This window comes from Neodiprion virginianus, chromosome 1 (assembly GCF_021901495.1).
Source record: "Neodiprion virginianus isolate iyNeoVirg1 chromosome 1, iyNeoVirg1.1, whole genome shotgun sequence".
NCBI lineage: Eukaryota > Metazoa > Arthropoda > Insecta > Hymenoptera > Diprionidae > Neodiprion > Neodiprion virginianus.
Window position 1 is genome coordinate 28,144,631 of NC_060877.1, and position 55,765 is coordinate 28,200,395.

At 35.8% G+C, this 55,765-nt stretch overlaps 5 protein-coding genes across 14 annotated transcripts; 2 read left to right on the forward strand and 3 right to left on the reverse strand.

The window, feature by feature from the left end:
- Positions 1-15,980: 15,980 nt before the first annotated feature.
- Positions 15,981-25,790, reverse strand: LOC124310204 (phosphoglucomutase). Its single transcript, XM_046774006.1, has 7 exons — positions 25,372-25,790; positions 23,870-24,308; positions 23,512-23,714; positions 22,893-23,094; positions 22,577-22,769; positions 22,080-22,263; positions 15,981-21,919 (listed from the first exon to the last, which is right to left on the reverse strand). The coding sequence occupies exons 1-7, from the start codon at positions 25,618-25,620 to the stop codon at positions 21,695-21,697; spliced, it is 1,695 nt and encodes a 564-aa protein (XP_046629962.1). The 5' UTR covers positions 25,621-25,790; the 3' UTR covers positions 15,981-21,694.
- LOC124310206 (ATP synthase subunit C lysine N-methyltransferase) lies at positions 24,172-36,751 on the reverse strand. 3 transcript variants are annotated; one of them, XM_046774011.1, is made up of 5 exons: positions 36,439-36,747; positions 36,137-36,309; positions 35,698-35,886; positions 35,061-35,212; positions 24,172-24,308 (listed from the first exon to the last, which is right to left on the reverse strand). In XM_046774011.1, the coding sequence occupies exons 1-5, from the start codon at positions 36,527-36,529 to the stop codon at positions 24,305-24,307; spliced, it is 609 nt and encodes a 202-aa protein (XP_046629967.1). In that variant the 5' UTR covers positions 36,530-36,747; the 3' UTR covers positions 24,172-24,304. The 3 variants fall into 3 exon arrangements, with proteins under 3 accessions (XP_046629967.1, XP_046629966.1, XP_046629964.1); XM_046774010.1 differs by lacking the exon at positions 24,172-24,308 and adding an exon at positions 29,613-29,751 and having other exon boundaries at positions 36,439-36,748; XM_046774008.1 differs by lacking the exon at positions 24,172-24,308 and adding an exon at positions 34,454-34,760 and having other exon boundaries at positions 36,439-36,751.
- LOC124310203 (sodium-coupled neutral amino acid transporter 9-like) lies at positions 28,281-34,680 on the forward strand. 2 transcript variants are annotated; one of them, XM_046774004.1, is made up of 12 exons: positions 28,281-28,808; positions 28,965-29,080; positions 29,230-29,410; positions 29,583-29,754; positions 29,908-30,062; positions 31,866-32,023; positions 32,111-32,275; positions 32,395-32,454; positions 32,559-32,732; positions 32,929-33,131; positions 33,324-33,428; positions 33,553-34,679. In XM_046774004.1, exons 2-12 carry the CDS (start codon positions 28,972-28,974, stop codon positions 33,964-33,966), a joined length of 1,896 nt encoding a protein of 631 aa, XP_046629960.1. In that variant the 5' UTR covers positions 28,281-28,808; positions 28,965-28,971; the 3' UTR covers positions 33,967-34,679. The 2 variants fall into 2 exon arrangements, with proteins under 2 accessions (XP_046629960.1, XP_046629961.1); XM_046774005.1 differs by lacking the exon at positions 28,281-28,808 and having other exon boundaries at positions 28,954-29,080; positions 33,553-34,680.
- A 220-nt stretch (positions 36,752-36,971) lies between the features above and the next one.
- LOC124310205 (protein cereblon) lies at positions 36,972-39,503 on the forward strand. Its single transcript, XM_046774007.1, has 7 exons — positions 36,972-37,137; positions 37,487-37,596; positions 37,754-38,083; positions 38,222-38,474; positions 38,614-38,759; positions 38,905-39,101; positions 39,264-39,503. The coding sequence occupies exons 1-7, from the start codon at positions 37,083-37,085 to the stop codon at positions 39,469-39,471; spliced, it is 1,299 nt and encodes a 432-aa protein (XP_046629963.1). The 5' UTR covers positions 36,972-37,082; the 3' UTR covers positions 39,472-39,503.
- Positions 39,504-43,296: 3,793 nt separating this feature from the next.
- On the reverse strand, positions 43,297-55,491 carry LOC124310202 (uncharacterized). Of its 7 annotated transcripts, none has more exons than XM_046773996.1 (16): positions 55,383-55,491; positions 53,611-53,693; positions 52,731-53,027; positions 52,061-52,202; positions 51,625-51,744; positions 51,078-51,343; positions 50,866-50,975; positions 49,426-50,040; positions 46,575-46,772; positions 45,704-46,041; positions 45,339-45,638; positions 44,962-45,232; positions 44,420-44,551; positions 44,058-44,311; positions 43,494-43,638; positions 43,297-43,368 (listed from the first exon to the last, which is right to left on the reverse strand). In XM_046773996.1, exons 3-16 carry the CDS (start codon positions 52,958-52,960, stop codon positions 43,361-43,363), a joined length of 3,129 nt encoding a protein of 1,042 aa, XP_046629952.1. In that variant the 5' UTR covers positions 52,961-53,027; positions 53,611-53,693; positions 55,383-55,491; the 3' UTR covers positions 43,297-43,360. The 7 variants fall into 7 exon arrangements, with proteins under 7 accessions (XP_046629952.1, XP_046629959.1, XP_046629958.1 ...); XM_046774003.1 differs by having other exon boundaries at positions 44,420-44,533; positions 45,037-45,232; positions 55,383-55,453; XM_046774002.1 differs by having other exon boundaries at positions 45,037-45,232; positions 55,383-55,453.
- Positions 55,492-55,765: the final 274 nt, after the last annotated feature.

Below are 55,765 nucleotides of genomic sequence, written 5' to 3' on the forward strand. Positions count from 1 at the left end.
GAGTTCCTGAGGGTCCAATTGGTCAGATAAGGGTCATTTGAATCGAATCTGAGACCAAAAGTTTTTTGCCCAAAAAATAAGTAAGGCTAACCCCTTTCCATTTTTGGCGAAAATTTTCGCGATTTTCAAAAGTGCTGGAATTGATTATTTGTGGCACTATTCTGACGTAATTTTGCGGGAGAAATCGATTGGGCGTAGTCACAATACGCTGCGATCAACGCATCACAAGTTACAGCCAAAAAACCAGAACCTGAATTTTCGACATTTTTCAGCAGGTGCTTTTTCGCTCGCCATTACTCTCCTGTTGGTCCTACGCTCTTTTCGCTGCGATTTCTGAGTTCCTGAGGGTCCAATTGGTCAGATAAGGGTCATTTGAATCGAATCTGAGACCAAAAGTTTTTTGCCCAAAAAAAAAGTAAGGCTAACCCCTTTCCATTTTTGGCGAAAATTTTCGCGATTTTCAAAAGTGCTGGAATTGATTATTTGTGGCACTATTCTGACGTAATTTTGCGGGAGAAATCGATTGGGCGTAGTCACAATACGCTGCGATCGACGCATCACAAGTTACAGCCAAAAAACCAGAACCTGAATTTTCGACATTTTTCAGCAGGTGCTTTTTCGCTCGCCATTACTCTCCTGTTGGTCCTACGCTCTTTTCGCTGCGATTTCTGAGTTCCTGAGGGTCCAATTGGTCAGATAAGGGTCATTTGAATCGAATCTGAGACCAAAAGTTTTTTGCCCAAAAAATAAGTAAGGCTTACCCCTTTCCATTTTTGGCGAAAATTTTCGCGATTTTCAAAAGTGCTAGAATTGATTATTTGTGGCACTATTGCGACGTAATTTTGCGAGAAAAATCGATTAGGTGCAGTTCCAATACGCTGGGATCAACGCATCAAAAGTTACAGCCAAAAAACCAAAACCACAATTTTCGACATTTTTCAGCAGGTGCTTTTTCGCTCGCCATTTCTCTCCCGTTGGTCCTACGCTCTTTTCGCTGCGATTTCTGAGTTCCTGAGGGTCCAATAGGTCAGATAAGGGTCACTTGAATCAAATCTGAGACCAAAAGTTTTTTGCCCAAAAAATAAGTAAGGCTAACCCCTTTCCATTTCTGGCGAAAATTTTCGCGATCTTCCAAAGTGCTGGATTTAATTATTTGTGGCACTATTTAGACGTAATTTTGCGAGAGAAATCGATTGGGCGCAGTTCCAATACGCTGCGATCAACGCATCACAAGTTACAGCCAAAAAACCAGAACCTGAATTTTCGACATTTTTCAGCAGGTGCTTTTTCGCTCGCCATTTCTCTCCTGTTGGTCCTACGCTCTTTTCGCTGCGATTTCTGAGTTCCTGAGGGTCCAATTGGTCAGATAAGGGTCAGTTGAATCGAATCTGAGACCAAAAAATTTTTGCCCAAAAAAAAAGTAAGGCTAACCCCTTTCCATTTTTGGCGAAAATTTTCGCGATTTTCAAAAGTGCTGGAATTAATTATTTGTGGCACTATTTCGACGTAATTTTGCGAGAGAAATCGATTGGGCGCAGTTCCAATACGCTGCGATCAACGCATCACAAGTTACAGCCAAAAAACCAAAACCACAATTTTCGACATTTTTCAGCAGGTGCTTTTTCGCTCGCCATTTCTCTCCTGTTGGTCCTACGCTCTTTTCGCTGCGATTTCTGAGTTCCTGAGGGTCCAATTGGTCAGATAAGGGTCAGTTAAATCAAATCTGAGACCAAAAGTTTTTTGCCCAAAAAATAAGTAAGGCTAACCCCTTTCCATTTCTGGCGAAAATTTTCGCGATCTTCAAAAGTGCTGGATTTAATTATTTGTGGCACTATTTAGACGTAATTTTGCGAGAGAAATCGATTGGGCGCAGTTCCAATACGCTGCGATCAACGCATCACAAGTTACAGCCAAAAAACCAGAACCTGAATTTTCGACATTTTTCAGCAGGTGCTTTTTCGCTCGCCATTTCTCTTCCGTTGGTCCTACGCTCTTTTCGCTGCGATTTCTGAGTTCCTGAGGGTCCAATTGGTCAGATAAGGGTCATTTGAATCGAATCTGAGACCAAAAGTTTTTTGCCCAAAAAATAAGTAAGGCTAACCCCTTTCCATTTCTGGCGAAAATTTTCGCGATCTTCAAAAGTGCTGGAATTAATTAGTTGTGGCACTATTTAGACGTAATTTTGCGAGAGAAATCGATTGGGCGCAGTTCCAATACGCTGCGATCAACGCATCACAAGTTACAGCCAAAAAACCAGAACCTGAATTTTCGACATTTTTCAGCAGGTGCTTTTTCGCTCGCCATTTCTCTTCCGTTGGTCCTACGCTCTTTTCGCTGCGATTTCTGAGTTCCTGAGGGTCCAATTGGTCAGATAAGGGTCATTTGAATCGAATCTGAGACCAAAAGTTTTTTGCCCAAAAAAAAAGTAAGGCTAACCCCTCTCCATTTTTGGCGAAAATTTTCGCTATTTTCAAAAGAGCTGGAAATGATTCATTGTGGCACTATTGCGACGTAATTTTGCGAGAAAAATCGATTAGGTGCAGTTCCAATACGCTGGGATCAACGCATCAAAAGTTACAGCCAAAAAACCAAAACCACAATTTTCGACATATTTCAGCAGGTGCTTTTTCGCTCGCCATTTCTCTCCTGTTGGTCCTACGCTCTTTTCGCTGCGATTTCTGAGTTCCTGAGGGTCCAATTGGTCACATCAGGGCCATTTAAATCAAATCTGGGACCAAAAGTTTTTTGCCCGAAAAAAAAGTAAGGCTAACCCCTTTCCATTTTTGGCGAAAATTTTCGCGATTTTCAAAAGTGCTTGAATTGATTATTTGTGGCACTATTCTGACGAAATTTTGCGGGAGAAATCGATTGGGCGTAGTCCCAATACGCTGCGATCAACGCATCACAAGTTACAGCCAAAAAACCAGAACCTGAATTTTCGACATTTTTCAGCAGGTGCTTTTTCGCTCGCCATTACTCTCCTGTTGGTCCTACGCTCTTTTCGCTGCGATTTCTGAGTTCCTGAGGGTCCAATTGGTCAGATAAGGGTCATTTGAATCGAATCTGAGACCAAAAGTTTTTTGCCCAAAAAATAAGTAAGGCTAACCCCTTTCCATTTCTGGCGAAAATTTTCGCGATCTTCAAAAGTGCTGGAATTAATTATTTGTGGCACTATTTAGACGTAATTTTGCGAGAGAAATCGATTGGGCGCAGTTCCAATACGCTGCGATCAACGCATCACAAGTTACAGCCAAAAAACCAGAACCTGAATTTTCGACATTTTTCAGCAGGTGCTTTTTCGCTCGCCATTTCTCTCCTGTTGGTCCTACGCTCTTTTCGCTGCGATTTCTGAGTTCCTGAGGGTCCAATTGGTCAGATAAGGGTCAGTTGAATCGAATCTGAGACCAAAAGTTTTTTGCCCAAAAAAAAAGTAAGGCTAACCCCTTTCCATTTTTGGCGAAAATTTTCGCGATTTTCAAAAGTGCTGGAATTAATTATTTGTGGCACTATTTCGACGTAATTTTGCGAGAGAAATCGATTGGGCGCAGTTCCAATACGCTGCGATCAACGCATCACAAGTTACAGCCAAAAAACCAAAACCACAATTTTCGACATTTTTCAGCAGGTGCTTTTTCGCTCGCCATTTCTCTCCTGTTGGTCCTACGCTCTTTTCGCTGCGATTTCTGAGTTCCTGAGGGTACAATTGGTCAGATAAGGGTCAGTTGAATCGAATCTGAGACCAAAAGTTTTTTGCCCAAAAAAAAAAGTAAGGCTGACCCCTTTCCATTTTTGGCGAAAATTTTCGCGATTTTCAAAAGTGCTGAAATTGATTATTTGTGGCACTATTCTGACGTAATTTTGCGGGAGAAATCGATTAGGCGTAGTCCCAATACGCTGCGATCAACGCATCACAAGTTACAGCCAAAAAACCAGAACCTGAATTTTCGACATTTTTCAGCAGGTGCTTTTTCGCTCGCCATTTCTCTCCCGTTGGTCCTACGCTCTTTTCGCTGCGATTTCTGAGTTCCTGAGGGTCCAATTGGTCAGATAAGGGTCACTTGAATGAATTCTGAGACCAAAAGTTTTTTGCCCAAAAAATAAGTAAGGCTAACCCCTTTCCATTTCTGGCGAAAATTTTCGCGATCTTCAAAAGTGCTGGATTTAATTATTTGTGGCACTATTTAGACGTAATTTTGCGAGAGAAATCGATCGGGCGCAGTTCCAATACGCTGCGATCAACGCATCACAAGTTACAGCCAAAAAACCAGAACCTGAATTTTCGACATTTTTCAGCAGGTGCTTTTTCGCTCGCCATTTCTCTTCCGTTGGTCCTACGCTCTTTTCGCTGCGATTTCTGAGTTCCTGAGGGTCCAATTGGTCAGATAAGGGTCATTTGAATCGAATCTGAGACCAAAAGTTTTTTGCCCAAAAAATAAGTAAGGCTAACCCCTTTCCATTTTTGGCGAAAATTTTCGCGATTTTCAAAAGTGCTGGAATTGATTATTTGTGGCACTATTCTGACGTAATTTTGCGGGAGAAATCGATTGGGCGTAGTCACAATACGCTGCGATCAACGCATCACAAGTTACAGCCAAAAAACCAGAACCTGAATTTTCGACATTTTTCAGCAGGTGCTTTTTCGCTCGCCATTACTCTCCTGTTGGTCCTACGCTCTTTTCGCTGCGATTTCTGAGTTCCTGAGGGTCCAATTGGTCAGATAAGGGTCATTTGAATCGAATCTGAGACCAAAAGTTTTTTGCCCAAAAAAAAAGTAAGGCTAACCCCTTTCCATTTTTGGCGAAAATTTTCGCGATTTTCAAAAGTGCTGGAATTGATTATTTGTGGCACTATTCTGACGTAATTTTGCGGGAGAAATCGATTGGGCGTAGTCACAATACGCTGCGATCGACGCATCACAAGTTACAGCCAAAAAACCAGAACCTGAATTTTCGACATTTTTCAGCAGGTGCTTTTTCGCTCGCCATTACTCTCCTGTTGGTCCTACGCTCTTTTCGCTGCGATTTCTGAGTTCCTGAGGGTCCAATTGGTCAGATAAGGGTCATTTGAATCGAATCTGAGACCAAAAGTTTTTTGCCCAAAAAATAAGTAAGGCTTACCCCTTTCCATTTTTGGCGAAAATTTTCGCGATTTTCAAAAGTGCTAGAATTGATTATTTGTGGCACTATTGCGACGTAATTTTGCGAGAAAAATCGATTAGGTGCAGTTCCAATACGCTGGGATCAACGCATCAAAAGTTACAGCCAAAAAACCAAAACCACAATTTTCGACATTTTTCAGCAGGTGCTTTTTCGCTCGCCATTTCTCTCCCGTTGGTCCTACGCTCTTTTCGCTGCGATTTCTGAGTTCCTGAGGGTCCAATAGGTCAGATAAGGGTCACTTGAATCAAATCTGAGACCAAAAGTTTTTTGCCCAAAAAATAAGTAAGGCTAACCCCTTTCCATTTCTGGCGAAAATTTTCGCGATCTTCCAAAGTGCTGGATTTAATTATTTGTGGCACTATTTAGACGTAATTTTGCGAGAGAAATCGATTGGGCGCAGTTCCAATACGCTGCGATCAACGCATCACAAGTTACAGCCAAAAAACCAGAACCTGAATTTTCGACATTTTTCAGCAGGTGCTTTTTCGCTCGCCATTTCTCTCCTGTTGGTCCTACGCTCTTTTCGCTGCGATTTCTGAGTTCCTGAGGGTCCAATTGGTCAGATAAGGGTCAGTTGAATCGAATCTGAGACCAAAAAATTTTTGCCCAAAAAAAAAGTAAGGCTAACCCCTTTCCATTTTTGGCGAAAATTTTCGCGATTTTCAAAAGTGCTGGAATTAATTATTTGTGGCACTATTTCGACGTAATTTTGCGAGAGAAATCGATTGGGCGCAGTTCCAATACGCTGCGATCAACGCATCACAAGTTACAGCCAAAAAACCAAAACCACAATTTTCGACATTTTTCAGCAGGTGCTTTTTCGCTCGCCATTTCTCTCCTGTTGGTCCTACGCTCTTTTCGCTGCGATTTCTGAGTTCCTGAGGGTCCAATTGGTCAGATAAGGGTCAGTTAAATCAAATCTGAGACCAAAAGTTTTTTGCCCAAAAAATAAGTAAGGCTAACCCCTTTCCATTTCTGGCGAAAATTTTCGCGATCTTCAAAAGTGCTGGATTTAATTATTTGTGGCACTATTTAGACGTAATTTTGCGAGAGAAATCGATTGGGCGCAGTTCCAATACGCTGCGATCAACGCATCACAAGTTACAGCCAAAAAACCAGAACCTGAATTTTCGACATTTTTCAGCAGGTGCTTTTTCGCTCGCCATTTCTCTTCCGTTGGTCCTACGCTCTTTTCGCTGCGATTTCTGAGTTCCTGAGGGTCCAATTGGTCAGATAAGGGTCATTTGAATCGAATCTGAGACCAAAAGTTTTTTGCCCAAAAAATAAGTAAGGCTAACCCCTTTCCATTTCTGGCGAAAATTTTCGCGATCTTCAAAAGTGCTGGAATTAATTAGTTGTGGCACTATTTAGACGTAATTTTGCGAGAGAAATCGATTGGGCGCAGTTTCAATACGCTGCGATCAACGCATCACAAGTTACAGCCAAAAAACCAAAACCACAATTTTCGACATTTTTCAGCAGGTGCTTTTTCGCTCGCCATTTCTCTCCTGTTGGTCCTACGCTCTTTTCGCTGCGATTTCTGAGTTCCTGAGGGTCCAATTGGTCAGATAAGGGTCATTTGAATCAAATCTGAGACCAAAAGTTTTTTGCCCAAAAAAAAAGTAAGGCTAACCCCTCTCCATTTTTGGCGAAAATTTTCGCTATTTTCAAAAGAGCTGGAAATGATTCATTGTGGCACTATTGCGACGTAATTTTGCGAGAAAAATCGATTAGGTGCAGTTCCAATACGCTGGGATCAACGCATCAAAAGTTACAGCCAAAAAACCAAAACCACAATTTTCGACATATTTCAGCAGGTGCTTTTTCGCTCGCCATTTCTCTCCTGTTGGTCCTACGCTCTTTTCGCTGCGATTTCTGAGTTCCTGAGGGTCCAATTGGTCACATAAGGGCCATTTAAATCAAATCTGAGACCAAAAGTTTTTTGCCCGAAAAAAAAGTAAGGCTAACCCCTTTCCATTTTTGGCGAAAATTTTCGCGATTTTCAAAAGTGCTTGAATTGATTATTTGTGGCACTATTCTGACGAAATTTTGCGGGAGAAATCGATTGGGCGTAGTCCCAATACGCTGCGATCAACGCATCACAAGTTACAGCCAAAAAACCAGAACCTGAATTTTCGACATTTTTCAGCAGGTGCTTTTTCGCTCGCCATTACTCTCCTGTTGGTCCTACGCTCTTTTCGCTGCGATTTCTGAGTTCCCGAGGGTCCAATTGGTCAGATAAGGGTCATTTGAATCGAATCTGAGACCAAAAGTTTTTTGCCCAAAAAATAAGTAAGGCTAACCCCTTTCCATTTCTGGCGAAAATTTTCGCGATCTTCAAAAGTGCTGGAATTAATTATTTGTGGCACTATTTAGACGTAATTTTGCGAGAGAAATCGATTGGGCGCAGTTCCAATACGCTGCGATCAACGCATCACAAGTTACAGCCAAAAAACCAGAACCTGAATTTTCGACATTTTTCAGCAGGTGCTTTTTCGCTCGCCATTTCTCTCCTGTTGGTCCTACGCTCTTTTCGCTGCGATTTCTGAGTTCCTGAGGGTCCAATTGGTCAGATAAGGGTCAGTTGAATCGAATCTGAGACCAAAAGTTTTTTGCCCAAAAAAAAAAGTAAGGCTAACCCCTTTCCATTTTTGGCGAAAATTTTCGCGATTTTCAAAAGTGCTGAAATTGATTATTTGTGGCACTATTCTGACGTAATTTTGCGGGAGAAATCGATTAGGCGTAGTCCCAATACGCTGCGATCAACGCATCACAAGTTACAGCCAAAAAACCAGAACCTGAATTTTCGACATTTTTCAGCAGGTGCTTTTTCGCTCGCCATTTCTCTCCCGTTGGTCCTACGCTCTTTTCGCTGCGATTTCTGAGTTCCTGAGGGTCCAATTGGTCAGATAAGGGTCACTTGAATGAATTCTGAGACCAAAAGTTTTTTGCCCAAAAAATAAGTAAGGCTAACCCCTTTCCATTTCTGGCGAAAATTTTCGCGATCTTCAAAAGTGCTGGAATTAATTATTTGTGGCACTATTTCGACGTGATTTTGCGAGAGAAATCGATTGGGCGCAGTTCCAATACGCTGCGATCAACGCATCACAAGTTACAGCCAAAAAACCAGAACCTGAATTTTCGACATTTTTCAGCAGGTGCTTTTTCGCTCGCCATTTCTCTCCTGTTGGTCCTACGCTCTTTTCGCTGCGATTTCTGAGTTCCTGAGGGTCCAATTGGTCAGATAAGGGTCAGATGAATCGAATCTGGGACCAAAAGTTTTTTGCCCAAAAAAAAAGTAAGGCTAACCCCTTTCCATTTTTGGCGAAAATTTTCGCGATTTTCAAAAGTGCTGGAATTGATTATTTGTGGCACTATTCTGACGTAATTTTGCGGGAGAAATCGATTGGGCGTAGTCACAATACGCTGCGATCAACGCATCACAAGTTACAGCCAAAAAACCAGAACCTGAATTTTCGACATTTTTCAGCAGGTGCTTTTTCGCTCGCCATTACTCTCCTGTTGGTCCTACGCTCTTTTCGCTGCGATTTCTGAGTTCCTGAGGGTCCAATTGGTCAGATAAGGGTCAGATGAATCGAATCTGGGACCAAAAGTTTTTTGCCCAAAAAAAAAGTAAGGCTAACCCCTTTCCATTTTTGGCGAAAATTTTCGCGATTTTCAAAAGTGCTGGAATTGATTATTTGTGGCACTATTCTGACGTAATTTTGCGGGAGAAATCGATTGGGCGTAGTCACAATACGCTGCGATCAACGCATCACAAGTTACAGCCAAAAAACCAGAACCTGAATTTTCGACATTTTTCAGCAGGTGCTTTTTCGCTCGCCATTACTCTCCTGTTGGTCCTACGCTCTTTTCGCTGCGATTTCTGAGTTCCTGAGGGTCCAATTGGTCAGATAAGGGTCAGATGAATCGAATCTGGGACCAAAAGTTTTTTGCCCAAAAAAAAAGTAAGGCTAACCCCTTTCCATTTTTGGCGAAAATTTTCGCGATTTTCAAAAGTGCTGGAATTGATTATTTGTGGCACTATTCTGACGTAATTTTGCGGGAGAAATCGATTGGGCGTAGTCACAATACGCTGCGATCAACGCATCACAAGTTACAGCCAAAAAACCAGAACCTGAATTTTCGACATTTTTCAGCAGGTGCTTTTTCGCTCGCCATTACTCTCCTGTTGGTCCTACGCTCTTTTCGCTGCGATTTCTGAGTTCCTGAGGGTCCAATTGGTCAGATAAGGGTCATTTGAATCGAATCTGAGACCAAAAGTTTTTTGCCCAAAAAATAAGTAAGGCTTACCCCTTTCCATTTTTGGCGAAAATTTTCGCGATTTTCAAAAGTGCTAGAATTGATTATTTGTGGCACTATTGCGACGTAATTTTGCGAGAAAAATCGATTAGGTGCAGTTCCAATACGCTGGGATCAACGCATCAAAAGTTACAGCCAAAAAACCAAAACCACAATTTTCGACATTTTTCAGCAGGTGCTTTTTCGCTCGCCATTTCTCTCCTGTAGGTCCTACGCTCTTTTCGCTGCGATTTCTGAGTTCCTGAGGGTCCAATTGGTCAGATAAGGGCCATTTAAATCAAATCTGAGACCAAAAGTTTTTTGCCCAAAAAAAAAGTAAGGCTAACCCCTTTCCATTTTTGGCGAAAATTTTCGCGAATTTCAAAAGTGCTGGAATCGATTATTTGTGGTACTATTCCGACGTAATTTTGCGAGAGAAATCGATCGGGTGCAGTTCCAATACGCTGGGATCAACGCATCAAAAGTTGCAGCCAAAAAACCAAAACCTCAATTTTCGACATTTTTCAGCAGGTGCTTTTTCGCTCGCCATTTCTCTTCTGTTGGTCCTACGCTCTTTTCGCTGCGATTTCTGAGTTCCTGAGGGTCCAATTGGTCAGATAAGGGTCACTTGAATCAAATCTGAGACCAAAAGTTTTTTGCCCAAAAAAAAAGTAAGGCTAACCCCTTACCATTTTTGACGAAAATTTTCGCGATTTTCAAAAGTGCTGTAATTGATTATTTGTGGCACTATTCTGACGTAATTTTGCGGGAGAAATCGATTGAGCGTGGTCCCAATACGCTGCGATCAACGCATCACAAGTTACAGCCAAAAAACCAGAACCTGGATTTTCGACATTTTTCAGCAGGTGCTTTTTCGCTCGCCATTTCTCTCCTGTTGGTCCTACGCTCTTTTTGCTGCGATTTCTGAGTTCCTGAGGGTCCAATTGGTCAGATAAGGGCCATTTAAATCAAATCTGAGACCAGAAGTTTTTTGCCCAAAAAAAAAGTAAGGCTAACCCCTTTCCATTTTTGGCGAAAATTTTCGCAATTTTAAAAAGTGCTGAAATTGATTATTCGTGGCACTATTCTGACGTAATTTTGCGGGAGAAATCGATTGGGCACAGTCCCAATACGCTGCGATCAACGCACCACAAGTTACAGCCGAAAAACGAGAACCTGTGTTTAAGACATTTTCCAGCAGGTGCCTTCTCGCTCGCCATTTCACTCCTGTTGGTCCTACGCTCTTTTCGCTGCGATTTCTGGGTTCCCGAAGGTCCAATTGGTCGGATAAGGATCATTTAAAACGAGAACCTGTGTTTTCGACATTTTTCAGCAGGTGCTTTTTCGCTCGCTATTTTTCTCCTGTTGGTCCAATGCTAATCTGGCTGCCTTTTCTGAGTTCCTGAAGGTCCAATTAGTCAGGTAAGGGTCATTCAAATCGAATCTGAGATCAAGAAAAGTGTGTGGCAGCTCCAACGCACGACTGGATTTTACTTCTCACGAACGATAATTATGATACATATCTTATAGAAAAAGAGAATAAATGAACGCATTTTTCAAAATGATAAGAGAAACAATCATATATCTGTAATTAACTGGATTATTTATATAACTTCAAAAATTTTCACATTTTGAGTGCATGTTCGTAGTAAGTCACTGCAAAAACCCCTGAGTACCAACTTTCGTTCCCGTCAAACGACTTTTCACATCTTCCGTCCGCCATATTGTATCCGATATCTTGAATTCCTAACTTTTGAGTGCGGATTCGTAATCAACGACCCTGAAAACCCCCGGGTACCCACTTTCGCTCTCGTCAAACGAGTTTTTGCACGTTTGGTCCGCCATATTGAATCCGCCATCTTGAATTCTAAAATTTTGAGTGCAGATTCGTAATCAGCGACCCCAAAAACCCTTAAGAACAAAATTCAAGTCGATAGTAAGTACGGAAAAATGTGTGCTGCTAAGGGTTAATATAAGTAATGGAAATAATACATGAATATAAAATATATTAAATCACTTAATCAAAAATAATAAAAACACTAAATAAAAGATTTAGTTGTTTGTATTTGAAATGTATATTATTCATAAATGTAAACGATAAGCTTACGAATTAACAGCATCCATGTGTTTTTCGGATTCTTCTTCATTATCATCTAAATCAATTTCTTCCATATTTTCAAATATTTTGACGGGATAACGTCACGTCTTATAAATTCATACGCAGGCACACAACACACACGTACAAACATGCGCACACATTCAACTCCCAGACCAAAGGTAGTGACTATACAGTGAGACTACGAAGCACCGCTGCACTGCACAAAGAGGAGACCCCGAGTATAGGATACGCTGTGTAATGTATTCCATCTCATTCTTTTGCACGTTCAATATATATGTTTGTCTGTTTCTATAACGCCTCAAATTTTCGTGTTACACTTGATTTTACTCCTCACATAATTTCCATACCGGGCCCTATAACTCAAATCGTTTCTTAAGAAGTAAACTCCAAAAACTTTTGGCTCCAAAAATGAAGAAAAAGTAAGGCTACCTCCTACTTCTCCTAATTCTACTTCTACTTCTACTCCAACTCCTACTGCAACACCTAACACTTCTAATCCTACTTTTACACCTACTCCCAGTCCTATTCCTTTTCCTAATCTTACTACTCCTGCCTACCACCCCCTACTACCTTCGACCACCTCCGTTCTCCTCGTTCACCTAGTCCTCCTTCTCGTCTTCGTCCTCGTCCTTTTCGTTCTCCTCTATCGCCTTCTCCTTCTTTTCCAGCCACCTTCTATTACCGCCAGCCACCGTCAACCACCTCCAACGACCATCGATAACCACCTCGGGTTATGCCTTGAACAGTAATACATATTTGCAGTATAAGAACACTTTAAAATATTGTGTGAGGATTAATATAATTAATTTATTAATTGATAATACAATAACTTCTATTGGCGCATTCATAGTTACTGAATTTGTGCGTGCGCGAAAAATGAATTGAAATAATTTATTGTAAACAAGACAAGTGTAAAAAAATTTAGATGAAATATAATTACAATTGCCATCAAATATTATAAAAATGTTTTACTCACCGAGCACAAATCCTCGTCCTCCTTGTTCCCCTTGTTCTCCTCGTCTTCCTCGTCCTCCTCCTCGTCCACCTCGATCACCCGCAACTACCCCCAACCACCTCCGATAACCTCTAACCACCGCCAACCACCTCTAACGACCACCGCCAACCACCTCGGGTCATACCTCGAGTACTAATAAATATTTTCAGTATTAGAACACATCAAAAATAATGTGTAAGGATTAATGTTATTTTTTTACTGACAAATCTGACCAAGAATATTGAGAAAATTATAAAAAGTTATAGATATTTTACTCGTACAATGATAGCTACTGAATTTGGGGTTGCGCGAAAAATGAATTGACATAATTTATTATAAACATGATAAGTTCAAAAAATTCTAGATAGAATAAAATCACCATTGCCATTAAATATTATAGAAATGTATTACTCACCGTGCAGAAATCCTCGTCCTCCTCGTCCACCGAGAGTCGAGATTCACCGGGTCGCGGACGTGGAGGGCAGGAACCGTGGAGCGCTTGTCCTGGAAGTCAAGTTCCACCAGGTAGTAGAACTTGAGCGCAGAAACTACGGAGCGCTCGTCCTGGAAGTCGAGTTTCACCAGGTAGCGGATCTGGAGCGCAAGAACCACGGAGCGCTTGTTCCTGAACTCGAGTTTCACCAGGTAGCGGATCTGGAGTGCAGAAGCTACGAAGCGCTTGTCCTGGAAGTCAAGTTCCACCAGGTAGTAGACCTTGAACGCAGAAACTACAGAGCGCTCGTCCTGGAAGTCGAGTTGCACCAGGTAGCGGACCTGGAGCGCAGGATCAGGAAGTAGAGAACTCGGTACTCGAAATCTGCGGAGCGCCATTCTCGTACGTCCGCTCTACTGCGCGGTTGTTTCCAAACTGAGGAATTCGGCTAGCTGATTCTACATCGATGACGTCAGGAGAAAAAAAATTTTGGGTGACGTCACTTTCTGAACATCCGAACTTTAATACTAAGTAAGATGTATGATGTATGATGTATGATATATGATATGATATGATGTCAAATGATTTTAGTTTCTACATTTCAGACAAGAAATACGCACTTTATCTTTCCTGCCAATTCCAGACTCAAGCGGCTAGGCCCTTCGATGGTCAGCCGTTGACTAAAGATATTTTTTTAAGTTAACGGGCCAGCTGATAACGATGCCGTTCTGCGACAGTTGGATGATAAAAATTTTTGCTTGTACCTTTCAAATGTGTTAAAATACACTCGAAGTTTTAAGAAGCATCTTTCTTTTTCTCCCCATCAAAAAAAAAATCGCCGACAATCACCTTTTTAGGTCTTCAAATCAGGACACTGCGTTAACTATTACAGTTACTCTGAATTTTTTCAGTCTAGAATCGTTCCGCGCTGCGGGTCTAAACTTACAGTCGCAAAACAGAATATTTCTCCACATTTTTCCACATTTTCTCAGTTGTTGGTCTTTCTCGCATTCCGAAGGATCCAATTAATCCATAATTCCTCTTTTAAATCGATATTAGGATTTTAAATTTTTTGCATACAAAATAGTCGAAAAATGAAGACATCGGGAGACTTATACAAAAGCTATGCTACACAATTGCGCATGTGGAATTCAAAAAAGATGCGTACGTGTATGGATCTTCACGCTGTGCCCACACGTACGTTTCTTCTAGTCACACCTCAGGCGACCATAAAGAAGGACAAGTCCAAGATGTACTCAATATCTGGCACATGTATTAACTATTAGTGACATTAGAGTGGGTCACGTACTCACAATCGCTCACAAAAAGAAAATCATAAAATTTGCACAATGGTCAAATAAGTGTATATACAACCCAATCCAATAAATCCTGAGATGAATAACGCCTGTTTCCTCCGACACACTTTACGCGGCGTTTCATTTTTTATGCATAGATTGGAGATAGGCTGAACTGACTTCAAATTTCGATTATTGTTGAAGGATTCGGGCCTAAATTGTACAAGAAAATAACGATAAATAATCATCAATAACATATATTTATTGAAATTGAATGAATCACATGTGCTCGTTTACACACCACCGCAAGCGGTAGCGTATTTGGCGTGTGTTGTTTAACCTCTGGAGTGCCGACATTTTTCCCTTGAAATTCGACATTTTTTAAAGTTATAATTTATGCATATAAATAGTCAACACGTCTGGTGGAGAGTCCGAGTTATCTGTTGACTCTTCAAAGAACCAGACCGGCCCTCTAAAGGTTAACGTGATATCCCCAGTTAATGGAGTTTAAAACAGCGAGGTATTCGATTCAACGAAACATTTTTACCATGCGTTACGCACAGCTAAAATCTACTAGAATCACGAAAACCAATAATTTGAGCGTTCATCAAAAATCCGTAAAACCATTTGTCTTCAAATCGTTTATCTACAGCGAGAATCCATCCCTCTCAATATGGATCGGCGACTCCCCAACAAAATGCAGTCACTCTAAATACTAGTCAAGGCGGTAGTACTGTGAGATCTTTGTGTCCACCATTTAGCAGCAACATGCGAAGATCACCGTCGGCCGAGAAGGCACGTAGGATAACATTGCCAGTATCTGTCAAAATTTCGAATCTATTGGTCAAACTGTTAAGTGTTACATATCCGTTAACGATTGTAAATTATCTCGAAGAACTGCTAAGAATTGCCTAGAAGCTATCCGGGGCAGATGACCAAATCTTCGCTAAAAACTGCAACCACTATGCATTCATGGCCGCAGGTTATAGGATGGCTTTCTTGGTTGGTCGAGTGCTGCACAGCCAAGCACCTTAGCCATTTAGCCTCGGACCATGTTCAACTGGATAATTTGCCATATATAGAAACAAAAAATTGCGAACATGTTGATAAAATAAAATTTCAATATTTCATAGATGCTTAAAACCGAGAGACAATGTTTTGCAGAAAGTTTCCAGTGATTGCGAGCTCATAAAAGTTGTCAATTATTTTATCTTACTGCCATGCCAAGTAATATCAATCGTTGATGTTTGTGATTTGTTCAGTTACAACTATTATAATGGCATTTTGCTGTGGTAAATATGTACTGCATTCGTGATGCAAAATACGACAGAATAAAGTCGTTTGCCGACATGCATTTATCATCCGTGCACTTCGAAAATGAGTTCCAAAAACTTGTTTCGTGTCGGAAGGCGCTACTATTTTGGGGATATGGAAAACGCAGGCGTGGATTCGCTTAGAGTTTTCTTTGGTTCAGATAAATTTTATTGCAATGCTGTTCGAAATCAGCAAAAAAATTTCTGAAAAAATTCGAATTAATTAACGTTCGTTTTGCAGCTTTGGTACTCAAAAACTTTTTATCCTACAATCGATCTATGGAAGGTTTTTCCGACTAATTGGATCCCAAGCAAATTAACAAACACAATCAGAACGTAGAATGAACTGCAAACATACGAGAAACTTTCTGTGGTTGCCGGTTTATTTTTGCAAATCGATTGTTGCAACGGATTACAGCTGATCGCATTCATTTTTCCGTGAACCATCCGAAAACATGTATCGAACAAGTCATCGTAGCATTCTGCAAAAATCAATATTTTTAACTGAGAGGAAAAAGAATTTTTTTTATTATTTTAGTTCGGCAGAAACGTTCCCATCGTTAAATGAATGGTCGCTAATCTACAACGCTAAAAAGCGTACCGCCAACAGTAGTCTTTGCAAAGTACTCATTCAATAAATGGTGACGCACCTCGGGTGTTAAATTTCTTGTGTCGGTAAATCTTAAAAAATTATCAATTACTTAACATGTGGCATCTATATACGTGATGTCTTTATTCTCCAAAATTCAACGGCGTCTAATGTGTAGCAATAATAACAATAAAATACTCAACAAAGAAGTTGAATTTCTTGTGATACGACCATTACCATCAATTAAGAAATCACAGATGTTCACTACCGCATAAAAACACTTACCAAGGAATTCCAATTTATAATCACTACGTTATTCTGGTTTGCAAAAAAATGTACCAAGTATATTATAAAAACATACAGTAATTAGACATACTACTTTGTTAAAATATTCTGACCTTGCGTGATTTATAACTCTCCACTGTACACATTCCGTTGGCTTCATTCCTGGGCATATAATTATCACTAATCATCATCGAAATATTTCAACAATCAGTCGGATATGAGTTAGGGGAATTGTGTGAAATAATATACAGCAGCTGAGATTTCATCAGGTTTGCATGAATAAGAAAAAGTAACTTCACAAATCGAGAGACCCTCCACGCTAAAAAGGTGAACCAGAAAAAATTGTTGTTCGCCACTTAGTAAGAGGATCCTGCTCACAGTACATATTCAATACTTGATAATAACAACCAATATTGTCAGGATATACGCATGGAGATACCCAGTCTATAATAATGTACTTAGAAACCTCAAAGTTTCAAGTATTTCACATCTCATAATTAAAGTTATATATTATTCTGACATGATCTCACTTTTTCTGTTAAGTGTGATTGCTGGATTACAACTTCTCTTCTCATCACTCACTTTGTAGAATAAGAAACGAAAAAAATCAGTGCTCCAGTGTTCGAATCCCAAGTAATTTTAAACAGTCTAGTTAGATTTTTTCCCTCTACATCGTACATGGAACTTCAACATCTATTTGCGATGTATAAATGAAGATTCCACAAATGTACCAAGTAGATGGTTAATCAGCAATCATAGCCTCTAATTATATCTTCCACCGTTATTAAAGGTACTTAGGGTATGTAACAATAGTAGAATCAGGATGATCAGCATGATACGATACTATGTACGTGCATGCTAATGAAATAATAGTACGAGTTTGATTTAACATTCACCGACATGGAAGCGAAGCAATATTTAAGCAATTTACAAAGCAATTTACCAAGATTGGACATATCGTCTGTATTCAATTTCAACCTTTTACAATGAAATTGAAACAAATAGATCTGAATAAAAATTAGTAATAAATTATTCATAGACATTACGAATCATATCAAATGCACATTCCATTTTGCCTAATATTTTGACTTGATAAATGCACTAATATAACAACTTTGTATCATGACAAAATCTTAGTAACAAATGGAATACGAGAGTCTACTAATGTAATTAAATGAATTGGGTGGAGAAAGAGTAGTTTGTACATCTAGTTAAACAGAAAATAAGTTCACATTAGGGATAATAACACGTATAGCTTTAGGCATTCACTCGAAAACTCTTAGATAGTAATTACTATAGTACAAATGTTATATGTTTATGTTTTATAGTACAATCGGCAGTCATCGCTGGTCTCTTGTGACACAGCTACCACATCACGACCTGAGACCATGTCACATATCTAATGAACAATTTATATAGATAAAAAATAATATATATCGACAACAATATGGATTTAGAACGTCTATCAATTCATTTTCAGATCTTACATGTTTTCAGTTTCCTGCGTGACATGACAATATTTTTGAAGCTGTAATTACGGTGCAGTTACAAATCTATACATAGAGATGAGAGTGATTAATGAAAAGATAGTCATTTTTTCAGGTCAAGATTCCACAGGTCAACAGACCAACTTTGGAGTTGGAGAATTAGACTTAAGGCGAGAAGCTCATATATCTGACATGACTTCGTGGCAAAATACTATCATAATATTGAAAAGAGAGCATTGCCAATTTCCAATTGTTTTCCCACAATCAGTAGCAAGTTACAGGGTCAAAAACAAACCACAATTTCTGAATAGCAGTAAATAATTCTGAATTTTTAAATTAAGCTTCATAATACTCTATTATATCTTTGGAAACTTCAAAACTTTCCATTACAAAGTTACATAAGATGGAAAATTATCACGATTACTTCTACGGGTTATTTGAACATAGGTACAATTACATGATTAGGGCACCTCTTAATTTTGAGCTCAACAGAAAATAGAACACAGACGTTTGTCGCTTTAACGGCCAGACGTCTTTGCCGTTGAAAAAAATCATTTTTCTCAACCACTTCAAATTTTTCTCAATCAACATATTTGAAAAATTACACTTTTTAAAAATAGTTTTTCTAATTTCATGCCTAAATAAAAAGTTTTTCAAATGAAATTATTCAGTGAAAACTTTCTTTAGAGTGCGTTACTAATTTTCCAATTCGTTCAGGATTTTTAAATTGAATTGAAGTAGATATTTGTAAAAATAACGGTTTCATCATTGTAGCAAATATGCTACAGTGGCAGTTAAAAGGTTAAATACTTTCCAAGACAACTACGTGCATATTGAATTGTGACATGGAGGTTTTAGTCGGATGGGAGCTTGTGTCGCCTCAGGTCCCCAAGTATCCTCCCGCTCATCATCGATTATTTACAGAATTCCATTGGAATCTTCCAGACGCATAATCTCAAAAAATTTCAGACCCACCTGAAAACGTCGTTTGCAAAAACAAAACAAAAAAGAAAACACAAAAAAATTAATCAAGACCGAAGATGAAAACTAATCAAAAATCTGCTATGTCAAATTGGCCATTGTACTTGAAAACGACGTTTTTCTCTAGGATTCTTCATCTCTTATCAAAACCTACAGTCCTTTACAAATCGAATTTTGACACAATGAAATGATAGTTGCAAACTACACAAGCTATTAACACTACATCATTAAAGGACATATATTACTTTGTTGTCAAATACTTAGCGCTAAAACAAAATTGTTTGAAAAAAACTTTTAAGAAAGAAAAAGACTAACCTCACATTTATACAAGCAATATAGATCCCATTAGTATGTTACATGAATGTATATATACATTTTTTTTGTGTTTTTTTTTTACTTATTTTCCATTAGCTGAAGCAACAATTAATAAAAGCAAAAAGTGAACTAAGAATATTTCTATCTGCGATTATACTCGTATAAACTGATTACCATTAAACCTCTTTAATTATCATAAAATTGTTTTTTCTTTACGATTACTTAACGCTGTATTCAGTGGAATTTTAAAACTGTAGATAGTTGGTTTTTTGTTTGTACACTTCGTTGTAATGTACATTGCCATACCAATTAAATTTATTTCGCAATTTTTCGGTGAATGTCATACTGACATTCACATTTCTTGAAATACTTTTAGTATTAAACTGTTTAGTATAACTTACTCTATGTATAGTTTTGTATGAAGAGACACGAGACATCACAAACAAAATGATGTCATTGTTAATTTTACATCACCATCACATTTTCATAACAAACTTATAGATATCTCTTATTTTCAAAACTATGTCCAACCTTAGCGGTGTGGAGGGTCATTTTTTCAAACTTCATAGAAAATTGAAAATTTCAATTTTATCATTTTTCCTAGATCTTTGAAAAATTACTAGTATTCCGCACATCCATGCACTGACTAAAGTTTCCCATACAAATTAACTGAATATATATAATGCAAGCAGTAATTGATAAGGAAATACAAATTGTATGCAGAATAAATTCACTTTACTAGCAAGTTACTGATTGATAGAAAAACGTGATGAAATATCATAGGTACCTAAGTTCGTAATTGTCTCGTGGATGTTTAAAAAAAATAAAATTATATATAATTGTAAAAATAGTGTTGAGCATCTAAAGCATATGAAAAGAAATAAGCAAACTACCCATTTCAATCGTTGGCTTGATAGATTTTTCATCACTGAGCAATTTATGTCGATATACCAGAACAGCAGATCATGTCAGAATGTAGTGTATGCATGTTGATATACTGTTAAGTATTAATGATTAGAATGGTAAGAATGTTTTTCATTCTGAATACTAAAAGGTAAGCTGTATTGAACCCCTGCGGTAAAAATTGTGAGGAACTCATTATTTGCCACGAAGAGCTGGTTTTTGTCGTTCGATAAATTTCAAATTCATGTTCAGGCACTGATATTTGTTCACATTGATGATTTGACAATTATGTCGTAAATTATTACATTGAATAACTTGTAGAGCTGGTAAACAGCAATATCAAGTTATATCTCAAGTTGCAATTTTTAAATACTAAAAGTAATTCGTATTGATATGATCACAATAGATATCTATCGATCTATGATAACTGTGTCGTTATTTTCTGTACAGTTAAGTTAACGGTAATATAAACTAATAATATTAGACCGCATTGTTCAATTTAGTTCTAAAGCGAATTTTTAACTGAATGTATTCAGCGTTTTTGTTTTATTACTTGGACACTTGAAAAGTTACCCCTTTTCAGGTTCATGTAAGTAAGTGATACTGTTGGTATGTCAAAACTTACAGACAGCCAATGACATTGATTTTTCGACGATTAAAAATCATCCCTACCATTACTCCGCAATTTATTTGTACGAGAATGTAAAGTAATGTAGTAAAGCGTCTTTATCTTTCGGAGTAAATTTAAACCATCATTCTTTTATCATAAACTGTGCTTTTCGAGTAAGTGATTTATGTTAAGAACATATATAATCGGACTATAAAAATCTATTATTCAGAATATATAAATTTTAAGTATCGGCAAAGTTTGAGAATATAATATTTTAATTGCAGCATTCTCATGGATAAAATTGAGATGCTTCTTGTACATGAAAAATTCGTGTAAAAGTGAAAAAAAAGTTGAGCAGCAATATTACTTTTCAGACAAATTTTTTTTCAGATGACAACTCAAATATCTAAAGCTATATAACACTTACTTCCTGTATGTAAAATTTCCTCATGTTAATCACTACATTATTGCTTTTTTTTTGGAATAAGAACATTTTGAGGAAAACAACTTTTAAATTCTATTTCAATCTAATTGCAACATGGTTGTTAGCTGTAATAATCTTGTAGAAAGCATCCTCTTTTATCAAACAGTATTATGCATTTCATTGCAATTCTGCATAATCGAGTATACGATATAAATTGAAGAGGTGTATTTGGCATTGTAAATATCACAAAGGTTGCATTCTGCGGTGAGAAGTTCGGTAAAGAAGTTTATGATCGAGTCTCTGGTAAAATCGGACCTTCTTTTATCATATTGAACTTTAATTCAGAATTTTTTTTGATAAAATTAAAACTATTCAAATATGCATTGTACGTCTAACACAAAATTTGTATAATTAAATATACTATACATACTGCTGCGATGAAAAGTGCTAGGTACTGTAGACGAATGTGGACTAGCTAATAAGTTTTATGTGATGACAGTTGGAGCGTTACGTCCAGTGTGCTCCTGGAGTTTACTCAATTGAAGAGCAATATTTAGAAGCGGAGCAAGAATTTTTTGGGGATCTTCGTTGTAAGTTGTTGGGTCAGACTCATAACTTTCAACATAAAGACGGATTGTAGCTCCAGAACTACCTGTTCCAGATAAACGAAAGATCACTCGAGAACCATCTTCAAACAACACTCGCAGACCCTGTAGAGGAGTTGAAAATAATTATGAAGGGTGGTTTCAACTCATCATATTTAGTAATTAATTTTGGTGCATCAATATATAATCTTCTCAGAGAAGCACATGGATTTCAGAGCGCACTTGAATTCATAACACTACCTACTAGTACATCATATGTCCAAACCTGTTTCTGAGCAACACTTCCATCAATTGGATCCTTGTACGCGTAATTGTCAGCATGTTTAACAACATACGACTTGTCCACATTTGTAAGTTTTGTTCCTTTGAAACTTGGATTGCTAATATGCTGTTCAAGTTCGAGCATCATTTTATTTGCAGCGTCAGATGCACAATTTTCGTAATCATATCTGTAAAGTGAATCATGGAGATCAATTGAAATATAAAATTTCATGAATCGTTCGTCTTTTGGGTTGTTAAATTGGTTTTCCGTATGCAACTAACTCGAAATTCATATGGGAAGGAAAATATTTTGAAAAAGTCATGATTTTCCGTTCAAACAACATGTACCAGCAGTAACCTATAATGTGACCAATGATGAGATAGATATTTTGACAGACTGTAATGGGATATTTGAAAACGGTGTTTTGTTTGAGGGGCTGATCAATATTTCGTTAAAGTGACAGATATTTCGATCTTCATGTTTACTATATAAAGACATACCTTGTAAAAAAGTTTCTACCATACTTGGTCCAATGTGCTTGCAGAATTTCCTCGACAGATTTACCTGAGTGTGCAATAATGCTGAGCCAAGCAAGACATGCCCAAACTCCATCTTTTTCGCGAATATGGTCGGAACCAGTTCCAAAACTTTCCTCACCACATAAAGAAAGTCTTCCTGCATCCATTAGATTGCCTGTCCACAGTATAAAACGTTTAATTAACCATTCCAAATTCCAATCATCGTTTCATTTGATTCAAAATACTGTTTTCAAGTAACTGTAGAATCAAATTTCACATAAGAGATGTTTTCACTCACCAAAATACTTCCATCCTGTTGGCACTTCAAAGAATTCAACACCAGTTGCTGCAGCTACTCGATCAACAGCACCACTTGTAGGCATAGATCGAGCGTAACCTCTTACACCTGTCTTTTTAAAGTATGGAATAGAATCCAAATTCGCAGCTATGACTGCCAACGAATCTGACGGATTGACAAAGAAGGCCTTCTTGCCTATTATCTAAAAATGCATTCAAATTTGTTGAATAATACACGCAACCAACATAAATACTGCTATTCACTATACTAATTATGTGAAAAAAAATCATAATATTTACAAACTTCTAGACACTGTTATTTGAAATACAAGGTAAGTTACATTAAACCTCACAAATAAAAGGAAATTAATTGAACAGTGAGCACCGCCGCATGGCTAGTTAGACAAGTGATCAGGTGTATAGAACCTTTTTACTGTAGAGTATTATTTATTTTCTTATTTATCGCTAATATTGAACCACCAATATTGACGTTACTTCAATGTAGTCTGATAACTCACTGATTACATTTGCCCTGAGGCGGCGCCTAACGACCAGCTGAGCTGCATCTATTCTAAAAATTTAAAATGAGGCGCCTCACATGTATGATTTCAAAAACTTGCCATGTTTCTATCTCCATCGCCATCAAAGGCTGCTCCAAGATCGTAAGGGCCGTTTTTAACAGTATTCACAAGATCTACTGCGTAAGTCAAGTTAGGATCAGGATGAAGTCCACCAAAGTCTTCCAATGGAATGATATTTACTGTGTTTGCTTCAGCTGCGCCCAATTCGTCGATAAATATCCGTTTTACATATGGCCCAGTGACTAGTAAGACATTGAATGTAAAATTAATGATGTATAGCAGTGATGTTATTGATCAGTCATTTTACTATGACAGATTAGGACAGTTTTTCGTACGTTATTCCACACTGTAAATTCAGCTGTAGGTTAACAAATTTTCATCAGCAACTATATCTTACCGCCACTCATTGAGTTGATAAGAACTTGAAAAGCAGATCGTTCCGTGCTGCCTTGGATAAGTTTCTTAAGAGCGGCGAAATCAAAAATGCTCTTCATCAGTTCAACGTAATCGTTGACAGAGTCAATAACATCGACAGTAAAATTTCTTCCATCGACTTCTATATTCGTACTCTGAATTTTAGATATATCAACGTTGATCCCTGAAGCAATTTTGTAGCTTTTCAAAGTTTTGGTTATGTCATAAATTTTGTTGGTAACAGCATCAGGTGCAGGTCCGCCGTTTTCACAATTGAACTTTATTCCAAAATCAGCATCTGGACCACCAGGGTTGTGTGATGCGGTTAAAAGAATTCCCCCTAGAGTTTTGTACTTGCGAATAATAGCCGAAACAGCCGGAGTTGATAGGATTCCATTCTGTCCTACTATCAACTTGCCTACCTATTGAAAAACAATTCTCACTTTAATTATTCAGTCAGTTGCTATAGATTTCTCCGTTTACAATTTATTGAAGGTCATACAAGAATAATTCAAGACTTGTGATTTAATTTCCTTCCTATCAAATATAAAATGTCAAATACAATTTTTGGTAAATGTAATCGAATTGACAAACTTTTTGAAAAATATGAACTCATCTGCGTAGTATGTATAAACAATAATTTGCTGAGAAGTAGTTTCAAAATATTGAAAAATAAATTAAAAAGAAATATTCGGATGAAAATCAAAATGAGTCGAAAGATAATAAACAGTTAGAACTCTAATATCTATTATATCAATACTTGCACAAGTTTACAATTGTAATACAAATTTTACATCAGAATTACAAGTTTTCTTTTTAGTAAGAAATCTAGGTATTCGAAATATAATCGTAAACCTAACTTATATAACAAAACTGTAGGTAAATACATAGATAATTATTTCGTAATTAAGTAAAAAGTGCTAGCTCATAGTGGCCCACGCCTGTTTTAATAATCTTAATGACCGCAGTATTAGATCTTTATCAATAGCTGATAGGCAAAGACAATACTGTGGTATGGATATACGATATCTGTATGTATATAGGTATAGCCTACGTTATCGTGTCACTTTATACACACGTAAATTTCATAGTATGAACTACACGTGTGTATTCACAATTTGTAGTACCTTACAGCATGACTTCTAAAACTCATTATACATGTGTTATGCTGTAATTTTTACGTTCTTAGCAAAAAAAAAAAGAACTAGAGTAACCATTTCTGAATTTTTATCTCATCTCAACTACACTGTACAAATTGAATAAAGGAACGTATTATTACAGCCCCCCCCTTGCCTAGGCAGCGAAGCACTCATACATGACATGCATTGAGATGCAAAGCTGTGAAATCACGTCACTTTTACGTGTGCATGTATATATATATATATATACATACATACATACATATATATATATATACACACACACATATACATGACGAACAGAGAATATTAATTAATAACAGGGCAACTAATTAATTTGACATACCCCGTTAGCTGCAGCGATTCTTATGATTTTTGCAACGGCCTCCTTGCCGTAATATCGGCCGTCACCGCCGACGACCAGCGTGCACCCGGTCAAACGATCGCCAAGAGCTTCCAAAATTGATTGGATAAAATTTTCAGTATAATGCTCCTGTGTGAAGACTTTGACGGCTTTTCGTAGACCCGAAGTACCCGGCTTTTGACCCTCGTGAACCTTCGTGGGTACGCTTACGCTTGAAATATTCCCGGGCATAATATTTTTTTTAATGTAACAATGTTCGATGGTCAAATATACAACGGTGCGATTCGATGTTAAACAACAATTGTAAATATACGATTAAATACCGAGCCCAAAAAATGTTCGGTAGAATCGACCGCCAGTCCCGTCACCGCGGTTGCTAGCAGACTAAATTTTATCTGCCAATGACACACAAGGGCATGGATCCGACAACCCGTGTATTACTCACTCGGAAAACATTCGCCTTCAGGCATCGTGTCAACTGCTATCGCCACGGACTCATGGACGGAGCCACGGTTATCGCACTGATCATACATACATATGATATCGTTCGCAGCTCCGGAATATACATACCAGAATAATTTTCGCAAGCGCAAGAGTCGCTCACTCCCGGCATGAAAAAAATTAGAAACAAATCGATTCATTTATCAAGTTGCATATGCTACTTTTTTCATCACGATAGTACGGCTAAAAGATATTTTCGTCTCGAGAATTTTTAATTCGGATTTTACAGAGCTACTTACTACTTTTATCCTCGTCTCTACTGTTGCGCGGAATTAGAGATTACAGTTCAATTTAACTATTTTATTTTGTACTGTATTTTTGGTACGTAGAAAAAGCGAAGAAGAAATGTACAACCTTATGTTATTTGCATGTGTGCATGTATTTCTGAACTAGATTTGATTATTGAGCAATATTTAAGTTTAATAACTGCTGGAAGGTTGTAATAGTAAATTTACAAAAACGAGAAATAAAAATACAATGTTACACCCTGTCTCGATACCTACTCATTGTAAGTTATTCTCTTCCACTTCTTAATTATTCGGTAAAGAATTTTCGTAATTCGAAAAAGAAGTTGCAACGCATTAATCTATCTGGGCATTCGTGAAAAACTTCCTTATACATACTTCACTATAGCTTTCATGAAAATGTCTTTGAGATTTTATCCGTTTTTGAATAGCACTACTTTTACTTTCCTAAGAATAATTAACAACTCTCACTCTACATTACCGTATTCGACAAATGCATTGTTCTACAATTCTGTGACTGTTACATTACTCCGCATTCTCAGAATTTTATTAACTATACTGTGACACCTGCAATAAGTATGAATTTTGTTTATGCCTCGGCGGTATGTGCATATAGTACACAAATAATAATGTAGATAACCGATTGATTTTGGAGTCAACACAAATATAGGAGTAAACATATAACTATTCGCTTCAATGTGAAATATCTATGTTTACAAAGCAGATACCTCAAAATAACAAATAAGACAATACAGCAGAAAATTGTTTGGAACATGTCACAATGGAATTTTCAACTGTTGGCGTCCGGTTCCAGACGTTTCAAATCACTTTTTTCATGCTATACAGGACTGGAATGACAATGGCAATGATTATCCTTAAATATATTTCTGCTAAAAAATTTGACCTGATTTTCGTATCAAGTTTAAATTGCAACGTATCACACATGTTAATTATAGTTATCGTTATATTTGCAAGGACATGTTTGGAAAAATTTAGCCGTGAACTCTGAGTTATCAATACTTGATATTTGTAACAATATGTTCAAGGTCGATATAAAGTCTGCACGTTTCCGCCAGCTGGATATAGCTATCTAAATCATCTCTATAAATTCATCGAGCCTAATGTGGGTCAATCTGCTACTAACATAAAATTTAGTAGAATCGTATACTCGGTGAGAAACTTGATAACTGTCTACCTTGACTGTATTACGCGTGGGGAGAGATAATAACGCTCTATTTTGTAACAGTGGATCTCGATCACAAGGTTGACGAAACTTCGAGAAAGCAATCTTTTGATAATAATCTGACGTCAAAAATACAAAACGAAAGATGAAACAGTTTGACCTATAATTCTAACAGTTGCTACTCATGTACAATAAAATCATTCCATAAGCCTTAACTAATACAAACTTAATTTATAGAAACCGTGAAACGTGAATAAATAAATAAAAAGGTAATACAATATTGCGCAACCTTTAGATGTTTTATATTGCAAAAGGATTCCTATCGTCTCATTAATGAGGATGTGAAATTGTTATCGGCATTTAAATAACACATAGTCTCTCGTGGTTTCTGTGCTGCATGAAAAAGCGATACTTTATTTAGCCAAAACAGAATTAAGGTGAACTGCGATTGTCTTGGCTCATGCTATATATGGAAATAAATAAGATAAATAAGATTGTTTTTTAAGAAGTTGTTAAAAATAGTCGTACTGACTAGCAATTAATGGAATTTAACTCAGTACAGCATATTTACGCCACAGTGAGATGCCATAAAAATTGTTTAATGGTGAATTTAATTTGATGAAAAAATTCCGTTTAGATAGTGCAAGCAAAATCGTATGATAAGTTCATAGAAACATGTGTAAATCCAATTTAGTTGATAGTAAATGATAAACTTTCAAATTAATTATATCACATCTTTAGCTACCGACTTCATAGAATTTTATTTTTGGCAAAACCTATTAATAAGTCAAATGTTATACTTCTATCGTTTAGTAATTAAATAAGTTTTTCTGTTGCTCAGCAGTTGTGAACGAAAAAGGAGATAATGACCAGCAGAGGGGATGATACTTATTACGTCACAAAACCCAGATATAATCACATGCTGTAGAAAGCATAGAGCTGAAGTTCTGCGAGTAAATCAGTCCGAGTTAAACCTTTAGTCAGGAAGTACGATTCATACAGTAACAAGGACAGTACTTGGTTCAAATATTTAAAATCCACCAAATAATACCAAGTTATTTTTTCACCCAACGGGATAGCATAACACATATCATACTTGCGGTAATAAAATAAATTCAAATATGACTGCGTACATACTAATGAAAGCCGATAAAAATTTAAACCAAGTACTTGTAGCAATACAAAAAAAATATAAGGTGTGTAAATGTTTTCGTACAATTGTCAGTTGTAAATAATTATTAGTAGAACACCGAATAAATTACTGCATATAACATAGAAACAACGTAAAAGTTTGAAACAATAATAGCTTGTGAAGAAAAAAAGTATTCACAAAATGTGTATTTTCATACTCTGCGAGAATTGAACTTACTATCATTTAGGCGACCTTCTTATGTTAAATCATTTTTATAACGAGAACAAGATATTACATATTTGCTACTACCGATATAATCCCATATCAGTGACGAAAAGCAACTAGAATTCAAGAGCTGGTATGTATAAAGCATTATTGGTCTATTATCATTTTACATAGCAAATATTATTCGCTAGGGATTTACTACTACTTGGTAATAAATGCAATTATTAAAAAGTACTTGTTATATGAATAACAGATGATTCGACGCAATTTCATGCAAATTTTCTATTAGGAGAAAAATGAAACCAAAAAGACAAGCTGAAGTAGCAAAGTTAGAAGCAGGTCTTGAATCTTTATTATCACACGCTACACTCTCCGGTGAAAATGAAACAGCTAAACAACGGCAAGGTAGACAATAGAAATACAGAAATTTGATTGCTAACATCGCTGATTGAAAGAAATTTTTAATGGAAGAATGTGATAAGAATTTCATCTGTTGATACAATTCAATTTAACAAAATGATGCGAAGTCTTGATGAATTATAAAAATAAAACAGGTATGTACGAGCGAAAACCAAGACGTGCGTGGAGTGTAAGTGACACATCTCCACCACAAGACAGTGGATCTGAAAGTGCACCCTTACTAAGCTCTGGAACTCATATGAGCTTCTCACCTATGATTTTTCATGACTCTGATACTAGTGACTTAGACTTCAGTCCTATTGCAGATTCTCCCAGGTAACATTCGTATGAAGTTATCACAGTCACATCAGAAGACATCTATTTTATTGGCAATGTTTATAATATGGTTTTTGATCCTTCTACTTTGTGTTGCTTCATTTCTACTGCGAGTAACTACTTGTGACATTTGATAATCGTATTATAGAAAAAATGCTATAAATGTTTATAGATATGGTAGTGCGGCAACTTCAAATTTTAACTCCATGGCAATATTACCAAGAAGAGTACCTCTTTTAGCACACGATAGTCCATTGATAACATCGCACCAAACAAATATTTCACCACCACCACCGTATAGCCGGGAAGGATATTACCAAATTCACAACTCATTGTCAGACCTGGTAAGAAATCAAGGAAAATGAAATCAACTTAAGAGTACAACCACATTTTTAACCTTTCAAGTTCTCATATTTGTAGTCTTTCAAAGATTCTATTTACTTGACAAAAAAATTCATCTGTTTAATTGAGTTATTGATAAAAATCAAATTCTATAGGTCATAGATGATTCAATTTGTAAAGACGGTGGCACACGACCAATCATAAAAGAAGTTGGTCGAGGTTTTTTGCCCGGACCTTTACCCTTAATACAGGATCCTCCGCCAATCACTTCCAAGTCCACAAAGCGAACACAGAGCTCTTTAGTGACAATGTAAGCCCATAACATACAGTGCAAATAAAACCGTATCATTTTGATGAGTGATAAACTTTTAACTCATGTTAACAATCTCGTGTACTTTATCTGCCAAAAATGTTTTAACATTGCCCAGGTGCCAACGGCAACGTTCACTGCATTAAATTGTTAAATCCATAGTCAATCTCTTTTTAGTACCGTCCATTCCTGACTTAAGTGAACTATAGCTGGTAATTCTCGCGAAAAATGTTGCTATTGTGGTAGGAATTTTTTTTATAATATTCAATATTTCAGAGTCTAACGACTATGAATAAATACGGGAAAATATTTTTTCACACTGATTACGGACTACAGCAAATATAACAGGCTTTGATTTCATACACATATGCAATAAATAAGTATTGTTGCTGTTTTATTCATTATTTTATAGACCTCTATCAGTATAACTTTAGCTGATGTATGAATCAACAAATGTTTCATCAGAATCACTGGCAGAGTATACAGGGTGTCACTTATTTTACAAATATAGGAAATTTCTAAAATTTTCCTCAACGGCATGTTATTTGTATGAATATGTATTATGTCTAATGATGAATTTTACACAAATAAAAATTTGACGGGTGTCCTGAAGTAAAATTTCATGAAAAATCAATGATAAAATATTTCTCGTATTTGATTGAAGCACAAAAGAACAAAACACAAAGCTTAATGCGTATATTACAGTTGCATAATATGCTTATGGTTCATTTCTAGCGTTTAATAACCTTGACACAACACTGAAATGTTGACGACTGATAAAACCATTAAGGAAAGAGATTAACTTACATTGCTAATCTTGAAGACAGTGTAAAACAATATAAGATGGTGTTTGCAATAGAAGCATTAAAACAGAGATAAGGACATTATTTTTTACATAGCTAGAGATTTTTACCTTCACTTTGTGATACTTTAAATAGGATTAAACACTAGAATCACGGTATGAAATGCAGTGTAATCCGTTGAAGGAAATTTGAAACAACTTTCATAATACGATTAGAAAACCACAAATATCGTATTTTCACCAAACATTTTATGAAAAATCTACGCAAAGAATTTAAAAAATAATACTTGTAAGCAGTTCAGACATTTTTCCTTTTGCTTTTACAATCACTCAGAATATGAAAATATCACATCAGTGCACATGGTATAGATAATGGGAATTGAATATCAAGTTCTTTCTTCAAATTAACTATCGCAAATTTTAACACTTATACGCGAAATTATTGCCACACGTTATTTAATAACAATAAAAAATGGATGGATTTTAATGCGTAAAAAAAAATGTTTCTGACAATTTCTGCATATTCTAAAAATGCTTGTACGTAGCTTTGCAGAGGGAGTACAATTCACTGGCTGCTTTAGTTACCTAGATACACGCATATAAACCCCTGCCAAATATCACATCACCTATACTATTGTAAGCAGACTGTGGATAGAAGTTTTACACATTATTTGAATGGGAAACTTGCGAGACTGTAGTATAGTAAGGGGTATTGCTTCGTCTGTTGCCTAGGCAACTGTCTAGTCAGTTCACTGCCCCCTGCTAGGGTGGATACCCTTCTCTAACCAGTCAAGCACACGAACGCGTTCGTACAAAAGATATACCTATACCAGCATAATAACCTATATTTGTCATATTTACACCCACGATCCGCACTTTCGACATTATTAGTCTTGATAGTTCATGTTTCGAGTAATACTATATGTTATACTATAAAGAAAAAAAGAATGATTACCATGTTACAAATTATGGATATTCAGATTGATAATAATATTTTTCAGATTTTCAATATGGAATACCATTCTAGGTTCCTCATTGTTAACTATGCCATGGGGTATAGCAATGGCAGGATTAATTCCTGGAATAGGACTTATGTTAGCTATGGGAGGTCTTTGCCTTTATACAGCATACAGGTTACTCCAAGTCCACAAGTATCACGGTAAAATTTTGAGATAAAAACTTAAAATGCAATTGAGCTTAAAGAAGTCGGTGTAACTTGTCCATCAATGACTATATTGCATTGTAGGAGCAGGAGATAACGGAGAAGTTACTGCACTCAGTCGAACTCTACTGGGCTCCTGGGCAGAATATATTGCCAAAACTTTTAGCATTACAGTTATGCTAGGAGCAAATATTGCATACTGGGTTTTAATGTCAAACTTCTTGTACTATTCAGTGAACTTTTTATACGGTCTGTAATGAAAATGATTATTTTGAATCACAGCCATTGTTGTTCAATCAACGACATGATTATGATTCTTTTCTAAATCTTTATGTTGCCAATTACTAATCATTTTCCACCTGTTACAGATATTATTGCAGGACTGCCAATACACCCACCATTTACAAACGAATCTCATGCAACAGAAGGTGCATTTCTTTAAATTCTATTTTTATAATTAAATATATTTCGTAAAATTCAATTGAATAAAGACATCTTCATAGGTTAAATGGAAATTTTTCTTCTTATACAGTTTTGTGCCCAAAACAAGGATTGTACAATGATAGCAACCTCCACGACCATTCATATGATAACATGGGACCACTCTGGGACTTGTATAAAACAGTGCCTATAGTTTTGGCTATACTTATATTCCCTTTGCTCAACTTCAGCAGTGCAACTTTCTTCATGAAATTCAATTCACTTGGTAAGAGGAAGTACATTAAATAAATAAGAGTGAAGTAATTAACCAGAAAGGGATTGAGACAGGATCCAGTGTTCACCATTGGCATGATGTAATACATGGACACAACTTTTACTTGGAACTATTGCATCTATTAGAATCGCATCATTTTACTGTAATGGCGAATTCATTTCATCTGACATGTTTTTACTTTTGATAGGTACAGTATCAATTCTTTATTTGATTGTGTTTGTCATTGTGAAGTCGACCTCCTGGGGTATTAATATGGACAATAAGGCATGGGAAAGTAGTTGGGAACTGAGACCAACTTTTCCTGCATTATCTGGTATGCTCGCGCTATCATTTTTCATACACAACATTATCATCACTATAATGCAGAACAATGAAAATCAAAAGAACAATGTAAGTACTTTGATGTGAAAGACATACAACAAATCTGCCCTGACAAAAACTGTACAGTAATCACAGCAGATTTACAGATAATGTCATGTTTACACAGACAAAGTGATTAATATGAGGATATAAAAACTGTTAATGCGCAACGACTTGCTTGTGTTGAGTGGTATGACAAAAAAATTTTTTCACTGCTTTCAGGGAAGAGATCTGACCATAGCTTATATTTTGGTTATATGCACCTACATTTTAATCGGAATTATGTTCTATGTTTGCTTTCCATTGGCCAAATCATGCATCGAAGATGTAAGTACTCCTTTCCCTTTGAAATAACGAAATATGTTATCATAAAGATCATGACATGACATTACCTAATCAATATGACTTGATAGTTCTTGAAATGTAAACATTAATCATGGTTTGATTTTAGAACTTATTGAACAACTTCCAAAAATGGGATGGTTTGACCATAGGCGCCCGAGTTGTTTTATTCTTCCAGTTATTGACCGTGTATCCACTAATAGCGTATATGTTGCGTATTCAAATATTATCGGCTATATTTAAAACTTCCAACTGTACCAAAAGCTATGTTTTGATTGTAAATATCGTAACGGTACTAATCTGTGTTTTGTTCGCTATATTTATGCCACGGGTAGGTACAATAATCAGATACACAGGTGCAATGAGCGGTTTCATTTACGTTTTCACTTTACCTAGTCTATTGCACCTAATGTCTATGTACAAACAAGGTAAAATGACAATGATATCAGCCATTTTACATTTGACCATACCAATTATTGGTGTATCTAATCTCGCAGCACAATTTCTCATCAGTGAAGACTAACTACAGTTTGCGAATTCAGTTGTGATTGTATTTTCATTTTAAGGACACATTGTGCGATTCAGTTTATAATATGTAATATTTTTAACTACCTAATACGTCTTTTAAATAAAGAATATGTAAGCAATCATCTTAATACGCTATTTCACCACTCAAATATTTCTTTATTGTCAAATTTCTGACAGTTGGTTACTAGGAACTTTATTTTGTAAGCTCGTTTAAATTTCAAATTCGGATTTTTGTTAGAAATTATGAGAATTATCCGATACACTACCACAGTTAGTATATGCAATCTTCAAATATCACGTTTTTTATTAACAGATGCAAACGAAAAATATATGTTTCACAATCAGAGAAACAAATAGAAAAATTGTATCTCAATGTGGCTGCTGAAAAATACATAATTCCACATACAGAATTCAAAGTACGTATGTTGGAGATGTGTTTAAAAATTGTATGTCCGGGGAACTAAGTTACGTTTTTTAAACCCATACAGCGTGTCATGCCTTTTCTATCTGCATCTCTGAAATGTCTCTCTGAGCTAGGTAGTTTTCATCAGAACCTCTCTTACCCATGTGTCATTATATGCCACAGTTACTGTGTAGAATCATGGAACAATTTTAAATATAACAATTTCTGTGATTATTAATTGACTTGTTTGTAAGTATCAAGAATTTAATAAAACATTTTTGGTACATTATTATCACAATGTATATATATATATGTATATTAGGGTGTTTCAAAAAAAGACGAATTTATTTTGTTTTTCTTATGGTGTCCAAAAATTGATAGTATACCTAAAAATAAAAATTTTAGCGCCAATATGAGCTTTAATATCAATAATAAGGTTTGCCTCTATCCATTTCTTTATTTTCCATTTAAATAACACGGAAAATTTTTTTTTTCAATTTTATTTTGTGTGTGTGTGCGCGCGCGCGCGCGTGTGTGTGTGTACACACATATATACATATGTATATAAATTCGTTGAAAAAAAATTTGACTATTGCAAAAAAAAAAAGATATTTTTTATTACCCTCTCCTCATTTGTTGCGATATTAAAGTTATCTACATATTAAGTATAATGTATCTAAACTCACTTTGGTGAAGCTGCACTTTTGTAGACCCAAACAGTATCAACCCCATGTCCGAATATTGCAACAGGTTCCAAGTTGGGTAATGGAAAACGACAAGCTACTATCAAACTATCTCTCTTTAGTTCTGAGTTAAATTTCTCTTCCACTTCGTCCATCTGTACAGAAATTTCATAACATTAAATTTTCAATTCATTGTCATTCATTGATGTTATTATAAGATAACAGCTTGCAAATAAGAGTGGAGCTATGGTGAAGCTGAAACTAGCAGCCAGAGTTAGAAGCGAAACGTCTTAAACTTGCTGGAAATAGAAAGATGCAGTTCAGTTTCATGCTTGTAATTCTATAAAAACAATGGGAGTTCAAGGCATATGACAAAATTTTTATTTTTGGACGTCACTACGGTATTCGAAAGAATATTAGAACGTTTGGCTAATACTTCTAGCTGCTAGCTTCAGTCTCGTAATCGAGCTCTATACAAGCCTCGCAACAAAATTTAAGGTAAGTATAACGGTTTTTATTTGAAGTTAAATATATGACACATAAGGCAAGATGGATCAAAAAAATGCAATCAATGCATGCAATTTGCATGCAATCAAAAAATTATTTTATGTGCAAATTAAATGATTATATATACACTTACCATTTGCTGCACTCCAAATATAACAACGTTATCGTACTTTTCCAAATTAAATTTCCAAAGATCTTTTCTAAAAAAGGTGACTCTTGATGATAATCCTCGCATTATAGCGGTAAATCGTGAGTACGCTATGAGCCATGGATTTAATTCGATACCATCTGCCTTAAATCCATTTTTTGCAGCTGCGAAAACCTGAAGCAAGCATCCATGTACAGGAATAGATTTATTTTTAAAAATAACTACAATTAATATATTCCCAAATTTTACTACTTTACAAAATTATTTTTATCGTTAAACTACAGGTGGTTAGGGCAAATAACGATTGTATCTGAACTAGATCCACATGGAATAAAATCATAATTTTGATAAAAATAGGACGCACGTTCTTGTTTCTAAAAATTATTTTAGTTCATTTCAAAAATCATCACATGTATTGACGTACTATGCGTCCGTCTCCACTACCCAGGTCCACCAAGGTTCCTGAGCGCCCCTTCAATGCTCGTAGAACATTTTCAACTTGCTGAGTGGTTGCCGGCACATACGGTAAACAAACCTTGCGCAGTGCTGGACTCACAAACGGAAGACATACTGCACTGATGGCGACAGCTGCACCGCCTGAAAATATTAATTTCGGTTAATCGTATGAAGAATATCTGAGAATATCAGTACAGATAATGTCTCTAGGTTTGTGCTCGCAGTAAATCTGTTTTTGGTCATCTAATAAATCATGCCACATAACCTCACCAGTAAGTCCAACAAAGATTAAACCGATATTAGAGGTTCGTTTCTCAACGCCACTAGATAACTCTTCATTTCCTAACTGTAGTTCTTTCATAATTATTTGTATTTTTCACCGCGAGACTTAATTATTGAACAATTACTTCACATTTGTAACACGTCGCTGCCGCGAACCGGGAACAACAGGTTACATCTGTTTAGCAGCATGTCTATACCTCCATTGAACATACATATTACCGTACAGCTGAGAATCATCGCTGTGTTTCCGAAAAATACGCAACGCCAATCGTGCGTTGATGCGTACAATGATTCAAGAAACGATTTACAGAATGAGAAAAAATGATCCCGAATAAGACAAAACTATCATAAATCAGAATAATTAATATCCAGCTAATGAAGTCAAAATACGCGCGCTTTTCTAATCAATACCGTTAAAGAGGAATATTATGATTGGCTAGTATTCTCGTAGCATACAAATTTCAACCAATTGAAGTATCTGAACAATTTTTTGACACTTTTTGTCATAACCACAAGTGAAACGGTGTGAAGAATTCGGCGTATATGCCGTAAATGAAACTGCTGAATTTAATGCAAGATTTTTCCAATTTTATCCAAAAATATTTACAGTTAACCACATTTAGAACCCAGTTATGAACTTTGTAATGGAGACAGACGAATCCAGTGCTTCTGAAGAGAATAATTCAGGTAAATGCAACAATAATTTTTCTGATCATGAAAATTTCCCCTTGACATTCTGCAATAAGTTCAAACTGACGAAAATGTAATTCTGGCAATGAAACATAATTGTTGTCCTTTTGAAAATTCAAAACAAAAGGAATACTCGATGAACGGGTAGAAAATATTTACATCTATGTACCTTAATCTACGTTTTACTTTTAAACACGTTTTACTTTTACCTAAGATCGTCCCAATTCTTACTTCAAATTTCAAAGCATTAGGAATTTTGTAACACTGCATACCTTTCAAATATGTTGTAGACACTTTTACCAGGTTATCTATTTCAATTGTTTTTCCTATATTTATGATTTTACAGATGCATCATACATTGTGGAAGCATCTGATTCCGATGAAACCATCGAAGACGTGGTGTCACTTCCATCCACAGATAGCACGTTTGATTTAACGCTACCTGCAACTCACTCGGTGAAGTGATGCAAATGAGACATACTCACTTTTAAACTTATGAAATAAATAACAAACACTTCTTTTCAAGAATGAGTCGACTCATAATTGCATGTTTTATTTGCGTCAAGATTTTTATCAGCATCAATTTTAACCTTCATCTTTTTCACCTTCTCAGTATTTGGGAAATAACTTGGAGGAGCTGAGAGGTCGGACTATTTTGGATGATGGTATATATATGAACCTGCCGTTATTAGTAAAACAATCGGTCATTTTATTCCCTGGTCAAACACTGCCACTAACTGTCCATGGAAGAGATACTATCGAGATGCTCCAAAAGTGTATAGACAAGGATCGAACTTTTGGTGTTGTTTGCTTGGATCGTGACAAAATGATCCCTATTGGAACAACAGCTGAAATTTATCAATACAAATCAGAAATTCAATCATATGGGTTTAGGGTGAAAGCAAAGGGGAGACAACGTTTTAAAATATTGCGTCTAATACAGGTTTGTCCCTACCGAATTAGTCATATTTAACATCTTTACTATCTATGATTTACTGACTTCAATCGGTTTGTATAAAATTGTTTTCTGGCGATTTCACAACATAGATACATTATTGACAACATACTTTTCTTATGAAAGGGCTCGGGCAAGATATCTGCTGATGTTAAAATACTACCAGAAATATCACTTGGACCACCGTTATTCGACGAGCGATTAGTCAGCTTGGATCGCCTGAGAACACCTCCCACTAATAAACATCAAGCAAAAAGACGGCAAATATTAGAAAGATATGACGCAGTAGCAACTCCTTGGCCATCCTGGGTCTATAGACAGTACGATTCAAGAATACTTGCAATCAGAATCAGGCAGTTTTTACAATACATTGAAACACGTTAGTTTCTTTGCTATTAGCATATGACAAAAATTATCATAACCTCTGACAGGAATATGATTGTCTTATAAATGGTTATTTGGACTTTATGCAAAGTATTTATGAGTACATCAATGTTGATTAAATTATTCTGGTTTAGAGGGCAGTAGTATTCCGGAAGATACAACAGAATTATCATTTTGGGTTGCTCAAAATCTACCACTGGACGACAGCGAAAGAATTTTATTACTGGCCTATAATTGTGCCATTCCTAGGTTACAATGGGAGATCAAATATCTGGTCAAGGTACATTAATATGGAGTAGTTAGAATTTTAACCAATGGAACATCACTAACCAATTTCCAATCGATATCTGTGAATTAATTCTGTCTCAAACAATTTACTTTCCTTATTCTTTCCATAATTAATGATACTAATTTGATTCATATAGGACCGAGTTTTCACGTGTTCCCAATGCAATGAATTCATTGGAAAACAGTCTGACATATTTCCTATGAGTAAAGAAGGGCCGCAAAATGCTTATTGTAATCCTGCCGGAATTATTCATGATACGGTGACTCTATACAAAGCTCAAGGCCTGGTACTTAGCAGAGAGGAGCCGTGTACCGATTTTAGCTGGTTTCCGGGGTACAACATTTGCTCTTATACTTATTTGTGCCAATCAATATTTTTCATCGGTTAAATAAAACTGCTTGATCTCTAAGTACTATAGATCATTCTTCAGCTCTTGCAACTACATAGGTAAATCCTGTAAATAATTCAAGTGAAATTAATAAAAGTTTTATTCAGGTATGCTTGGACAATAGCTTCATGCAACTGTGGTGTCCACATGGGATGGAAGTTCACAGCAGTTCAGAGTGATCTTAGACCTGTGGCATTTTGGGGACTTACTAGAAAAAGCTTACGATCAAAAAAACTTGGCGCAAAAGAACAACACTGGAAAAGTAGAATTCAAAGATATAACAATTCCGACGATTTTTTGACATGGTCTGAATAGTTAATGACAATCATAACCATAATCATATATGATTTAGTACTCAAAAAATTAATACAGATAATATTATATGTAAGGGTGAAAGCTGTAACTCATTCCGATTTTCCATTGATAAGTTTTTACCGTAATAATTGAAATATTTTTTCTAACAAAAACAGAAGCATCAAGTGCAGTTTATTAGTATATACTACAGCAAAGGGTGCACCGTTATGGCACAGTTTATAAAAAGTTACGAATTGTTTTTGCGATAAAACGATGCTGAATGTAGGATTATGAAATATTACATACATTTTAAGCGAATGTTATACGATCAATTGCTAGTTCGCAGCATTGTACAGTACGTTACGATTTCTAGTACAGGTAGTGAAGTTATAACCCACAATTTCTGTAAAATAAAAATAATACTATATTTTTCGTCATAGTAGGCATAAAGTACGTTCAAATATGCACCATTTGCGGGCGTAAAGTTGAATTTTATGCCCTAGGTATGAAACCTACTATTTAACCCATTCGCTTTTTTGTACATTATAGTGTACAATCTTGATTTACGATTTTCTCGATATATACTGCATATTAAATAATTGTAAAGTATATGAAATAGAGGTCAAATTTTCTGACAAATCGATTCCCGCTATTTATTTTGTAGAATTATTCTCACACTGCAGGAAAATCGCAAATTTGGAACCAAACTAAAGTTCTGAAACATACCAAATCATTTCGAAATCGTCCACAAAAAGTGTTTCTTTATTTTTCTTTCTCAAATAATGGTATTTTGAGTAAATATTTTCATTTTAAAGGGAACGGGTTGATATATTTTAGGATCTATTCGTTCTGAAATGCTGGATTGAGTATCGCTTAATTTATTGTAGCTACCGCAAAATATTTAGCTGCTCACAATTAGAACTTCGTCTACTGCAAGTATCTAAAAGTCGATACATTAAAAGTGATTTACGCAATTTGATACTGTTGAAAAACGTATGAAATTGGTGAATCTCAAACCCTTTGTAAAGTTCAATCACGTGGTTCCGTTTGTTAGTAACATATTTGTTAGGAAAGTGTGCAATATTTTGTAATGAATAAAACAACCGGTTTTCATCTGAAACAAGCAGTTACACTTATTAAAATTCTTGGAAAATCGAATAGAAGAGTGCAGATATCATTTTCAATTCTGTACAGCGCCGGGAATGAAGAATTTGTTGAAGTTAAAATTTATATATCAATCATTATAATAAAGTTTTTAAAAGGCCTGTAAACATCCTTGAAACCTTTACAATATAAAGATTTGAATTGTGTTTAGTTTTTCAAGTTTACCAAAAAATAAATCCCAGGAAAACATTCGTTATTCTATCTTATTAAATCCGCCGCTAGTCTACATTTCTCCCGAAAGTCAAATTCCTTTTATTACCTTTTATTGGTGGAAGAAGACGCCACCAGTAATAAAATTACAACATAGTTGCATAATCAATTTCAAGAGTTTGCCCTAAGACTGTTCCTAACAATGGTAGCGAATATAGTGATCTATGAGTTAGCATAAGTTTTTCATCTACATGTATGTACAATTCGTGACTGTAAATGAACAAAATTTCATTCATCAAGGGTAAAGGTACTTTGATAAATACTTCGAATCAATCGATTAATTTTTGCTCTCGCATATCGTATATTTTTCGATTACTTTAAATCAATCAATAAATTTATAATAATCATATTTCAATTTTTCATTCATTCGCTTGTGTATCTATTCGTTTGCGACATGACATTAGTCATCAAGATCGCTACGCGCTCATTCAATATTGTGTAATTTCAATTTATAATCATATTAATAATTAGACGCTGTCTCTTGTTATTTTAATAATTTTATACAAATTGCGGACCGTGCTGGATGATTGTAGAAAGAAAAAGCTCAGCAGCTGTCCAATCTTTGCATGTCCAAAGTACACATTTGCTTTTTTTAGGTGCTTTTCTTTAATACCATATTTTTAAGGGGTCTTCATTTTGTTTTCGCTCGATTTTAATACTGCACAACTGTCCTTAACGTCCAGTGTGCCAGGTTCAAATAGAGCGAATCAAAACGAAAATTGTACATCGCGAATACAAATTGTGTTTCTGCCCTTAACGTTCAGAATACTCAACTTGAATGCAATTTGACCTCTCTCTTCATGCTCAGCGTGTTTTGTCAGAAACGAGAACACAGGGTAGTGTTTGAAATCAAGGAAAAATTTTCAAATCATAAGCCCAATGATTATCAGCTGTCAAAGTTTATCAAGTCTAAGCCCAAGTATATAGAATAGTGTTGGTTTTTTATAATTTTAAATTATCGTATAAATTTGTAGTGGTTATTTTTCTATGTTCTGTAAAAATTCGCAAAATGGATAACCTTGAGTTAATATCGTGATTCTAATAGTATGGCACTAAGTATCACTAGTGAATTGTTCCAAAATCAATTTTCCTTCATATTGTCCACTATAGCCCTGTGGTTTCGTGTTCACAAAACTTCTCGACAATTCTTTTTAAAATTAAAAATTTTCGGTACATAAATGTACAGTATACATATGCAATGTATATACAATATACACACATACTGTGCCCTCCACCGAATGTCACCACACACAGCTGTCTATATCTTTTCCTTGATCATTGGTGAAATCGCGGATTAAATTGGATAACTACTACATACTCTGATATCTATTATGCCATAATTTTGGATTCACAGGAAGAAGGAAAGGTAGGAGAGATTTGATGTAAACAGTTAGTCTTGATTAATGTCTAGAACCATGAATAAATACAGAAATACCACTAGGCTGCTCTCAATATTAAATCAGGAAAATGAGGGACAGGTACGTAGCAAATTAAATTACAGACTGAACTTATGCAGATCGCCACTGGAAGATGTGATGTTGTGTTACAAAATCAGATATAATAAGTGACCCTTTTTCAACCTTCGACAAATAAGCCAGTGCTTTCACTAACACTGTTATTCAATTCCTGTAATGGCTATACAATCAATTATCATCAATGTTTAGATTGAAATAAGTGCCGTATAACTTACAATTCAATTGTGCTCCTTCTTTACTGTTTTCACTGTTGAAATAGTAAAAATCTATTATACTTCAACTTTCTCTGATACTGAAATTGGCAAATCTGACTAGGTGATAATCTGTTTCGATTCTTTGTTGGCTTGTCACAATCAAAGCCGTGGACGTTCTTCACATTGTCAAAATTGTATCAAGAATTTGAATTTAAAACTGTCTGAAGACACGTTGAATGCGGAAAAAAGTGAATAAATAATCAAAATAAAATCGAATATTACTGCTTGTTTCAAATTATGACAACTATTTTCTGGCTCTAGAATAATTTGCTGATTATAATGGGCTGAAAAAGTAATTGTGCTAAGTGTTTTGAGTCACTTTTGGCAATCCTTATTGACTTGAACTTGTGAATTATACTCTATTAATGACTTTTGATCTAGTAAAGAAATGCGAAAGTCTCAAAATGCTTGTAATAATGTCAATACAAACACCACTTTAATATTGCACAATCATCGCAAATGAAATCTCTGTTTCTAAACTTAGTTCGAATACCTTCGAGAATATGCAGTAAAATGTCTCAGGTGTAATATCAGTAATTTTGAATATACATTGTTTAAATATAACCTTATCCGAAGGTGGATCAACATATGCTTGTAAATCAGGAAAAAAAAATTGCTAAAATAGTATTTCTATTATTTTTTGCATTACCAAATACACATTGGCTCGAAGCCAAATCAAATATTTCTGGAAATAGATATAGACATGAGTTAGAAAAGGTACGTCACCAGCCACTGGCTGTTTCTTACACTCTGATGCCTGCACTGTGTATCGCGTGGTATTGGTATGTCCGCCTGTTTTCATGATGTTTACAAGTCTGCAACAAGTGATAAACTTCTTTAATGACATGATATTTGATTCCACTGACCGTTGTGTTACTAGGTTTATCCTCAATGGAAATTTTAGTTTCTAGTAGGTACAACATATCGTATAATAACTCACTTTCAATCTCAGATCCAGCAGAAATAAGTTTAGAATGCGATTGTGTCCCTGAGTTTGGTTGCTGACCATTATGTGGCGCCGAAGACGATGTCGCAGCAAAACCTGGTGGTGGTTGCATTGCCCAGTGTTGGGGCTGGTTCTGCTCCTATTAATGTTTCAATATTTGCAAGAAAGTCATTTTCCAAGATTGGAGCTCAATAGACTCAAGGTGTGAAAAACTAACCATACACTAGAGAAAATCGAGAGCTCATGTATTTGAGAATATTTTTCTATTCTCTTAACACATTTGGAGAACATACCATACCATTTTATCTTACAATGATCGAATCGTTTTTAAATTCCGAACTCAGGTACACGTATTTGTCAATAAGATCACTTACAAGAATCTCTATTGATTTCAAAATGTAGTAGGCAAGTGATAAGTATAATATTTCTTTGATTAATAACGGTATGTGATTCAATTTTTAATTAAGTTTAGCATTTTATGTGCCAAAATATCAAAGTAATTATTGAAAGCCAGAAGGTTATCAACATTTTTCGGTACATTATAGATTTTCAACAGACCTGTTGTGTTGTATGAGATGATGTGTGCGGAGACTGAACGTGAGGGAATTGCCAAGTAGCTGTCGCCTGGAAAGGAACTGGTCTAGATGAGCTAACAATAGCTGGATCAATTGAAGTCCAGTCAGCATTTGGTCCGATGTTATTCCACCCTGTCTTTTGGTGTAGAAGCTGTTGGTGGTATTGCTGTTGTGGACTGCCCACTTCGCACCAATCTTTTAAGTTATACACAGCATCGCCGGCACATTTACCAACGCCTGAATAAAGAGCATGGTTTTTTATTGTTTATAAAATCATCATTCCGTAATGTCTACTTTTAGAAAGTTGAGAAGGTGAAAGAGAACAAAATAAGAGACAATCTATACCTTGTGAACGAAGTAGCGGGCCACCATTGGGTAGAAAAGTATTTTGCTGTGGAGTTTGGGCACCAGTGAACAATACCCCAGATGAGTGACTCATGAATGGCAGTATCTTACTACCTGCAGACATAAGCAACTCTGTAACACAAACACGAGTCCATGCCATTGTACATTTTTGCCATATTGTAAATATCTACAACTACAATGGAAATAGCAGTTTATTGTTAAGAGGTAATACCTGTATCTTATTGTCACAGTTTATATCTAAAATCACTTCAAGTATACAGCTTTCTGACTGTTTCAGAGTCGATGATGGAAAATGATGATCAAATAGTTTTCAGCTACAATTTCCAGAACTAAAAATTGATTGCCCGAAAATTTTGATTCTTCATAGTCAAAAGGATCTGGGTCAGCTATAAAATAGATGCATTCACAGGGACAGAAGAAAAAAAAAACAAAGAAAAAACATGGAGCATGTATCCGTGGATAATTTGACGATAGTGACGATTTTATTTGACACGCGCTAGCGAAAATTAATTATTATTTACCGGAAAGAACATTGTTTGTGGGAGCCGGTCGCGGTATACCCAAACCAAAGGAGTTCATGTGATTTGGAGCCGAACCTGGAAAGCCTGGTGGTGGTAGACGACTGCGCTGTCCAAGATTGGTTGATGTAGCTGCCGTAGGTGCAGGGCTTTGAGTACCGCTAGGCGGTAACAAATTTGGTGGAAGTCGAGATAACAGGGAATGTGATTGCTGCAATGCTTGAAGGTTCTGCATATGTTGTGCTTGTTGTTGCAAATGAGCAATGTGTGCCACCTATATTGAGAAAAACAAGAACTTTTAATGTTACATAAGAGTTAGAAATGAAAGCAAGAGATATTTCATTAGGTTAAAAAAGGTTTAAACTTTGAGATTTTTTAACCTGGGGGAAGTGTTGTTGGCCTAAGCTCACAAGGCTTTGTTGTTGCACTCTGCTTTGTTCTTCTCGTTCTCTTAGCTGTTGTTGTTGTTGCTGCTGTTGCTGAAACAGTCTCTGGTGCTGCAGCATTTCATTTTCCATCAATTCTGCTAATGCTTTTTGAGTCTCATGAAAAGGATCGAAACCCAAATCATCATCAGCCTTTATCTCTGTATTTACTTCACTATGATGTTTATTTAAGTCATCCAACGACGTCTGACCGTTTTGTTTTATGTAATCACAATTTTCTTGATTTTGTTGCGCCTGCAAATGTATGCAAGTGTCTGTAAGTAATGACCAGACAAATGTTTCGTATTTACAATAATTACCTGCATTACAAGCCTCTGTCTCAACGAATTTTGTTGAAAATCAGCCATAAACTTCGATGCTGGTGAATCTGTGAGAAAATTTGTAGCAAATACAGTTGCATTTTCAGCCAAAGTAGCATATCTCGAATTAGTGAAGACTTCTCCATCAATAAATTCCTCGGGATTGAAAGAGACACCTGGTGAACTAGACGGGCTTGGCTTATGTGTGGGGAGATTTGTCTGAGAAGGTTCGGGTTGAAATCCAAACGCAGCTTGCCAATCTTCACTAGAGTGGACAGTAGGTAGGGAATCAGGTATCGATACCAATCCCGTACTCATCCAATCTAAATTTGTGCTCCCTGTTCAATAAAACAATTTTTGTCATTATTTTCTAAAATCCCTAGAAATATAAACATAAAAGTACTTCCATATTAAAAAATTAATACCACAATCAAATAATTAAATCTGTATCGTATGCTAGTATTCAATAAATTAGTTATAGTGCTTTTATACAATTACTTTGATTACCCAGATAACAACGTGCGTTCAAATTTGACAGCAAAATGATAGCAATGCTTGTAAAGTGTTGCCAGCAAAATGAGAACAAGGTGTGTCCGAAATTGCTATCAAAATCAGAGAAAACTATTCTGTGCAAGAGTTATCAACAAAAAGTCGCTCAACACAAGCAAGCCTTGCCATATTACGAGATAACATGATTATTGCTTTACATTTGCTACGTAAAAATTATTCACAACAAACATTCAGTGAATTGGTAAAACGAATTGCAACTAGTGGAATAGACTTATTGTACAGACACACTGAATTATCTGGGTATCTGAATATTCAATATCAGTCTTACAGATAAAATTGGACAAATGCCTGATACGCATACCGGTTTGTGACGTTGGTGGCGTAGATACAGTAGATGATACTTTCTGAAATGTATTCGAACTAAAAAAGCTGTTGTTATCCGTTTGAAAGATGGATCGATGATTCAGTTGTATTTGCGACCCGCCATTATGCACACGGATACCAGGGGGCAGTTGCTGTGAGCCATCCTGAGATGAAGTCGTGCTTGCTGGTGATGTACCTAGACACGACACGTACAACCGCTACACTACGAGATGCGATCTACTTGTTTTAAGGTTCCTCCAGAATGCCAGAATAAACAGCTCCCAACAAAATGATACCAAATAATTTCCTCCATATTTTGTTGTTACCTTGTTTAAATGTTAGAATACTGTAATTGCTTTAATGCTATTGATTGCATCTTTGCCCAGAAAACTAATCATGTGATACAAACAAGGAAAATATGATAAATGCAAGAGAATACTAGACAGATTTCTTTTATCTTGAGATTTTAGTTCTGAAACAGATACTGAAGTACGTTACAAGAATTAACTTCTTTCAATAACGTGCGACATGTGTCAAATGCAAAAATGGAAGAGAAGCTAATTTTCTGGTTCAAAGCAAAGATAAAAATATCACATATGGGATATCTTTCTCTATATTTTGTAAGAAACATGACTAGGGTAATTTTGGAAAAAATTATCTATAGTCAAATATTAGGATTTTACAACAATGACTGAAGTCAGTTAACATCACCAACTCATGGGTATCTCTACGTGCGTGCCTGTGTGTGCGAAAAATTTCTATTTTTCCATTATTTCAATAAATCGGTTTTATTTGCTAAAGTACAGAGACCATTTGCATGTAAATTAAAAATTTTGCTGATGCGACATGAATCACAGTTCTAAATTAGATCGTTATCAATTTGTGTTATTATCTCGATCTAAACAGTGAATTTATTTGGCTGTATACAAAAGTTGACAGAGATCCTCGGATAAACCAATACAATCTGTCTACTTTCAATACTTACCTGACAATTTTGTTAAGAAAAAGAGCAACATGTCTACTAAAATCTCAAAAATTAACGATTTTCTGGGCAAAGTTCACGTTTATCTAACTAGCCTATTCTCTGTGTAGGATAAAAATAAGCACACACGAAGACACAACACGATCAATTTTCTGATTAACTCTCTTTATTTTGGCATATTATATTTTTTTATAGTATGTATCATTCTACACTCTTCAATAGGCACTTGGCATAAGTATTTACTCTTAAAACACATATTCATATTTATAGTATGGCAGTCTTTCCTGACTATTTAGATCATAAGATCCACATTAAAGCGCATAGGTACGTTTATTAGACACTACAGAGTACTTTAAGCTTTAAAGAATAAACTGAACATCATTTTCGGAAGACCATAGATGTTTTTTTAATTATACCCGAAGGCAAAGCCTGATTCTAACCGGAAATACTGATTCTTCAATTTACGAATTTAGGAAAGAGAACGGAGGAAATTTTACTAGTTACTAGTCAGTAATTGGCCAATCGTTTGGTTTTAAAATAACAGGATCATAACTTTAATACATGATTACAGTATTCAAATGTTTTCACAATGAACAAAACGTCTGAATTATTCAGTCAGTCATAACGTATAATTGCGACCAAATACGTTTAATCCAATTACGAGCTTTCAGCTTGCAAAATTAAATATTAATCGAGTTTGCATAGGTCCTATTTCACATTGACTTTTTTTTAAATATTGCGATATATTTCACTGCTATCGAATACAACTTCCCTTGCTCTACTATGAAGAACTGTGATTGAATACTTAAGTGATTCTTATACTGTGTTTCAATAAAATTGTTGTATTTCTTCAGATTGTATAAAAGAATATCAGGAAGATTTCTTTAAAATGTATATATTATATCTATCCTCCCCGTAGTTAGTAGAAATATGCATTTGTATAAATACAAAATTAATAACAATGAAAACTAATACTTTATGTTTTCATAAATAACAGCAAGTTAGTTGGTAAGTTGAGCAAAAAGCGTATTTGAAAATCAATTACCATTAAATAGAAGAAATTCGTGGAAATTGTAAGAAAGTCGACTACCCGTTTCTCACACGGAAATTCACAAGAAGGTTATATTTTATAGTACAGCTGAACAATAATGGCTCAATTTTACTTTATATCATCAAATGGGACTAAAAGCGGAAGTTTTTTTCAACTGCTAACCATTTCTCTGGGTCAAAATATGTGAAAAATGGTAGGTTTGAGAAACTCTTTTTTTTTTAACTTTCCTTAACCAAGTGAATAAATTTTTTATGGAATTTCTGGAATTAAACCTTTCTTAATGTTGCCCGAAAATTTTAAAAATTTTTTGGAGTACTTTTTGATTGAATAAGACGATGATATTAAAAAAAATAGCCAATTCCCTTCGTGCCAAATGTGGCATGCTAAGCACTAAACGTTTAAATACTTGAATATCCGCACTTTATGTCCACGTACGCGTCATAGACTTTGAAATTCAATTTTCAATGTTATTTATAAAGTATGTGCAAGTGATTTTTCATATTCAAAATCAAAAATCACCATAAATGTCTAAAAACGTATGCTACTTATTCTACTAGTGTCTGACTAGTTTAAGTAAAAACTAATGCAGATATTTAATAAGGCTTAATTGATGCGTTTTTCAAGTGCTTTGATTACTACGAAAATTATGATCACTTCAATATGGCATTGTTCTGAATTGTTATTAAATCGACGCAATGGAAACCTTATATTTTAAGAAAGTACCCACTATCTGAGAAACCCACAGCGAAATACACAATCAGTTCAATAAAAGACAGTCGAGACAGACAAAAATAACGGCGAGTATAAAGAACTCACCTAACACAGCTACACTGCCAATTTCTTCGGAATCCACTAACCCTGCATTGAGATTTGTAGAATCTTCTGTGCTTGAAACAGTACTAGCTGGCGTACTGCCTTCCCTTGGAGGATCACTTTCGCTCTCAGATTGACTTCTTTCACCATTTTCAAAGACACCATTAATCTTTGGTTCGTCGTTCTGGAATTCCGATGGATTTTGATCCTTACTTTGTGTATTGTGTTGATCCATTTTACTCCTACAGCTCGACATTTGTGTATTTTCACTAACTGAATCGACCGAAGAATCGAGAGACTCCTTTTGCATGTTACTCTGCGTCTGTAAACTAGTTTGACCATTTGTTGAATTTGATTCAGACCGAGAACTTGTCCGTACTCCATGTTTTTCTTTATTCTGTGAGTTTTTGTGTTTGTTGCGCGCAGCCTGTGCTTTACTTTCACTATTACTTTTTCCTCTACGACTCAGACCTCCTTCGCCTTTGTTGTTGTTATTTTGTTGATTTATCGTGACAGCTGGGTGATTTTGCTGTATGCTTACACTTCCGTTTGTGCCATTAGATTGTTGCACCGGCGTATGCACAGGTGGAGATGGTTCTTTACTATTTGTTTGTGTGCCTGTAAACATTTTCCCATTTTAGTGGACAATTTGCATGTAATTATACTCAAAAGTACAAAAATGAAATGAAAACATGATATTTTTAATATCGATTCGACATGTAACGGTAATATAATGGAAATAGAAAAATAAAAGGGGCAAGAGAGGGTGTCATGCTGAGTCAATTGGCCTATAGAACTTGTAGTTTCCAAAGCATTGTTCACGAGATAAGACCAGTTGAAAAGTTGCATTAGGTGCCGGCATGTACCAGTATTGAATACACGGCAGTGATTGTTCAGCAGTCTGGTCGATAGGTGTGCTGGATTACTGATGCGGGTCCTACCACTTTCGAATTTGAGAATTTAAAACAAAAGTAATTTGGAAAAACAATTTACTACAAAAATCAATCGTTACAAGAGGTGCTGAAAGTTATAACCTTTAACTTGGATGCATAGTCGAGCTCAACGAACTAGTGACTGACGCATTGATTCAAAGACATTATCCACCTAATCTGATGTTTTAAATATTCGTATCCTGCGAATGGTATCTCAGAGACCTCATGTTCTATAAGCGAATTTAGTCAACTCGACACCCTCTATTACTTCCCTAAAGGTTTACAGTTAGTTTTGGGATACCCTGTTTATCCCATTTGCTTGTATGTTTTTTTATCAGTCATTCATTCCTTTCTAGCTTTAAAAAAATTTGACATATAATTTAATAAATTTGACATAGTTAGTTTAGACTGCTAGTTAGTTTAGCAATATAAACTCAATAATTATCAGATCACACCTAACTAAAGACAATAATGATAAAAAAAATTAAATAACATAAAACGTTCGACTTACTATTTGTCTGCCCAGGTTGTAACGAAGGCCATGCTTCTTTTGTTTGTGTATTCACCGTACCATTCTCGCGAACTGTGCTACCTGTCACTGGTGGCGATGGCGTTGGTTTTCTGAAAAAGATGTATAAAATGTCAATCATAACAAGACGAATCTACTGTTTTTTTTTTGCAAAATACCAAGAATGTAAACAAGATGCAAAAATTTTTATTTACCGTTGTATTGCAGATGCATGGGCGTGTAACGACTGTACAAGTTTACGCTCATACTCCTGGTGTTTGCCTTGATGCATTTCTTCCTTTGTAAAAGAGGCTTCCTGGTCACCAAAGTCATGAAGGTACATACAATCTGGTTTCGGACATGCCTGATTACGCATGAAATGCGAACAGTACTTTGTGGTCCCTAGTGACGTTTTGACCGTCCGCCCATCAACTACTATATTATTTACTGCTTCTATAGCACGCAACGCATCTTCTTGTCGCTGAAGTTGTAAAACATAGATAATAAAAAATCAGTTTAAATCGGAATTGATTGCAAAAGCACAGAGTAATATGATATGAAAGCACAGATAATATGAGACCAGTCGAAACAGTAAACAGCATAGATAGAAGTCAAAGATTCTATTGGTATGTACAGGTTTGGTGTACAATTATTAAACAAGCACATTTTTTTAATAATTGACGCCAGGGTTTCAAGAGTACTTTTGTATTACTCTTATTTTGCAATGCCCTTTACATAAAACCCTGTCAAGTTGCGACTTACTTGATACGTAACATACGCCGATGCACTAGGACCCTGAGACCCTGCATAAGAGGTACTTTGATTTATTACAACTTTGTGAATCTTCCCAAACTTCCCAAAGTACTCGTGTCGCTTAAGAACCTACAAAAATTAAAGTCATGGCAGATACTGTACACTAATTTATCCCTACAAATAATGCAAAACTAATTAAAACAAATAATAAATCTTAGATGCCCGAGGATAGCACTTTAGGCGATAATAAATTAGAATATCATGAGCACAATATTGAAACACAAATTATTTCAGTTTGAGAAGTAATGACATCTAAATCTTAATTTTAGTAACTATAGACCCATAGATTTTTGTTAGGTGATTGAAAAATATCGATTAAACAAAATACCATACTTCCTCGATTCAACCGTTTGTTTTAAGATATCAGGAAATGTTCAGCACTTACGTCAGCATCTGCCAGCCGCATTGGCAAACCAACAACAAAAACAAGATTTTTTTGCACCACCCGAACGTTTGCAAGATGTTTCCTGTTCTCAGTTACGCGTTGTTTTCGCTGCTGGTCTTTCAGTCTTTTCTCCGCCTTCAACCTAAATAAATATCGCTTATGTATCAACGTACATGACAATTTGTATAGAATATAAATAAAACATTGTGTTTTTACCCATTCAAAACTGTTAATTCATAATTCTACCTCATTATTGTAACACGTTTAAGTTGCAATCTCGAAAATAATTATCAATGTATATTTAATGTCCTAGTATGTATGAAAATTAATCCAATTGTAACTTTTTTTTAGAGAACTGATATATCAATCCTATGGTTCACTGGTCTGCTGAAATTTAATCTGACAAGTTCAGGACTTGTGCAAAATATCAAAGATCTTCCAATCAAACTGCAAATGGGGAACAAATAAAATCCAGTTTCAAAAAGAGTATGCTTCAAAGGACTGGTAAGCTGTTGCAATAAAACTGTATTATTCGAAATTTGGTTGCACACACCTATATATGCAGAAAAGCTCTTTTGGAAGTTGGATGTACAGTCATTTACAACATTCAATCATAAATGAAATTACTAAATGATCATCTATGTACTAAATACAAACATAGTTATTATACCTTGCTATTTCTTCCTTAGTTAGAGGCTTAAAGTCTGCAGGGTTTTCAGGATATGCTTTCCGACAAGCAGGACATAAACCATTTTCATCAGTACGGATTCTGTGCCAGCAAAAACGGCAAATTTGGTAACCACATGTGCACGGATAAAAGTTCAGATCGTCCACCTCCAACGGTTCCATGCATAGCGGACATTCAACCGCATCTTCTCCACTTTGATTCAAAACCGACATGCTCCTTATTGGAACTTTGCGTGATAAGTTTGGAAAAAAACTGAAGTACACTTCGAGCCTAGAGTTCCTAAAAAACAGACGCAAAATTAATCTCTTTAAAAAGTTATGAACATCAATATCTAGTTGAAAAATTTGGATTACTATAGCAATACTGAAAGGTAGATTGATATATATATATAAAGAAGAATAAAAGAAATAGGTGTATTATATGTAGTTATTGCATGATCTAAGGCTGTCTATAAAAATAGAACTCTAAGATTATTGACTACCAAATTATAGGTACGTAACGTACTGTTTAGAATTTCAATTTTGATCGCAATACATCTACCATAGAATGGAGATGTTTAGTAAAGGATGGATCTTTTACTTAAATCTCTCCTGGTCTACATGCACTTATATGTCTACGTAATTCAGTGCTTAGTAATGCTAAAATGTTAAAAAATAAGGCAATTACATTGGATGTACATCCAAATGGAATTGTGATTCTAGAAGTATCATATATTATACCATACCTATGCTCACTTATACGTTTCTCAATAACTTTATTACAATTGATTATATATTACTTTTGCTAACCGTTCAGTTCATCTCAGTAAAAAGTCTATCACTCTGACTGCAATGTCTTATGAAGTAATAATTTTTTTACTCACGTTAAAACGTATGCCAATTTTTTCTATACTGAGCCAATGGTAAAGCCTAGGATCCTAGATTGAGTTCTATTTCTGATAACTACCTGAAATCAAAAGATTGAATTCTAAGTAACAAAGTAAATTTCATACTATGGTATTTCGTAAATTTTAAACGATCAAGTAATGATTTTAATTAACGATTATTGCTTTTTAGATGTAAAAATATTTCATTCAGAAACAGTCCTTCACCTTGTTCAAGTAGGACATGAAATTACTAGAGAAAGTGAGCAGTTGTATCATTGTGCAACATGCTCTACAGTAAATTTTGATACACGTGGAATAAGAAATAAAACGTAACTGGATGAATACTATTTTGTAAAACACCTCGTTATGTTAGGAAATTTAAATGTAAACCATGGTGCGAGTAAACTATTACTAAATCGCTATGGTTCTGGACAAAGTGAATTTCTTGGAAAAAATGTGTCATACCAACGTAGTGAATCATTACATACAAACTAATAATTCCAAGGTAAAATGTCATATTCAGCCTTTTAATTACTTTCAAACATATGACACAATACGACAAAAGTATTTAAAATTTTTTTATACACTTTGACAATATTGAGCAATTTATACGGATTGCTCATGATTGTCACTTGGATCATCATGAATCAAAAATGGGTTACCACAATATCATCATAAAATGCAAGGATTAACTTACAAAGAAATTTTATATTCACAAGAAGCAGCGGTATTACATGGTTCAGTAGCAATGCCTGTTTGTAATAATAAAAAAAATCTGACGAATTGATAGTTATTTCAGAGACTGTTGATTTTCAACTATTACCAACAACAAAGCACTATGTTTTAACACAAGTAGGGATGTGATCAGTGTAAAATCAGCACATTCACATAAAGATTACCAAGAACTGTCAGTTGCTCAGACAAAGGATACTGATCACTAACTGAAGATTTGACAAACACTGGTGGTGTAAAATGAGTCGTAATATGATTACCGAATTTATATTAAAAAACAAGGACGTATAACTCAACTTATTCAACGCATTTGAGACTCAAAGATGAGTTAAGACAACGTAAACAGCTGTTAAAACTGATGGGAAACGTCAAGTGAGAGGCACAGGAGGGGTGATAGGAAAACGGTGGAAAATTATAGAGTGGGGAGTGACACGTAAAAGAAGCGGAGGGCGGGGAAGGTAACCGAATAACACTGTGCAGCATACGAGGATAAGCGAAGGGTGGGAGGAGACCGAGAAGGGCGGGGAGGGTGAGAAAGAGGAGTGGAGGGGAACAGACCAATGTAGCTACGCGAATAACATTAACCCAAAGAAATCTCTACTATTTATTAAGACCATAAATAAATCTTGGCCAATCTATATTCCGTCAATATCCGTCGCGTTACGTTATCTACGCCCTGAATCTACGTCCGAAATCATCATTGGTGAAAATGGAAATAGCCAATGAAAGCCAATTGTTTCATGGAATTTCCAAATTAATATTCAGATATGTACGGGACGTAGTAGAAATAAGTCAAAAGTGGGACCCCTCCCACGAAACGAAAAGCGTAAACTCTTTGAAATACGCTATTTTACTCGCAAAACCTTCATTGAGTCTTGAGAGCTCACTGTTTTAACCTTAACTTGGCATTCTTACCCTGAAATTTTCAACTTCTCTAATAATATCCGTGTAAATTTGGAACGGACACTTGCACGATCGTTTACCTCATTTGTATCTACCCTAAGAAAAGTTGTCTTTTCAATCAAATGTTTACTTACGTATCAACTTTTCCACTACAAATCTTTTCTTTACTGGGAAATTTTTATGGTCGACGAAAAATAGCCGTGTGCGCAGTACTGGCGCGCAGGAGCGGACGTTACCCCTCGATGAAGCACGTCAAAGCCCTCTATGGTCAAAACAAATACCAAACTCGACAACGAATAAATTAATAAAATACCGTCGAAATTCTGTGCTATAGTTTTTGCCACGGTCGTTTTTGTACTCCTTCGGAGTCGTTGATATTGATAGAATATAACCCGCGAATGAATTGCTACATCGATGCATGTTTTTAAAATTTTCCCGTTCCCTTATTTTATCCACTGTGTTCATAGATTTGTCGATGATATTATTTTTCGTTTGCATTTAGCGCGCAACTCACGCA

Excerpts from the sequence above, each read along its gene's own strand:
- LOC124310204 (XM_046774006.1), bottom strand. The coding sequence starts at position 25,620 with ATGCCCGGGAATATTTCAAGCGTAAGCGTACCCACGAAGGTTCACGAG. Across the intron at positions 24,309-25,371 it reads GAATCGCTGCAGCTAACGGG|GTAGGCAAGTTGATAGTAGG; the intron begins GTATGTCAAATT and ends GTTTTTCAATAG. Across the intron at positions 23,095-23,511 it reads GCGATGGAGATAGAAACATG|ATAATAGGCAAGAAGGCCTT; the intron begins GCAAGTTTTTGA and ends ATGCATTTTTAG.
- LOC124310203 (XM_046774004.1), top strand. The coding sequence starts at position 28,972 with ATGAAACCAAAAAGACAAGCTGAAGTAGCAAAGTTAGAAGCAGGTCTT. Across the intron at positions 32,276-32,394 it reads TTCAGTGAACTTTTTATACG|ATATTATTGCAGGACTGCCA; the intron begins GTCTGTAATGAA and ends CACCTGTTACAG. Across the intron at positions 33,429-33,552 it reads CCAAATCATGCATCGAAGAT|AACTTATTGAACAACTTCCA; the intron begins GTAAGTACTCCT and ends GTTTGATTTTAG.
- LOC124310206 (XM_046774008.1), bottom strand. The coding sequence starts at position 36,529 with ATGAAAGAACTACAGTTAGGAAATGAAGAGTTATCTAGTGGCGTTGAG. Across the intron at positions 36,310-36,438 it reads AATCTTTGTTGGACTTACTG|GCGGTGCAGCTGTCGCCATC; the intron begins GTGAGGTTATGT and ends TAATATTTTCAG. Across the intron at positions 34,761-35,060 it reads AAAAGTGCAGCTTCACCAAA|GTATACTATCAATTTTTGGA; the intron begins GTGAGTTTAGAT and ends TTTTATTTTTAG.
- LOC124310205 (XM_046774007.1), top strand. The coding sequence starts at position 37,083 with ATGAACTTTGTAATGGAGACAGACGAATCCAGTGCTTCTGAAGAGAAT. Across the intron at positions 37,138-37,486 it reads TTCTGAAGAGAATAATTCAG|ATGCATCATACATTGTGGAA; the intron begins GTAAATGCAACA and ends ATGATTTTACAG. Across the intron at positions 37,597-37,753 it reads CGCTACCTGCAACTCACTCG|TATTTGGGAAATAACTTGGA; the intron begins GTGAAGTGATGC and ends TCACCTTCTCAG.
- LOC124310202 (XM_046773996.1), bottom strand. The coding sequence starts at position 52,960 with ATGTCGGTTTTGAATCAAAGTGGAGAAGATGCGGTTGAATGTCCGCTA. Across the intron at positions 51,745-52,060 it reads TGCGGCTGGCAGATGCTGAC|GTTCTTAAGCGACACGAGTA; the intron begins GTAAGTGCTGAA and ends TAATTTTTGTAG. Across the intron at positions 45,233-45,338 it reads GCCAACAACACTTCCCCCAG|GTGGCACACATTGCTCATTT; the intron begins GTTAAAAAATCT and ends TTCTCAATATAG.